Genomic DNA, 72,089 nt, shown 5'->3' with positions numbered 1-72,089 from the left:
CCATTCTTCACCTCTGTTGCTTCTTTATATACCTCTATTGCTTCTTTCTACACCCCTCATAACTTTTTGACACCCCTCTTCCCTCTTTCTGTACCCCTCTTGCCTTATCTGCTCCTCTGTTCCTTCTTTCTGCACTTCTTCTGTTTCTTTCTATACCTCTCGCTTCTTTCTGCATCCCTTTGTGTCTTTCTGCACCCCTCTTGCCTCTTTCTGCACCTCTGTTGTCTCTATCTGCACCTCTGTTCCTTCTTTCCTCACGTCTTTTGTTGCTTCTTTCTGTACCTCTATTGCCTCTTTCTGCACCTCTCTTCCCTCCCTCTGTATCCCCTGCCTCTTTCTGCATCTCTATTCCTTCTTTCTGCACATCTTTAGTTTCGTTTTATACCTCTCTTGCTTCTTTCTGCACTGTTTGTGCCTTTTTCTGTACCACTCTTCCTTCTTTCTGCTCTCTTCCAGCCTCTTTCTGTACTTCTGTTCCTTCTGTCTGTACTTCCTTTGCTTCTTTCTGTACCTTTCTTTCTACTTTCTACACCCTTCTTGCCTCTTTCTCTACCCCCTTTCCCCCTTTCTGCATGTCTTTTGTTTCTTTCTGCACTTCTCTTGCTTCTTTCTACACCTCTCTTTCTTCTTTCTGTACCCCTTGTGCCTCTTTCTTTGCTGCTCTTCCTTCTTTCTGCACCCCTCTTGCCTCTTTCTACACCTCTGTTCCCTCTTTCTGCAATTCTTTGGTTTCTTTCTGCACTTCTCTTGCTTTGTTCTGCTATTTTCTTGCCTCTTTCTCCACCTCACTTCCCCTTTCTTTATCTCTGTTGCTTTTTCTACACTTCGCTTGCCTCTTTCTACACCCCTATTCCCTCTTTCTGCACCTCTGTTGCTTCTTTCTGCACTTTTCTTGCTTCTTTGTGTATCTTTATTGCTTTTTTGTGTACCCCTCATGCCTCTTTCTGCACCCCTCTTCCCTCTTTCTTCACCTTCCTTGACTCTCTCTGCACCACTGTTCCTTCTTTCTGCACTTCTTTTGTTTCTTTCTGCACCTCTCTTGCTTCTTTCTGCATCCCTTTTGTGTCTTTCTCAACCTTTCCTACCCCTTTCGGCCTCTCTAATACTTCTTTCTCCACTTTTCTTGTCTCTTTCTCCATCCCTCTCCCCCATTCTGCACCTCTGTTGCTTCTTTATATACCTCTATTGCTTCTTTCTACATCCCTCATACCTTTTTGACACCCCTCTTCCCTCTTTCTGTACCCCTCTTGCCTTATCTGCTCATCTGTTCCTTCTTTCTGCACTTCTTTTGTTTTTTTCTGTACCTCTCGCTTCTTTCTGCATCCCTTTGTGTCTTTCTGCACCCCTCTTGCCTCTTTCTGCACCTCTCTTTCTTCTTTTTGAATTTCTTTTGTTTCTTTCTGTAGCTTTCTTGCTTCTTCCCGTACCCCCTTGCCTCTTTCTCTACCCCTCTTCCCTCTTGATGCACCTCTGTTGGTTCTTTCTTCACTGCTCTTGCTTCTTTCTGTACATCTCTTGCAAATTTCTGCACCCCTCTTGCCTCTTTATGCACTGCTCTTGCCTCTTTCTGCAACCCTCTTGCCTCTTTCTGCACCTCGCTTGTTCTTTCTGCACTTCTCTTGCTTTTTTCTGCACCTCTCTGGCTTCTTTCTGCACCTCTCCTGCCTCTTTCTTCATCTGTCTTGTTTCTGTCTGCACCTATGTTCCCTCTTTCCGCACCTATTTTGCCTGTTTCTGCCATATTCTTGCCTCTTTCTGCAGGTCTCTTGGTTCTTTCTGCACCCCTCTTACCTCTTTCTGCACCCCTGTTGCTTCTTTCAGCATCCCTCGTGCCATTTTCTGCACCCTCTTCCCTCTTTCTGCACCCCTATTGACTCTCTGTGTGACTCTGTTCCTTCTTTCTGCACTTCTTTGTTTTTTTTTTACACCTCGCTTGCTTCATTCTGCACCCCTTTTGTCTCTTGCTCTATCCCTCTTACCTCTTTCTGCACCTCTATTACTTCTTTCTGCACTTCTCTTGTCTCTTTCTCCCCCTTCCCTCTTTCTGAACCTCTGTTGCTTTCTGTACTTTTTTCTTTTTCTGTACTTTTCTTGCATCTTTCACACTCCTCTTCCCTCTTACTCCACCCAGGTTGCCTCTTTATGCACCTCTGTTCCTTCTTTATGCAGGCCTCTTACCTCTTTTTGCACATCTGTTGGTTCTTTCTGCACTGCTCTTACTTCTTTCTATATAACTCTTACAAATTTCTGCACCCCTCTTGCCTCTTTCTGCACCTCTCTTGCCTCTTTCTACATCTCTTTCGTTTCTGTCTGCACCCATGTTCCCTCTTTCTGCACCTATTTTGCCTGTTTCTGCAACATTATTGCCACTTTCTGCACCCCTCTTGGCTCTTTCTGGATGTCTCTTCCCTCTTTCTGCACCTCTGTTGCTTCTTTCATCACCCCTCGTGCCTATTTATGCACCCCTCTTCCCTCTTTCTGCACCCCGATTGCCTCGCTGTGTAACTCTGTTCCTTCTTTCTGTAATTGTTTCTTTCTACACCTCGCTTTCTTCTTTTTGAACCCCTTTTGTCTCTTTCTCCACCCCTCTTACCCCTTTCTGCACCTCTTTTGCTTCTTTTTGCACTTCTCTTGTATCTTTCTCCTCCCCTCTTCCCTCTTTCTGCACCTCTGTTGCTTTCTGTACCTTTCTTTCTTTTCTGCACTTCTCTTGCCTCTTTCACACCCCTTTTCCCTCTTTATCCACCTTGGTTGCCTCTTTCTGCACCTCTGTTCCATCTATCTGCACTTCTTTTGTTTCTTTCTACATGTCTCGCTCCTTTCGGCACCTCTCTTCCCTCTTTCTGTACACCCTGCCTCTTTCTGCACCTCTGTTCCTTCTTTCTGTACTTCTTGTGTTTATTTCTGCAGCTTTCTTGCCTCTTTCTCCCCCTCTTCCCTCTTTCTGCACTTCTGCAGTCTCTATGTGCACCTCTGTTCCTTCTTTCTACACTTCTTTTGTTTCTTTCTGCAAATCTCTTGCTTCTTTCTGCACCCCTTGTGCCTCTTTCTGCACCCCTCTTTCCGCACCCATCTTGCCTCTTTCTGCACTTCTTTTGTTTCTTTCTGTACATCTCTTGCTTCGTTCTGCATCCCTCTTGCCTCATTCTGCACCTCTGTTGTCTCTATCTGCACCTCTGTTCCTTCTTTCCGCACTTCTTTTGTTGCTTCTTTCTGTACCTCTCTTGCCTCTTTCTATACCTCTCTTCCCTCCCTCTGGATACCCTGCCTTTTTCTGCACCTCTGTTCCTTCATTCCGCACTTCTTTTCCTTCTTTCCACACCTCTCTTGCTTCTTTCTGCACTACTTGTACCTTTTCCTGCACCACTCTACCTTCTTTCTGCACTCCTCCAGCCTCTTTCTGCACTTCTGTTCCTTCTTTCCACACCCTTCTTGCCCCTTTCTCCACCCCTTTTCCCCCTTTCATAATGTCTTTTGTTTCTTTCTGCACTTATCTTGCTTCTTTCTACACCTCTCATGCTTCTTTCTGTACCCCTTGTGGCTCTTTCTTCACTGCTCTTCCTTCTTTCTGCACCCTCTTGCCTCTTTCGGCACCTCTGTTCCTTCTTTCTGCAATTCTTTGGTTTCTTTCTGCGCTTCTCTTGCTTCTTTCTACTTATTTCCTGCCTCTTTCTCCATCTCTCTTCCCCCTTCTTCATATCTGTTGCTTCTTTCTGCACTTCTCTTGCTTCTTTGTGCATCTTTATTGTTTTTTTCTGTACCCCTCGTGCCTCTTTATGCACCCCTCTTCCCTCTTTCTTCACCTCCCTTGCATCTCCCTGCACCACTGTTCCTTCTTTCTGCACTTCTTTTGTTTCTTTCTGGACCTCTCTTGCTTCTTTCTGCAACCCCTTTGTGTCTTTCTCTACCTTTCCTACCCCTTTCTGCCACTCTAATACTTCTTTCTGCACTTCTCTTGTTCCTTTCTCCACCCCTCTCCCCCGTTCTGCACCTCTGATGCTTCTTTATATACCTCTATTGCTTCTTTCTACACCCCTCATACCTTTTTCACACCCTCTTCCCTCTTTCTGCATCATTCTTGCCTTTTCTGCTCCTCTCTTCCTTCTTTCTGTACTTCTTTTGTTTCTTTCTGTATCTCTCGCTTCTTTCTGCATCCCTTTGTAGCTTTCTGCACCCCTCTTGCCTCTTTCTGCACCTCTGTTCCTTTTTTCTGCATTTCTTGTGTTTCATTCTGTAGCTTTCTTGTTTCTTCCTGCACCCTCTTGCCTCTTTCTCTACCCCTCTTTCCTCTTTCTGCACCTCTGTTGGTTATTTCTGCACTGCTCTTGCATCTTTTTGTACATCTCTTGCAAAGTTCTGTACCCCTCTTGCCTTTTTCTGCACTGCTCTTGCCTCTTTCTGCAACCCTTTGCTTCTTTCTGCACCTCCGCTGGTTCTTTCTGCACTTCTCTTGCTTTTTTCTGCACCTCTCTTGCTTCTTTCTGCTCCTCTCTTGCCTCTTTCTACATCTCTCTTGTTTCTGTGTGCACCCATGTTCCCTCTTTCTGCACCTATTTTGCCTGTTTCTGCAACATTCTTGACTCTTTCTGCAGTTCTCTTGGCTCTTTCTGTACCCCTTTTCCTTCTTTCTGCACCTCTATTCCTTCTTTCCGTACTTCTCTTGTCTCTTTCTCCCCCCTCTTCCCTCTTTCTGCACCTCTGTTGCTTTCTCTACCTTTCTTTCTTTTTCTGTACTTTTCTTGCATCTTTCACACCCATCTTCTCTCTTTCTCCTCCCCGGTTCCCTCTTTCTGTACCTCTGTGCCGTCTTTCTGCTTGTCTCGCTTCTTTCTGCACCTCTCTTTCCTCTTTCTGCAACACTGATTCTTTTTACACCTCTGTTCTTTCTTTCTGCAATTCTTTTGTTTCTTTCTGCAGCTCTCTTGCCCTTTTTCCACCCCTCTTCCCTCATTCTGCACCTCTGTTGTCTCTGTCTGCACCTCTGTTTCTTCTTTCCGCACTTCTTTTGTTGCTTCATTCTGTACCTCTCTTGCCTCTTTCTGTACCTCTCTTCCCTTCCTCTGTATCCCCTCTCTTTCTGCACATCTGTTCCTTTTTTCTGCACTTCTTTTGTTTCTTTCTACACCTCCTCCACCCTTTTTCTGCACTTCTGTTCCTTCTTTCTTCACTTCTGTTGCTTCTTTCTGCACCTTTATTGCTTCTTTCTATACCCTTCTTGCCTCTTTCTCCACCCCTTTGCCCCCTTTCTGCTTGTCTTTTGTTTCTTTCTGCACTTCTCTTGCTTCTTTCTACAATTCTCTGGCTTTTTTCTTCACCCCATGTGCATATTTCTGCACCCCTCTTCCCTCTTTTTGCACATCTTTTGGTTCTCTCTGCACTGCTCTTGCCTCTTTCTGCACCCCTCTTCTCTCTTTCAGCACCTCTTTCCTTCATTCTGCACTTCTTTTTTTTCTTACTGCGACTCTCTTGCTTCTTTCAGCTTCCCTCTTGCCTCTTCCCCATCCTTCTTTCCCCTGTCTGCACCTCTGTTGCTTTTTTCTACACATCTCATGCCTCTTTCTACAGCCCTCTTCCCTCTTTCTGCACCTTTGTTGCTTCTTTATACACTTTTATTGCTTCTTTCTGTACCTCCCTTAATTTTTTCTGTACCCCTTGTGCCTCTTTCTGCACCCTCTCTTTCCTCCTTCTGCACCCATCTTGCCTCTCTCTGCACCGCTGTTCCTTCTTTACACACTTCTTTTGTTTTTTCTGCCCCTCGCTTGCTGAATTCTGTACCCCTTTTGTCTCTTTCTTCAACCCTCTTACTCCTTTCTGCATCTCTATTGCTTCTTTCTACCCTTCTCATGTCTCTTCCTCCACCCCTCATCCCTCTTACTGCACCTGTTGCTTTCTTTCTTTTTCTGCACTTCTCCTGCCTCTTTCACACCCCTCTTTCCTCTTTCTCAACCCCTCTTGCCTCTTTCTGTACCTCTGTTCCTTCTTTCTGCACTCCTTTTGTTTCTTTCTACACGTCTCGCTTCTTACAGCACATCTCTTGCCTCTTTCTGCACATCTCTTGGTTCTCTCTGCACTGCTCTTGCCTCTTTCTGCACCCTTATTCCCTCTTCCTGCACCCCCTTGCCTCTTTCTCTACACCTCTTTCACTTTCTGCACGTCTGTTCCTTCTTTCTGTACTTCTTTTGCATCTTTCTGCACACCTCTTGCTTCTTTCTGCACCCATTGTGCCTCTTTGTACCCTTCTATCTTCTTTTTGTACCTCTCTTACCTCTTTCTGTATGTCTCTTCCCTCTTTCTATAGCCATGCCTCTTTCTGTACCTCTGTTGTTTCTTTCTGCACTTCCCTTGCTTCTTTCTACACCTTTCTTGCTTCTTTCTGTACCCCTCTTGCCTCTTTCTGCACCTATTTTCCTTCTTCCTGCTCTTCTTTTGTTTCTTTCTGCAATTCACTTGCTTATTTCTGCTTCCCTCTCTATCTTTCTTCCCCTTTCTGCATCTCTGTTGCTTCTTTCTATACTTCTTTTACCTCTTTCTATACCCCTCTTCCCTCTTTCTGCACCTCTGTTGCTACTTTCTGTACTTCTCGTGCTTCTTTCTACACCTCTCTTGCTTCTTTCTGCACCCTGTGTACCTCTTTCTGTACCCGCTTCCCACTTTTAGCACCTCCCCTACATCTTTCTGCACCTCTGTTCCTTCTTTCTGCACTTCTTTTGTTTCTTTCTGCACCTCTCCTGCTTATTTCTTTACCTCTTTTGTCTCTTTCTCCACCCTTCCAGCCCCTTTTTGCTTCTCTAATGCTTCTGTCTGCTTCTCTTGTCTCTATCTACACCCCTCTTCTCTCATTCTGCAAATCCATTGCTTCTTTCTGTACCTCTGTTGCTTCTTTCTTCACCCCTTGTGCCTCTTCACTCCCCTCTTGTCTCTTTCTGCATACCTCTTTCCTCCTTCTGCACCCCCTTGCCTCTCTCGGTACCTCTGGTTCACCTTTCTGCATCTCTAATGCTTCTTTCTGCACTGCCTGTGTCTCTTTCTCCACCCCTCTTCCCAATTCTGTACTTTTCTTTCTTTCTGCACCTCTCACTTCTTTCTGCACCTTTCTTTTGCCTCTTCTGTACACCTCTTGCGTCTTTTTGCACCTCTGTTCCTTCTTTCTGCACTTTTGTTTCTTTCTTCAGCTTTCTTGCTTCTTTCTGCATCCCCCTGCCTCTTTCCCCACCCTCTTTCCTCTTTCTGCACCTCTGCCGCCTCTTTCTGCACCTCTATTTCATTCTTTCTCCACTTCATATGTTTCTTTCTACGCACATCTCGATTCTTTCTGTACCCCTCGTCCCTCTTTCTGCACCCTTCTTGCCTCTTTCTGCATTTCTGTTCCTTCTCTCTGCACTTATTTTGCTACTTTCTTCTTCCTTATTGCCTCCTTCCCACCCCTCCTTCCCATTTCTGAACCTCTGTTGCTTCTTTCTACACTTCTCTTGCTTCTTTCTGTGCCTCTCCTGCTTCTTTCTGCACCCCTTGTCCCTCTTTCTGCACCCCTGTTGCCTCTTTCTGCATTTCTGTTTCTTCTCTCTGCACCTCTTTTGCTTCTTTCTGCTTCCTTATTCCCTCCTTCTCACCCCCTTCCCCTTTTCTACATCTCTGTTGCTTCTTTCTACACTTCTCTTTCTTCTTTTAGCACCTCTCTTGCTTCTTTCTGCATCTCTCTTCCTTCTTTCAATGCCTCTTCTGCCTGTTTCTGCAACTCTCTTGCCTTTTTCTGCATTGCTCTTGCCTCTTTCAGCACCTCTGTTGCTTCGTTATGCACTTCTATTGCTTCTTTCTGCACCCCTCTTCCCTTGTTCTTACCCCTGTTGCCTTGTTCTGCACCTTTGTTACTTCTTTCTGCACCCCTCTTGCCGCTTTCTGCACACTTATTTCTTCTTTATGCACCTGTCTTGCCTCTTTCTATACCCCTCTTGCTTCTTTCTGCACCTCGTTTGCTTCTTTCTGTACTTCTCTTATCTCTTTCAGCACCCATCTTGCCTCCTTGAGCACATCTGTTGTTTTTTGCACTGTTCTTGCCTCTTTCTGCACCTCTCTTGCAAATTTCTGCACCCTTCTTGTCTGCTTCTGCAACTCTGTTAGTTCTTTCTACACTGCTCTTGCTTCTTTCTGCACCTCTTTTGCCTGTTTCTGCAACTCTCTTGCCTCTTTCTGTACTTCTTTGCCTCCTTCTGCACCTCTGTTGCATCTTTCTGCCCTTCTCTTACTTCTTTCTGCACCTCTCTTGCCTCTTTCTGCACCCCTGTTCCCTTTAGCTACACCTCTATTGCCTATTTCTGTAACTCTTGTCCCTTTCTGCAGTTCTCTTACCTCCTTCTTCACCTCTTTTGCTTATTTCTGCACTTCTCTTGCCTCTTTCTGTACCCCTCGGGTCTGTTGGTGCATCTCTGTTGGTTATTTCTGCACTGCTCTTGCTTCTTTCTGGACCTCTCTTGTAGATGTATGCACCCCTTTTGCTTCTTTCTGCACACCTCTTGCCTCCTTCCGCGCCTCTATTGGTTCTTTCTGTACTGCTCTTGCTTCTTTCTGCACCTCATTTGCCTGTTTCTTGAACACTCTTGCCTCTTTCATCACTACTCCTGCCTCATTCTTCTCCTCTGCTGCTTCTTTCTGCTTATCTCTTGCTTGCTTCTGCATCTTTCTTCCTCTTCATGTATTACTATTACCTCTTTCTGTGCTTCTCTTGCTTCTTTCTGCACCTTTCTTTCTCTTTCTGCCACTCTCTTGTCTCTTTCTACACCTTTCCTCCTCTTTCTGCACCTTTCTTGGTTCTTTCTGCTCTTCTGTTGCCTCTTTGTGTATGTCTCTTGCATCTTTCTGCACATTTCTTGCTTGTTTCTGCACTTCTCTTCCCTCTTTCTGCACATTTCTTACTCTTTCTGCACCTGTCTTGATTTTTCTGTACTTCTCTTGCCTCTTTCTGTACTTCTCTCACCTCTTTCTGTACTCCAATGGGAAGTGCAAGCTCTCAAGTTTTAAGGTTTGCGTGCACTCATGAGTGAGGTTCATGTCTACTTGTACATGTATTCTTACAAGTGTTATGCATCTGAAGATGGTAGCTGAAAAAGCGGGTAAGTCTTATATAGGTGGTCAAATCTTCTCAGTTTTGCTCTGTCATTCGGTTGCACAGGCAGACATGTCTTATGTATATAGGTGTTATAGAGCCCCTCAAATATACTATTGAATACCCATGTACCCTGTATTGTGAGCAGAAAGAAATGCATACACCTTTTTGTACACAACTTTACATAGTATGCTGTTTGAAACACAGGTATTAAAGTATTTTAATGTTTATTTTTATATAACATGTCACAAGGTAAAAGCAGACACACACGCTCGCATACCTTCACACACTTGGTGAGACAGCAGTGATATGGTTAGGATTGAAGTTTTACATTTGGCTGGCCTACATTCTGAGCAGTCATTGAATAGTGAACCTTGAAGAGAAAAGTGCCGTTTAAGACATTTTGGGAGAAGGATAAATGATTAGGCTACTTTATATGAGTCTGCAGAATGGTGCAATCAACGTAGGCCTTTTTCTGCACCGCTGTTGCTTTTTTCTGGACTTCTCTTGCTTTGTTCTCCACCTTTCTTCCTCTTTCAGGGCTTCTGTTTCCTCTTTCTACATTTTCCTTGCTTCCTTCTGCACCTCTCTTCCTCTTTTTGCACTTATCTTGCCTCTTTCTGCGCCTTTCTTCCTCTTTCTGTACATGTTCTACCTATTTAGGCATAGTTAGAAATTAGCATTTAAAAAACCTAGGAAGTTCAATGCAAAAACCACAGGTTTTAGAGATGTTATAGTTAGTAAACAACATTTACAAAATCTTAGAAATTCACAGAAAATCCAGAGGTTTTAGGGACATTATAGTTAGGGATTAGCATTTAAAAAACCTTGGAAATTCACTGAAAAAAAAACACAGGTTTCAGGAATGTTATAGCTAGGCTGATATTTTACTTGTACAAAACCAGAGAAATGTGGCTGTTATAGTTAGCTGAGCTATGACTATAACTATAACTATAGCTATAACTCACGCGCTCGCAATGCACTGCTGATGACGTCACATATTACATCACTCATGACATGGTCAGTGACATCACTGACGACAAAAAATAATCATTATTTATTATAATTAAATTACTTCCCACCCTATTTCCCTATAAACCCGCAACACGCTACGGAACTAAAAAATGCAAAATTTCATTAAAAGTAAAATTCATAACTACTAAAAATGTAACACATATATTAAAACACATAAACAATTCTTATACAAAAAACATACATCACATACATTTAAAACATTAACTAAAATATATAACATAATAAAAAATCAATATTTTAAACATCTATACTTTTGCATTAATGACTTCAATATTTAAAAAAATGATATTTCTTACCTTAAGTTCGATATTCTTGACCATGATATTCTTGCTGTTGATATTTTGGAATCACGATATTTGTGTAACTTGACATTTCCCACTCGTTATTTTGTTTCAGCTTCAGAGGTGGTGCAAACAGTAAACAAAAAACAGATCAGATATAAGGGACTTTCCTGGAAGGCCTAAAGTTACTTGGAAGGATGTAGAGACCACAATCACCTTCCCAGAGCAGGGGGAAAATTGCTTCAACCTCACCCGAGAAGTGGAGAAGATTCTGATACAGATGGTCGAACACCCTTGCAAGACTGAAAATGGGATATATTAGTTAGTGAGTCCGCTCCGTACAAAAATGGATAGATCAGCAAGGAAGAAGTAAACATCTAAAATTAAGAGTTGGATACCATGGATTGGCAAGCAGAACATGCCCCTCAAGTCACAAGGCGATCTGGTAAAGATGAGAACTGACCAGTGGGGATTGAAACTCCAGGGTTTGGGACCTCTTGTAGAGTCTAACAGCTCTACTGAAACCTAACGCTGTGACAATAAAAACAGAACAACTTTGTGTTGCACGGGGGAGTGAAGAGGGTAATGGAAATCAAACAGAGAGCGTGTCGACCTTCAACTTTCATGTTGGAGCTGAGTCTCCAAAGGAGAGGTGGTGGAGAATCCCATTGCAAGTTGGTCAATAAGTGTTGCTTCTGCCCTTTGTGGCAATAGGTATGCCCAGACCCTGGCAAATGTGTTTCAGTTTGAACCTTGGGGTTATTAGGCCCAATGTTTATTTTTATAAAGTCCCATATTCCCCACACTGCAGCCTAGTATACCATCTCACTTTGTAAAAGATTGGAAGACAGGTTTGATCCTGCCTCTGCTTAAAAAATCTAACCTTGATGTTGGCAACCCTAATAATGATAGGAGTATCTCTCAAGTACCATTTCAAGCACAAATGGTGGTGTCAATCAGGAATTGACAACTTTTATAGACAAGAATAACAGTCTCGATCCAATTCAGCTTGGATGCCGCAGTCACCACAGCACTGAGCTGGCAATGATCACAGACATTGTGTCAGTAGCAGGGAACCCTGAGGCCATATCAGTTCAATTTCTCAATTGCATGCTCCATTTAGTTGAACTCCTCCAAAACTGAGGTCTTTCTGTTTGTCATTAACCCCTCCTTCTGGCCTCCTAACTGGTGGCCTCAAGAACTTGGAATCCTGCCTTCCCCGAGTAGTAAAGTAAAATATTTGGGAGTAATCGTCAACACTAAGCTATCCTTCGAAGGACAGATAAATCATACAATATCTTCCTGCTTTTATATCTTGAAAATCCTCAGAAAAGTCAAGCCCTACCTTCAGATGGGTCATCACGACCCAACTTTAAATATCAGGGTAGGAAACCCAAGGTTTTTATTGCTTTCCATGCTCTCTGTAACACACATGGGTTAACTGATAGCTGGCAACACGAGTACCCCCAACAATCAGGGTTTACATTTTTTTCCCATCCCCATTTGAAATTTGCTAGATTAGACTACATACTGGTCTCCCATACCATTATTACTAAGTGTCATATAGACAAACTACCCAGGGTCTTATCAGACCACAATCCTTTAACTCTAAATATCGATATCGATAAAATCCAAAAAGAACAAAATTGCTGGACATATAAAAGGGCACTATTATTGAACGAGAAATATTGTCAACATATCGAGAAATAGATACCGGATTTTCTGGAGTATAACCTCGGTAGTGCTCCTCTAGAAGTGGTATGGGACACGTTTAAAGCGGGAATCAGGGGCGAAACTCTTCGATATTCTATTAGAAATAATCATGAAGCGAAACAAAAAATTACAGAATTACACCGGGAATTGGCAGAAGCAGAGGAGGGGCTTATTAGATCGGTCATAGCGGGTCTAAATACAATAACGGCACTACAGAAGGTGGTGGTCGGAAAAAATAGAATAATCAAAATTTTCATAGAAAAAGCGATCTGTAAGGCCACAATCCATAAAGAAAAGGCATATGAGCTAGGCGAACAAATTGGGCACCATCTGGCAATCCACACTAGACAACAAAACACCGCCAACACAATGAAAGAGATCAAAGATCATAACAATGTGCTTAGACAAGACCCTGAAGAGATCAGATCTGAATTTCAGAGATATTATCAAAACCTCTATAAAGAGACCAATAAAGATCAAGAACTAATCATGAAATACTTAGACCAACCTACAAGGGCCCAACTTCCACAAACAGACCAAGATAATCTTGCCGCAACACCACAGTGGATTGTAATCTTACTATCCATAAATAGTTTAGCCCCAGGGAAAGCGGCAGGAATCGATGGTATTCTGGTCGAATTGTACGCCAAATTTCACAAATCAATCAAAGGAATACTAAAAAATTTACTGACACAGGTTTTCCTTGGTGGCAAACCACCAAAATCATGGGCTCAGGCAAAAATGATCCAACTGAACTGGGTTCCTACCGCCCAATTACATTAATCAACTGCGATTCTAAAATTTACTCTAAATTATTAGCCACCCGGTTAGCGGCAATTATCCACAAGATTATTTCTCCGCGACAACACGGATTTGTCCCTGGTAGATCCACAACGGATCATTTACAAAGGGTAATCACACTCTTTGATGTGGCAGAAGCTTCAGGAGACCCTATGGCGCTTATAATCCTAGACGCCGAAAAGGCTTTTGATAGGGTCTCCTGGCAATACCTTTGGATAGCCATGTCAAAGAGTGGAATCAGCGATCAATTTGTAAATGCTATCCATATACCACAACCCAGAAGCTGTTGTCTTGATAAACGGCGGATTGTTGGGCAAGATCAAGGTGACTAGAGGGACGAGGCAGGGATGCCCGTGTTCTCCTTTACTATTCACAATATTTATCGACCCATTTATTAGTAAGCTTGAGACTAATCAGAGTATATTACCCATTCAAACTCCAAATGGAAGAACTAAAATCCTCACATATGCCGATGATATTGCGATCACCACATGCAATTCCAGTATAACTGTCAAAATGATGGAAGAAGAGGCAATGCGGTTTGGAGAAATTTCTGGGTACAAATTAAATCCAGGCAAAACCCAAATAATCATTAATAAAAACACAAATTATAGAGATGAAAGGATCATCGAGAATGCTGTTTATCTGGGCGTTAACATCACTTCTAATCTAGATCAGATAGTAAAAATCAATATGGATCCACTTTTGAAACAAACTGCGAAAAACCTCAGTACATTACATAACCTACATCTCACCTTAATTGGTCGATGTAATGTTATCAAAATGGTCTTTTTTCCAAAGTTTTTATACTTTTTTAGAACCATCTGCCTCAACTTCGACCAGCAAATATTTAAGAAAATAGATAATATATTCACTCGACTCATCTGGGGGTATAAAAAACCACGCAGGGCCTGTAGGTATATCTCGCTTCCAAAAGAGAGAGGGGGTCTTGCTTTTCCCAATCTCAAGATTTACTGGTGGGTTACCCTCCTCAAATACTGTAAGGCATTATCGATTCCAAACCAACATCGGATACAAGAAGGGGGGATCCCAACCCCACAAGAATTCATTCTTGGATCCGAGATAGGTGAACACCTGTTGCGACTGACCTATGACAATCACTTTAGAAAGTCCGCTTCAAAACACTAGCCGGCATATACAATGCCTGGATACACATACGTAAACTCCTTGGAATTGGCAGGTATTCCCACTACACGAGTCTTTGTCGAAATAACAACTTACCAGAAATATTCTTGGATAGTTGTATGAAAAGATGGGCCAACTTAGGGATCACCCGATGTGGTGCCTTCTTTTCATCAATCGGTTGTAAATCATTTGAAGAAGTAAAGAACGAATTTGGGCTAGTACATAGAGATATTTTTAAATATCTGCAAATCAGAGATTTTCTAATCAAAAAGGGGGGTGGAACCGCAGAGTTTCATAAAATTCAGACAATAGAGTCAATCATTCATAATAATACAGTTAAAATAGGAGAAATATATAATAACCTAGTATCTTCAGTACCGAATGACATGGATAAACACAGTCTTATGTGGCAAAATAAACTTGAGATAAATGAGGATTCAGTCCAACGGGCATTCTACTATCGCAAACACTACTAATCTCAACCAGACTACAAGCACAATATTATAAAACCTATTTTTAATTGTATTACACACCCCATCAAATAGCTAAATGGAGTACAGGTAAAGGCACCCACTGTCCAAGATGTGCACTGTATGAAGCCAATATCATACATATTTTTGCCACATGTGACACACTTGGTCTCATCAGGCGCAAAATCTCTCAATTCTTGTCCGAAATCTGGAATACAAGAATAGTAATTACAACTACCGAAATAATGCTAGGCGTTGATGGTAATCTCAGGCAAAGTAAAAAACAGGGATTGATCTTCATCTCCATGGCTGTTTTCAGAATATGTTTAGCATCCAGCTGGCTGGATCCAAACCCTCCTACTTTTCAACAATGGCGGGGAAGACTCTTCTACATATAGCTTAGAAATAGCTATTTATAGACAGAAGAGGTTGAAAAGGAAGAAAAGAGGGCTTGAAATCTGGGATCCTCTTACTCAGTGGATGCAACATCTCGAATCTTAAAAACAAAATCGTAATGTCTAACCCTTTGGAATCGATGTGAATCTATTATGAACTAACTCCTGTTTTTTATCTAAATATGAATCAACGAGCCGTATCGTGATTGTGTTTTTTCTGTATTTCTCGCTCTTCTTTTTCTTTATATTAACCCTTTTCTTTTTACTTTAATTCTATTTCCTTTTCTAACAAGTTTTCTTCTTTTTTTCTCATATTCTTTCTCCAAATTGAAACAATCCATTAAAAGTGACCGGATGGGGGGGGGGGCAGGAATGGGCGAGGATCAAGGCCAGGGTAGGCCTCTGTAAAAAGAAAAAAACTTCAATAAAGAATTGTTTAAAAAAAAAAAAGTCCTACCCTATGTCCCAATGACCTTGCAAAAAATGTTGCTACTGCTCAAATTTCCTCTCAATTGGATTACTGCAATGCGCTCTTCATCAACATTCAAAAACGTTTTCTGTACAAGTTGCAGATGCTGCAGAACGCAGCTATGAGATTACTACTGGGTATGCCCGAACATAAATCTGCATCCCAAGCCCTGGCCCAGTTACATTGACTATCCATTGGAAAACACATTCAATTTAAGGCACTTTGTATAGCGTTTAAAGCGTTACAAGGCCTTGCCCCAGTGTATATGAGACATTGCTTCCAATGCTACATCCTGGCTCGATCTCTTCATTCATCTTCCAGTGGAAACCTTATAGTCCCTAAAATCAAACAAGTTAACTGGGGGGCAGGGGGTTCATAACCTGCACAACGAGGCTGTGGAATTTGCTCCACACAGAACTCAAGAACAAATTAAACCTTTTAGAATTCAGGAAAAAACGAAAAACCTGGCTGTTCAAAAAACTCTATCTCTCAGTCTGGCTCAGTGGCAAGATACAAGTTGCGCTTTAGAACTCTTTTTTTCATTTAATTTCATATGAGGCACTTGAGGAGTATTTGACAATTCAAGCCTACTTCCATAAATGTCAGATGCCTAAACTCCCCACAATGCCCCAAGATAGGTCCTTTGAATTCACACAAATAAATTCCTAGCTCCGACCTGGTAGAGTGCAACAGAGAAGACAGGCTTTACTGGAGGAACATGCGCTAAACATTTCAGAGCACCAACATGGACGATAAGTAATGGGTACAACATAAAAGCAACCTGACACCAATTTATATTTATAAAAATATAGCCGCTTTTTATATAAATCTAGACACTACAATTAACACAATTGAATGATTATAACCAAAGTTATGGATTTTAAAAGGAAAAATAAATCAGTGCAATTCACTACTGTAAAACTTTAACACTGAGGTCTTTGGGAAAAAGCACAAGTGACAATCAGTCACTTGCAGGTCGATTTGCGTGGAACGCACAGAGAGGTAAAATGATGCAGGTCCCCGGACCAAGACAACAATTGAATTTTAGGTGGCTTATAGGGCCTGGGTAGAGTTGCTTTGGCTTTCTCAAGTGCTGAAGCAGTAGCCAGGGGGAGGTGGTTTTTCCAAAGATGGTGCTCGTGAGGAAACAAATATAAAAAGTCACCAACGGACCACTGTGGAGTTCCCTCAAGCTGCAGCATCGAACATCGAATAAAGGTAGTGATAGCCGGACTGGCCAAAGATCCAAGTTACATTATGTTCTGTTGTACCGAGCTTTGAAATATAGCAAATTATATTCAAATATCTGTTGTAGTCAAGTAAACAAACATAAACAACACATACAGTTAGAATGATTAAAGAGAAAAAATGATACTATATTGCCAAAATGGGAGTTCTGCATTCATCTTGGACTGTCTGTCAATCTTGGGTGCCTGGTGGATGCGGTTCGGTAAGGTAAGTGTGAATATGTTACATTGTTTTATCAGTGTGGCACAGGGTAAAGGGCCTGTAGATTAAAAACAAAAATAATATTGAAGAATCAAGGAGAAAAGTTAAACTGCATAAGGAGTTCAACGAGAAGTCTCAGAGACAGCATGGCTAAATGTCTATTTTCAGTTAACTTCAACAACAGACCCCCACCCACCCAACCACCACTTTGAATTTGAGCCAGACAGCACACACCCAGCAACACAGCATTTTCCTAATCACGTAAATATTATCGCACTGTTGTCACTCCCCTCTCACCACCACTACGCAAGGTTGTGCAGGTCTGTTGTTTACCTTTAGGCCACTTCAAAGTCATAATCAAATCGGTTGGTTTCAGTGAATTTGAAAACTTCTATCTTCTTCTGGTGGCAGCTCTCAAAGTGGACATGCCCACACCCTGAGTCATTCCATCAACTCTCAGCCTCCTGAGTCTGACTCCGAGTATAGTGTCCAACTCCGCACCAACAACGTCCAGTGTCCCGACTCAAATGCAGTAGATCAGCCTGTAGTACAATTTTTTTGTTGTTGCACAACAAGAAGGGAAAGATAGAGTAATTTTTTGTGTAGACTAGATTTGTGTTTGCATTATCTAAGGGGCTGGTCAGGTCTGACTCTGAGGAGTATACGGCAGAAAACAATAAATCAAAGCAGTGTGAACTGTGGAGTAGACGTGGTGAAGGAATGAGATTTGGGTGACATACAAGTGGTAGTGGTAAGCTCCTTCTTCTTCCCACTGGTCACTTTCTTGGTTGCAATTTTAGCACCTTTCTTTGGGGCCATCTTGAAGCTGTCAGTTAGCAGTGTCACTTAGTTGCACAAGTTGAAGAGATGTTTGTGATGTGTGGGTCACTCACGAGTCACGCCATGCACAGGCTTTCTGCAGTACTGTGGGTGATGTTGTCTCTTGTGCACCTAAAAGAAAAATTAGTAATACAAACAAACACAATATCATTTATTGTGGTCATTGGTTACTCTCTATTATAAATAATTAACAATACAGTGTATCTATTCGTAAAATGGAAACCACACCAACATTAACTTTCATGGTGACTGCCTGTACACTCAGGATGGATGAGAGAGCAAAAACAACAACAACATACAAATAAACCTGTTTGCTTTATGTGCGTCATGTCACTCACGTGTGATGTGGCATTCAGGGAGGTGCAGCTGACAAATGACAATGGAAGGAATAATCCTTAAAGAATGAATCTGTTGTGCACCTTTAACAGACATGGGGTTGATTGATGCCAGATGTAGTGGAAAATGGCATCTCAGCTTGAGAGGATGGACTTGCGTAAGCACTGTTTCTTACACCAAGTAGACTCCAGGCACTCGTGGCTTTTGCAGATTAATTCACTATTTTATTAACAATCAGCATTCAACCTAAATCTGACAAATGCGCTTCAGCCTCCAGGCCCTTGTCAATGTCAGCTATCCCATGTGAAACGACATATTTAAAAACAATTGATTCAAATGAATGGCATGTTTAACAGATCATATACAAAGCAGACTACATTATGTTCTCCTCGTATCTCTACATATATATTTCAGAAAGCATGGGTTCCGTTTTGAAATATCTAAAATGTCATGAATATTCCTAAGAAAACATAGTTTTGGCTATTGCATTTCCTTAACCAATTCAAATGGGCTAAATCATCAATATTTCAAATGCAATTTTATGGGGCCACAGAACTTAAAGCGATTTTCATGTACATAAACACCTAAATGCATACGGGCTGGGCCCTTCCCAAAAAACAAAAACGAACTACAAATGGACTACTACATTATTTCCAATAATCTATAGCTCATATTACATCACGTTTCTTATAAAATGATTCAAATATCAAAAGAAACATTGTAACTCGTATTCAAGAGATTCAAATTACGCAAAATAGATCCCTGAATGAGCTTACGCATACTATTCTTTAAAAAACATTCCAATTTCAAAAATTCATCCTAGCTAATATTTCAAACATCAAAGAACAGCAAGATGGCAGTGAGGAATAACTAGTTGCACTGCCCAAGCTATACACCAAAGTCACGGCAAATTCTTATTTGCATATGCTGCCCACCTCTTAGGTCCACTGCCAATGAACCATGAACATACAAGAATTTGGAGAATAGAGATGCAACAGAAAGAACAGGCGAAAAGTATAAAAAAAAAAATTATTTCATAAGACAAGTGATAGTCGTTATTCCCGTCAGCGGCAGTGTTAGAAAACCGCGGTTTTCTAACACTGCTGCTGACGGGAAGAATGACGGGAAGAACGACTGGGCGTCTAATGTAGGACCGGGTCGGAAACGTAATTCTACTTTGATTAGAGTCACATATCAGAATCTACACTACTCTTTTTGAGTCGAATCGAGATAATCAGAAGACCTTGAAACTTTGAAAAGATATATTGTGCCGATCACGGGTGTATTTTTCTATTCCTTGTCCAACACAATGGTGTTTCCTTAGAAAGTATTGGATACTTCTTCCTTCTTGAAAAAGTTCAGAACATTGTGATCGACTTGTGAACTCAACGCTGCTAGACTAGCGATTTCCTGTGCATCTGCCCTGAGGAAGCCCAACCTGGGCGAAATGCGTTGGCTGTTTGGCTGTTTTGTCTGATCATCTTTTATCAATTGAATTTTCAAAGATGCAATAAAAATTACCTGTGTATATCATTGAAGGACTGTCACTTGTCTTATGAAAGAATTTTTTTTTTGTATACTCTTCGCCTGTTCTTTCTGTTGCCTCTCTATTCTCCAAATTCTAATATTTCAAACATGCAGCCAAAACTGGCTCAATCTAACCCTTCAAATCAGGCTTCTTGGCATAGCTCATCGTGGATGTGCCCTTCTGAAAATGCCCTTGCCCATAGTCGGTCCAAGTATAATATTATGGACACAATTTATTTGACTATATTTCAAAGGCCAAATCTCGTAATAAGCATCAAATCATAAACCAACGCCAATCTGCACAGTGTTGTAACTGTATTGTGTCATACATTCCTAGTCTCCCTACAATGATAGATCTGAATGTTGATCAAAACAAAATCTCAGGAAGAAAGAAACTATATCCAAAAACTGAAAAGAGCTTGTTGCCTGAAGCGCCTTTCAAAAGAGATTTCTATTTTCATTCAATTTCCCCTCTATCCTACATGGACGCAAACCTCTACCTCCATGTTAAGGCCTATCAGGATCCTGGGTCGGAGTTCTACTATATACCTGGACACCATTTGTCTAAGGAGTCTGACCCTGTCTCCGTCCCTTTCTCTATGCTGTATTTCGTCAATGCAGAAATATTTCAGTCTGTCCCCTCTGCTCTGATGGAATTCTGAATAGTGTCTTGCAACTGGATACGAATTATCCTAGTTGTTGATGGCTCTGATATGCTACATGATCCGTTTCTTAGCTTGGGGTACTGTGCTTCTGAAATATTTTCTTTCACAGGGACAGATCATACAATAAACTACAAAGTCTGAATTGCAATTTAACAACTTGGTTATCTTTCTTTTCTCCTTTGTGCTGGAGCCTCAAGTTCCTTTACCCTAGCGCTACCTCTAAAAGCTTTGCATTTAGTAGACAGATAAAATCCTGTCACTTCAATGTTCCTTACACTTTTTCGATAAGTTATGTCCGGCTTCTTGGACAAATCCTTTCCCAATACCTGGTCTGTGTGGAGAGTACTTCAATGTCTCTCTATTGCTCCATAAATCTCTTTCAACTCAGTGTAGAAATTCAGTATAAATCTCAACTCGTCATTCCTGCTACCCTTGGCTTCTCAGAATAATTTTCTCCCTAATTATGTTAAAGGCTCCCGTCTATATTTTTGTTTAACTTTTTCAATTGCATTCCTTAGTACTGGTTGGGTATACCCACTCTGTTTGGTTCTTAAACATTCACATTAAGGATTGCTGTTTATGAGACACCGTGGATGCTGACTATGTGCAAGCAGGACCGTGTTACCAGCCGTAGGTTTTCTAAATAACCTAGTGCACAACTTGTTGTTGCTGACAAAAACAGTAAGATCTAAATATGGCACCTCCCTCTTGCTAATTTCACTGGTGAACCTTAAATTAAGATCGTTATCATTGAGAATTTTGAGGTATTCCTCAAATTCTGATTGTGAACAAAGCCACACTATAAACAAATAGTCTTTATATCTCGCCCATAGGGCAACCTTCTCGACCCATCTTTCATTGGGTTCCGCCCAGGCCAAGGGCTTCTCCCACCAGCCCATGAACAAGTTTGCGTAACTAGGGTTGAAGCACATGCCCATGGCTTTCCTCTGTTTATGCTGATAGAGTTCACCGAAAACAAAAACAAAAATATTGTGTAGATAGAAGGCAGCCATCTGCAATAATATCAAATTATGTTATTGAAATGTTAACGGCCTGCTCTTTAGAAAATACTCCAATGCTGCAAGCCCTTTCTAAATACATGTATACAGTGCGGCAATGTCTAGGGCGATCAGTATAAAATCCTCTTCCCATTGAATGTCCTGCGTGAGATGGATACAATCAGTTGTGTCTTGAATAAAGGAGCTTAGATCTTTACCATAGGGAATAAAAGTGAGTCCACATAAATCAAGGCCTTTTCTAAGGGAATTCCTTTTGACAACACTATAAGGCGTCCGGTGGTCTTTATTTATTTTTGTGCAACTTCGGCAAATAGTAGAATGTGGGAAGTACTGGATGATCACATATATATATATATATATATATATATATATATATAAAAATATTTTAAAAAAATGAAAAAACAAAAATATAATTTACCAATTTAAAATTAAAAAATTTAACATAAGTAAAGTTCTCCACAAAGATATAATAATAAGTTAGTAAACTGCTATCTCACAGCTCAACCGTCCATGCAGCCTACACAGGTTGGATGCACAAAATGGCTGCCTGCCAGTGCCACATTGTCATCAACACCAACACTGAGCAAGAAAGCAACATTGGGAACAAAGAGAAGACATGTAGTCATATGGCAAAAGCACACTGGCCGAAGACACAGAATGGCTGCCAGCCACATGGTCACAACGACAACAACCAGAAAGAAAGCATGGCCACAACAAAGAAGACATGCAGGCCTATGGCAAAGGTACACTGGCTGGATACACAAAATGGCTGCCAGCCACATGGTATCAGACTCAAAACAAGAAGCAGGAGACTTAGAAATGAAATAACGCATGCAGGCCTATGGCAAAGCAACCTGGCTGCCTTCACAAAATGGCAGCCAGCCACATGGTCACAACAAGAAGCAGGAGGCCTAGAGCAAAGAACGCATGCAGGCCTAGGCAAAAGCACACTGGATGGATACACAGAATGACCGCCAGCCACATGGTCACTCACAACAAGAGGCAGGAGGCCTGTAAAAAAAGAGCACATGCAGGCCTATGACTGGTCATCTGACTATACAAAATGGCCCATGGCCAGTGACGACATAGCATGTGGAAGTAAGGCAAATGGTGGCCAATGGCAAACAAACACACACATACATTGGCCAGACAAAGAAGGCATGGTAAAACAGAGAACACAGTATTAATTCAGCAGTGCCAAAAATGAAAATTAACAGGACTAAAAATAAATTCTTACAACAGCACACCTCCTTCAAAGGCATTACCCCACCTTCCTATACTCTACTTGCAGGGGAAAAAAGTGAAATACCACAAAAAAGAACATTTTGTATTTCAATCCAAATCCACCCATGGCCTAAATGCTGTTTCAAATTCAACAAACACCACTGAAACATTTGTATCATGTACCCATAACTAGCACAGGGCCTACTGGTTGGAAGGCCAATTGGCAGACTAGGCCACGTAGTGAATTAAATCAATATTGCAAATGTATTAAAACAACATGGAGAAAATGTAGTAAACTGTGCAACATTTTTCTTTTACGAAAGAAGAAAAATGAAATGCAAAGAAATCACTAGCCCCTAACTTAAAGAACAAGCCACACACCTCAATACATTTTTAAAATCCATTAAAAGTACAAATAAATCCAGGTGCATGGCCCCACTCAAACAAACAACACTAGTCTCTCAATTTACTTGTAAAATCTCAAATACAAAGGGGCAGATTTATGAAGGCCTTGCGCCGCGGGTGCATCACTTTTTCCCATGTTAAAAATGACGCACCGGCGGCGCAAGGCCTTCATAAATCTGCCCCAAAGTTCTTATATCCAATGTATAGAAGACACAAAGAGTGATCCTTCCAGTTTCAAATCCATATGGCCAGAGCACTGGGAGGAGCCTGCTGGACAGGAACAGTAGTTGGAGACTCTGGGGTAATGTTTCTAAAATACAGCTTCTTCACAAAAAGAACAACACCAAATGTCAATTTTAGGAGGTTTGTAACTGTAATTTCTTCAGTACATCCTGCACATTGAGGATTATGTACAGCAGAAAATATATGTTGGAAGTCGCTGGTGTATACACCAATGACATGTTGCCGACCGCAAAATCTCATGGAAGCACTCGGCCAGCTTGCAAATCTCATGGCACCCGCGAACGGCCCTGAATTTTGTGGGCAATAGCAAGTGCCCAGCAAGTAGCCCCCACACGTGTGAAGGACATTTTGAATGCGCCAAGCAAAAACAAACTCTGTTCCATTAGGGAGTGCAGAGTTATGCACATGGCAAATTCTGTTAGCACCCCAACCGGAGTAAAGTTTTATGCCTAGCCTTCATTCAGATAGTCAATTTGATTTTGGTGAAGGTAATTATAAGGTGTCCCTTCCTGCACATAAACAATCAATAATGGCGATTTGCTACTCCTATGTGTGCTGCATTTTTGCTCCACACATAGAAAGAGCAGAACGCCATTAGTGCTTGTTTTTGTGCAGGAAGGTGTCACTTCCAGCACAAAAACAATCATTAGATAACAGAGATTTGCTACTTCTATGTATGCTGCAGAATGCAACACACATTGTAGTAGTAAATCACCATTATTGATTGTTTCTGTGCAGGAAGGTATACCTTCCTGCACAGAAACAATCATATCTGCAAAGCAAACACCCTTGAACTAAGGTGTAAGTGTGTCTGTGTTGGCACTAGGCAGCTATTTTTAGCGCATGGGGAAAATACAGGGGTGTGCCCTATTCTTGCAAATAAGGTGCATCCCTGCATTTTTTAACTGACGCAGTGCTGCAAAATGTGCGCAGGACTGCACCATTTCCTCATGAGTATGCCCCAAAGTACTGAGAGCCCTAAAAGAGAAAGGAGGATAAGCGTGCTTTCATATAAAGTATTACTCCACAGTGCATCTATTTATATAATTTGTATAAAGAGGTCCCACCACAAAAATATATACATCTCTGAAATAACCAAAAAACTAATATAAATCTTGGATAAACAAGTAATTAGGAATGACCACAGTACATTCCAGTTCCCCTTCTCATCCATACAGCTAAACGTGCGATTTTCACCAGTGATGGAGAGAGATAGGTCCTAAAAATAGAAAGTGGGGGAAATGGTTTACATTAAGAAACTTGTGCATTGAGAGCCAAATCTGATCCTTTGAAGACTGCTAAATAGACTTTGGATTCACAGAACATGATAAACTACCCTATGCCTAACTGAGACATTGGGTCATTTAACACACCAATATGGCATGTAGGAAATTGGGTTAATATTTGAGGTAAGTGAAACTATACTCAAGCAGCAGACTTTTATGGGTGAAGTCACAAGCAAACCATCAATTTACCTGTGTACAACCCTCACGTAGCTTGGAACAGAGCAGTCACGTTTAACTCAGAGGCAATGTGTAAAGTATTTGTGCAACATTTCAAACAGTAACAGAGTGAAAACACAGGCCAAAAAGGATCCCACACAAGATTGTAGAACAGAGTAAAGTTTAATAAATAAACACGGCCAAAATAACAAAAATACAAACAGTAGAACTGGAGATAGGAAAGTCTAAAGATTTCAGTGACAATGGCGCCAAAAAGCACAAAGTGACAAATGTGGATATCGGTCACCTACAGGGTCCCACTTAGGCCAGCTGAACAAAAATATATTAAATCCTCGCTGCAAAGCGTTGCGAGGTCCTGAGTCGAGGATGCATTGCACAGCCAAAGAAGTACGATTGGTTCTGGAAACTGCAAAGCTGCAATGCAAGATCCTATGGCGCCATCAATTATGCTGTTGACGAGGAGGTTTGCGATGCGAAGTCCTACGTCAAGAATGTGTCATGCAGCAGCATTTCTGATGATGCTGTGGCAGTGATGTGGTGTCCTTGTGATGGGAAAGAGATGAGAGGAGGTGCTGTGAAGCTTAGAAGATGCGCTAGCTCTGCTGGGTCAACAGAGGGGCTGGCAGAGCACATCAGGATCCTGAACTGGAGTGGCACCACTTAGCAGGTTAGGACTAACAGTTGCAGAGTCAAGGTGCTGATTACAGAGACTAGCCATTGGAGTCACTCTGGTGGTCCTGACTACAAATTGCAGGTCCAGTCCTCCTCTCCCAGGCAATGGGGTAGTAGGTCAGCACAGCAGAGTAGCAGTCCTGCAGGGCAGCAGTCCAGCAGAATGGCTGTCCTTTCAGCAGCTCCTCGGCCCTTCTTCCTCACAGAGATTTTCCTTTGAGGTGCACAGGTTTCTTGCCTCTCCTGCCCTGTCTCTAGACTAACTACATGAGGTATGCAGTCCTTTGTGTGAAGGCAGAAGTGGAGCTGTGCCTAACTCCGCCCTTCCATCCTGCCAGTGATAGCCCATCCAGGGACACCATAGCTCTCTATTGTGAATGGCTGTCTAGGATGAATACAGAAAGACCAACTACACTTAGTTAATAGACCCAGAAACAGGTTGCAGGCACTAAATGGCTAAGGCAGGAAAATGCCCACTTTCTAAAAGTGAAGTTTTCAAAATTGAAATACAAAACCCGACTTTACAATAAAAGAGAATTTTTCGTTACAATACCAAAGACACCAAACTTGAAATGGTTATTTCTTCCCACTTGGACATTATGCGTATTAAATGTAATAAGGTAACCTTAATGTTATCCTATGGCAGGGGTAGGTCTTGCGTTAGACAAACATGAATTTAAGAGATTTTCACTATCAGGTCATGTAAAATGTAAAATTACATGTCTTACTTTTTCAATACATTGCACCCTGCCCTGTTGGCTATTTATTAGGACCTCCCCGAGTGGTGACGTATACGTATTAAAAAGTCACTTTTGGGGGAGACAGCTTAGGATAGGGAAGGGGAAATATGGGGAGGAGAGGAAAGCTAGAGGGGAGTTGGGCAAGGAAAGGGAATTCTACAGATTTGCCCTTGAAATTATGTTGACCATATGAGCTCCTTCATGCATTACAAACAAAGAGTCAATAGGAGAACCAGAAGATCTATGTAACTTAGAGGAGATTTACTTGTTTCCCTTTTCTGTGAGAACCTATTACGTGCTTTTTGATGATTCACTTTATATAAAACAAGAACATGTTTCACACCAAATGGCATTCAGTTAAATAAATTAAACTTAAGATGCATTATATAGCAAGCCTCTAAAATCAGAAAAGCAGTGAAAGTTGGGCGGCTATATTGGAGATTATTGCATCAAAGAATTCTCAAAATATATTGAGGTGAGCAAACTTTCCCTCTTTAGCTAGCACTTCCTCATTGAAAGTATGCATTCTCAGAAGAATCGTGGGTTATACTTAAAAGAGTGGAGTTTAATGAGTACAATGTCTAACTTCACGTGAATTGTTTTGATAAATGGGTTTTCTTTCGTTTGAAAGAAAATAGTCTGAAACTCATATAGTAACTAATTTAAATCAAGTTTTGATATGTGCTCTATAAATTAAATTCAAATAAGCAACAATGAGTATATTTTCAATCTTTTACTGCAAACACGATCTTAGAGAATTATACAATACATTTTGCTGCCAAATCTTTACTTGTACAGGAAATGCTATAATGTGTTAAGTACAATTACTTAATCTAAACCAATTTTATATACATGTAGTGTTGCTGTACATGAACCAGACTCTATTTTCAAATTTTCTTCGATAAAATTTAAAAAATGAAGAAGTCATGTCAAAAGGTTTTAGAAAATGTAGTAATGATCTCTAACATCATATTCTCAGTGTTCCTCACTATAAAAAATACATGTTTTGCATCATTTATGCTGATTGAGTTTTTCGTGCCATGGAAAAAAAAGCACCTCTAAGTTGTTTCTTACACATTTTATTACAGAGAAGAGTAAGATTGCCTGGAGTCTCACCTGTTTTATAACTTACAAAAAGTGTTATGAATTCATACTTTTATTTTACACAAATAGACATATTAATCAAACATATGTTTTAGTTGTTTCTTTTTATATTACAACAAATGCTTTACGAAAGAGATAGAAAGGTAAATTTTCCTGCATGAGAAAAAGACAAAACTGTATTATAAACACGTTCACTAACAAAATGTTAGTCATTCTATGCTGCATTATTTATAGTGCCTGGACTTTTCTGTATTTAACACAATCAGCCCTCAATCAGCATTTGGCAATTATTTAATCTGGTAAAACAAGGACATGTTTTTATAACAGGGCATGGTGAGGGCCGTTCACCTATCTATTTTCCATACCAAAACAACCTGAACATAGGTAGTCACTACAACGACTCTTCCAATTGAGTAGAGAGTCGGAGACTGGTCAGTGTCTGCTGCTCCAGTTTGCTTAAAGTTTTCTTTAATGTTGTATTACCAAGGGGACACTAGTGACTGTGTTATTGGCAATCAGAACCCCAATCATAGAAGAATAATGAGAAGTACTATCGCAGACTGATTGCATTGACAAGCAAGAACCATCAATTAATTAATTATTGCCCTTAACATCATTAGTAATTTGGCACTGCTTTGTTGTGTTACATCACTAGAGCACACACACAAAGGTTTATTCCAAAAGGGTTTATATGTTTGTCTGTTTTTGTAATGGACACTTCCTTTTGTTAATTAATTTCCAATCATGTAATAAACTCCAAAAGCGGGAGACGGGGAGTTTTCTCCTTGTGTGTTGGGTCATTTTTGTTTTCCCTATTCAGGTCCACTAGGCTTCCTGGTGGTACCAAACAGTAGACAATAGGACAGAATGTCGACTCTAAATAGGGGAGACAGTGTGAAATACTTAGACGGACAGCTTGATGCCTTTGGGGCTGTCTGTCTTAAGCTTCCACTTATGGAGCGGTAGACAGCAGAAACATGATGGTTTTCCTGACTCCAAATATAGGGAACAGACCGTGAGTTTGGTAGAAAGAATACTACACAACATTTCTGGTGAAATACCTTATCCAAACTTGGGTAGAGCAGACAGTAAGTTCAAGCCCAGATCACACTGCCTTTTCCTCGTCAGAAGTCAACATTTTCTAAATGAAGCAAACATTTTCCCACCTGTTCAGAATCAAGAACCACAACAGATGAATAGCATAGTTGTCAATATGTACACTAGATACCACCCAAACTTAACATAGCTGCCCTTCTCCCACATCTTTAAACGAATGTGTCAACCAAAATAAAACTCATCATATGAGGTTATCAGAAGGGGAATACGTAATCATCACTTTGTTCCTTTTGATTTCTTTGTTCATTGTGACTCTGCTAACAAACACAACAACTCTGCATATTTTCAGTATTGAACAAGGTTATATAAAGTCCTCCTTTTTTCCAGTGTTTAGACATCAATTCCACTAACATCTACCGTTAATACCAATACAGCACTCACACACCCTGAATTACCAATACAACGGGATGGGTAATTCTGCATGTGGCAATACCATAGCAATCTGATTTTTTTCCTAGACATGCACTAAGAATTTGTGAATAATTGCAAGAATTAGGGTTAGTGCACACGATTCCTATAGTAATTCTCCATTTTCACCCACTTCCCACCCAGAAACCACCTAAGCATTTATCCTATCTGGACTTTTAAGCACCCTGTAATCCCCGAGTGGATGGGTGGGAGTGGGGGTGGGGGTGCAGGCATCAGAAATGTAAATAAGCATAAACTTTCAAGTTATACAGCATGTGGGACTCTCACAATAGATATCAAGGGCAAAATATAATTATTAGGAATTCTACCTGTGAAGCATGGTACCTTCAAATATGGATTCTTTGCAGAAAAGTAATTTGTACATTCACTGATTAAAATGGATTGACCTTTGAGTGTGGTGGAATGTGAAAGAGCAAAAACAATTGACATGCAAATTCTGTGGTGGTGTAATTAGGATGTTACAGTGTGGATAATATTTAAATCAAACAGTAGTGTAGTTAAGTTAGTGGAGTTTGGGAAACTATAACTTGTAACCAAATAGCCATGGTTAGAAACCTTCACATCTTCTATTTATCTCAGGTCTACTTAGTATGGCTGTTATCACTGTTATTACCCAGTTGAACACAACTGCTGATCCTTACTTGATTACAGTTATCTAGCCTTTTCCCTTTAGCCTAATTATGACCAATGACATAACTCATGGCAACCTTGCACTTACATACACATAGCTACAATATTGCATGTGATGAAGTTGAACACATTTATCTTGGTACACGTTTTTCCGGAATTATATGAACCTCAAGCAAATGGTCTAAGTGATGGAATATATGTACCAAAAACTTTTCACTGTCTTTGCAAACTACATTGCTGTACCTCTCTATTGTTGTCACACTAGGTAAAATGGGTTAATCAATTCGCTAATTGCATTTGGGGGCTTGTTTTATATTTATGCACTGAAATGTAGATCAACACATTTTAAAATATTAAAATATTGACCTTCAAACAAGCCAATGACAATCACTTGTCTTCACTGTTGTATATTTGATCTTAAGCTCTACTATGAATCATTCTGTAACATCTGTAACAATCGCTGAACGTTCATATACAATGGTCTTTTAGTTCTGATAGGTAACATTCTATTGCCACAATGAAAGATCTTTCATGAGCAACGAAGAGCATTTCTTCCATTCTTTGAAAGGAAAATCCTAAGTATAAAATAGCTGAGCTGACCTGCAAAGACTCATGTTTGGTAACACAAACGTTTTAAATCTAGGTAGAAAGTACACAAATAGTTCAGCAATGCTTGCATTGTATTGCACGCCAACATTTGCCCAAAAGTCATGTAGTTTCAAAGGACAGTCCTTAGCTTTAAAGTATGAGTATACCCAGCATGGTAAACATGGAGGGAGGAGAGTATGTTTTCACAGTGAAGTATGTAGGAAGTGATCAGTGTTGTGGGTGAGGGTAGAGAGGCCATGCTGCTTAAAAGTTAAAGGTTTTCATTGTATGCTCTTGTGGATCACGAATTTGTATAACGCACACACATCTAGGAAAGAAGTCTGATGCTTGGGTGCAATGCATGACTCTGGGATCAGATGCAAGAGGTTTGAATGATCTATATGTGATAGAAAAAGTAAACCCAATTATTTTCTTACCTTCCACTTTAGTCCCTAGTAAATCCCAAACCCTAAGCATTTGAGCTATTGATTTTGGAAACGTAATAGAGGTCAATGTATATTCTTGATGGTGCTTTTGTGCAATCTTTGAATTGAACTGTACATAACAATGGATCATGAAATGATACAAACGTCGTTTGGAAAAGGAGTGTGGGAGGCAAATTATGTAGTTCAAACTACACCTGATCACTTCCCTCCGGCACGTCTGATGTTCTACATTATTAGCATATTACTCAGAATGTTCATGGTCAGGCATCTAATCACTTTCATAGAATTAAGATATTAACTCACAATAATTGTTCACAGTTTATGATCCCAGATATTATCTGTCTTTTCTTTTTTTTCTGGCAAAATAGTGCAATTTGCTATCTTTTAAAAGCACAATAAAGAAAACAAATCTGCTTGCCCTATGCATACTACAGGCAGACGCAGGTTCAACTTTTGTAGACATTTTGCATCACATCATGAAAACACTGTATTACGAGTAGTGCTTTTGACTCAATCATGAAATTAAAGGCTTTCTCCCTAATCATGTGCCAGAAGGGGATGTACAACTAGGGAATGGCCAAATATTCCATTTTAGTGCCCACAGATCAAGAAAGGAAAGTTATAGTTACCTTCTAATCCAGAGTGTATTAGCTGAAATTAGGATCTTTTTCCAGTAAGTGTTGTTGGAAATTATTAAATAGAAATCTTATCACAATATTCACTATTTTATTAAGAAAGTAATGTTACTTCTTTGAATCTGCATTTATTACAGTATCGCATTTGGCAAACCCATATAAACATTTAAGGTGTAACAATTTTATTTTGCCCCTTCTATCCTCTGATCACTAGATCACCATATTTTTAGCATAATAATTTTCACATAAACGGTGTTACTGTGACCACTGTCATTGACTCATTGCAAGAAGGAACTTCAGATCGAAGCTCTATGTAATCCAGAGGGTCTTTAAAAATGTATAATTCATGCTAAAAATAGTGTACAGCTGTTAAAAATATATATTTATAAATACACATTAGTACAAATAGACTGTAGATGTTAAGCAATTAAATAACAATCAATATATCAATACATATATTTGTCCTGAAGTATGCCATTTTAAACATACTGCACAATCCATTCTGTAAGGAACTTCACTGAAATCTAGACTGATCCAATTTTGCAAAGCCCAAAGGAAAAACATCTTCTACACGAATTGCATTTTGGACATATTTCAATATCTAGATCCAGAGTTTATGAAATGACACATTAACTCTTATTGTCTGTACAGTAGAGCATGTTTCAAAGCTGTCCATCAATGATGTCCTGCTCAATTAGAAGATAAACATAGTGAATCTTTCCTTTTCGTGTAGCTGTCTGGTTGATTACATTAAGTCTGTGCTCATGTTGCCTTCTAGCAAAGGGTCGTTGTGTCCTTTTGCAGTTCACTCTATTTGGAATATGCTGAAAGTCAATAACACTGATGTTTTTAATGTTTCAGAAAACACTGTTGATTGCTTATGTTTCAAAGCAGATGTCTTTCTTGTGGCTCATAGGGTTGTGTAGATGTATACGAAAATGATAACAAGTAAATTCAAGATGGTTCCGATAATACCAAGCAGGGCCAGAATACTTTCTTCCTTGCTTTCCTTCTCCTGGTTGCCATTTTCATCATCATTCCCAACATTAATGACCATTTTGGTTGCAAGTTCCTGTATTCCACTCGTTACGTTAACGGTAACCTATAATTACAAAAGTGAATGTCACAGTTTGATCTTTAGGTAAACGTGCAAATCATTTTACAAAATGCTTATTGAGAGAAAAATCACAAACAAATAATATTTAAGATATGGACCATTTGTTTTTAAGAACCATAGACAGTGGATAGCTAGCACAAGTTATACGCAGGCTGCCTTTAAATGTCATGCTCATGAACAAACCAAAGTAAAATATGTTGCAGTCCATAATCACACAACATAAAGAGTCACACAAAACTGTGATAGGTCTGAAAGGACATGAGCTTCCCACGTCAGTAGTCTGAAAATAGTTCAATGCATTAAGCCACTGGCTTTAGAAAGCGGAATGCATATTGAAAGGCACTCATTCAAAGTCTGTGAACTTTCTAGCTCAGCCTTTCAATGAGTATAAATAGTAACTTTCTGCAAAGTAGTTCTAACATCTGTTACTATTAGGTCTACACAGCTATAAACTAGTTAATTGACCAAAGGGATAATGTTACTATCAATCTCACACAGGTGTACGCAAAATAGAGTTAATGGTGATAGGTCTATGATGATAGGTGCAACACCGGCATTTTACAAAAATAATTGATGTATGGATTCCATTAAAGAAAGGTAAACACTTGTATGGATGTGATACTGATAATACACACCATACTTATAAATGCCTAAAAAGGAGAAAACACCTTTCTTCGAACTAACCTGAACATGGAAGGTAGAAAGTGGAATGAAGTCACAACAAGGGCAATTCAAGTCTTGGATTGCATTAAACATGATACATCACAGTCAATAAATTTCAGCAGCACCTAAAAGCAAGAGGATTCCAGTGGAACCTTTAATCCCTGAAAGTGCAGTCTGTTCTAAAGGAACTGACGCCAACAAAAGCAGAAGGCCTTGCTTGCAGTCCATTAGACAGAATTAGCTCATCCCCAGGCAGGTACACAAACATTCCAGGTCTGTGTCGAGACCAAGTGTTAAGTAATTTGACTTATTCAAAAACCTTTAACACATCGGGCAAATACTGTAAGGGAAGTGTACTCTACTTCACTGTGTGCAAATTCTATAGCAGATCCACTAGGTGAGAATTTTATGCTCAGATAAATGAACAAAATGCCACTGAAAACCTTTATAAGTAAAGCGACAGCTTGTGAGCATTGCATAGCATACCATTGGCTACGCACTCACAACTACTTTCAGCAGTCATGTCTGTGTACTCCTTCAACATTTTTACATCTTTAATGCATGCATATAGTGCTAGATTTGTGCACATGTGATGTTTAGGGCCTTGTGTATATTGCACTGTTATGACTCTTGCATATTTTACACACTTATCCATTACAAATTGTCATAGGTGCAAATATAACTTACAGTCTGAAAATGTTTTGTAAATTGGACCTAGACTGTAATACCTTTGTATCTTTTATCTATATTATCCATGATACTTACCCAGAGAATATTGACAGGATAAGTGTGTGCATATGTGCATATGTGATATACTGGTGTTTGTGGATTATGCAGTTGTTGGCTCACACTGATTTAAAGGTGTAGCCATTGCTTAACTTGTCAACAAGTACTGCATATGCCAATGGATCAGGCCTATAAATGAGAGTTCATTTTCAGTCACTGTAGGTTGAGACACTCATTAAGTCACCGTATGTGCACTGTGCAACTCATCCAAGTCATACATCTATTCATCCACCCACTGACTCTTTCTTGCATTCACCCACTTACACATGCACAATCAAAACACAACAGGCATATGCAAGATAAAAAAATAAAGGAATAAAAAAGAAAACATGCCAGTACCTAAAGGTGGGCGGTGTATGTTTGCAATAAAACACAGCAAACTTAGCAAAGGGCAACCGTTTTGGAATGGAGACGTGCATAGTGCATTGTCATTTTAAAGTTCCCACGTGGTTGCATCTTTAGAAGCAATGTGTTGGCCTAGTAATGAATGACAAGCATTTACAATGCAACGGTTTCGCCTTTGGAAATGTTAAAGCTATTTGCAATGTAAATGACAATGCCATTTATTTATCTGTTTTCAAAACCAACACATAAATACAAATGTTGCCATTTACAATGCCAATAGCTCAAACTTTTCCAAAGGCGAAACCGTTGCATTGTAAATGCTTGTTTAAATAGGTGTTGGCTTTGAAAATATATAAATTAATAGCATTGTTATTCACAAAGCCAATAGCTTACACTTTCCTAATGCGAGTCCTATTGGCTATGTTGGTAGCAAGCAAGGACAGTGCTGTTGTGGTGCTGAGTGATGATGTGGTTGGGCTGAGTGATGTGGTGGTGTATTAGAGTGATGTGGTGGTGTATTAAGAGTGATGTGGTGGTGTATTAAGAGTGATGTGGTGGTGTATTAAGAGTGATGTGGTGGTGTATTAAGAGTGATGTGGTGGTGTTCCAGAGTGGTGTGGTGGTGTCCCAGAGTGATGTGGTGGTGTCCCAGAGTGATGTGGTGGTGTCCCAGAGTGATGTGGTGGTGTCCCAGAGTGATGTGGTGGTGCCCCTGAGTGATGTGGTGGTGCCCCTGAGTGATGTGGTGGTGCCCCTGAGTGATGTGGTGGTGCCCCTGAGTGACATGGTGGTGTCCCTGAGTGATGTGGTGTGTGAGGGTGTGTGTGGAGGCAGATGAAATTGTAGCAAACTGTGCCTGGCATTGCAAACTTTCAAGCTCAAATCAGATGTTTCGAATGACGAGGCAACAGAAGGCGCAGAAAAACAGCGGTATTTCATAGACATATTGAAGAGTGCCTGTCTGGTGGCTTAGTGGATTAATGCGTCCACTGTTGTGGTCTGTGTTTGACCTAATGGTCACAGGTTCAAATCTTTCAACTTGTTTTTAGCCACATAATTGATATGAGGGATTTCTGGCTGAAAACACAGTTTTGGGGCATGCCTCCTGAGCACACCCCTTCTCCTCTTCTTCTCGTGTCAGTAAGTGGTTCCTCATCAGAAATGGGAAGTCACCAGACTGTCTTTGGGCAGGATCTGCAGGGCATAAAATGCTTAATTCACAGGGACATCGACTGCGGTGCCTAAACGTGCCTCTGCAACATAAAGTTCAGAAGATACGAAGAAGGGACATTCCACTCTCTTCTGAGACCGTCGTAGAAGTAGATGACTCTAAGCTCCCGAGAGACCAACACCACAAACATCCAAACTCGCAACAACGACAGCCGGATTCTCTGCTGATTTTTTTCTACCCTATCATACCAGCTTTTTGTAGCAAGAGCTACAACGAGACAAACAGAAGTGCTGCATAAACGGAAAAGGTCAGTGCACAATTCGCAGCCAGTTTAGCTCGCTGAGGAACACAGGCACACATGTGTACAGTATCAGGCAATGCTGGCCTGTGAGAGTGCCAAGGTGTCGGAGACCCTGGTATACATTATGAAAGCCTGCTTCGGAGCAGTGGACAGCCAGTGCCACCTGGAGATCACAGAACTGCTGCAGCCCCCGCGCAAATTGATTTCATGCTGCATCCATCATTTTTGCTGAAAGGTTTCCTTTCCCTTTAATTTTGTCACAGATATTACAAGAATAATGTAATGTATACATTTATTTCCCTTTCCCTCGTGTAATTGAAACAGGTTTCCCCTATTGCTTTTAAGGTAGCACCTGTAAATTAAGTTTACACAAAGCGAGACGGTAATGAGAAAATTGAAAAATCAATGCACAAGACTCGAAAACCACCTTACGGTGTGCAGCACGCAGAGAAATTAGTTTCCGCTTTGTGTTTTTTTGTTGTCGTTTTATTTTGTTTTTAGAAATTAACAACAAAAATGCTTCAGGAAACATGCAAAAAATGTTCTACTTGCATTACAAATAGTAGAACTAACTATTTTACATACATGTTATGTCGTGGGGATGTGTCACAGCTTGCGCACACTGACGCATTTGTGTCAAGGATTCAGTCATAGGGCAGAGTTCGAGATCTGGTTGTTTGAGTAGGATCACATGTAGTTTGGAGAGTGGGTAATATGCATGTGCGTAAATATTTCAGTGCACGCGTGTTAAAATGAGCATTAGACCAGTGAAATATCGGGCGCTTCTCTGAAAACAATGGGTGGCAGAGGGCCAAAGCGCCATCTGCATCGACATACTGTGCTCGTGTTTCTGTTTCTCCTCTTTAGTTTAGTTCCTTCTAGCCTCAGTGGATTGAATGTTCCAATAACATTACAGTCCTTCTGCCTCAGGAAGGAAGAACAATACCAACAGGAAAATACCCTGGCACAATCTCCTCCACATAAGGGGTAGTACGGTGAAGGAAATACCAATAATGGAGGATGGTCTTTCAGTCTGAGCACTTCCTTCAGATAGCAGAGCTTTTTCTGTTGCCACTCAACTCAGATCCTGAGTGTATGGGGAGTCGGTATTGTTGAGAACATACAAGCTAGAAGGCCCTGGAAAGGTTGTATGAAGGCATCACGCATGCCATTACAATGCATGCCATAACAACACGGCATGAGTTTCTACCATGCATGCCTTTACCATGCAAACCTTTACAAAGAATATGCCTTTACCACGAAAATGTATTTATTTCACAGGTAACTATAAAGTCTTTTCATATATATATGTTAAAAAAAAACACACCAGGCACTCACTAAGTTTTCGTTTCAACCAGCATATATTGCACCATTCAGATGCACTTTGGGTAATGCCTTCCGCAGTGTTTGCAACATAAACGAAGCGGGCTGAACTTAAATGCTTTCACTTGTCCTCATTCCGGGAACTACGTCAGTCATCAAAGTAGGACTGCGCCATTCAAAAATGCAATTCGGTCTTTTAGCCCGCCATGTCAGAGCGATGGTATATGTATCACAAGTTCCACATCCTATATTTTACTAATCACAGTCTCAGCCTTGGACCGGCAATTTAGATCACTTTTGCCACAGGCAGAGAAAAATGTGGAAAAAAACTAAGCGGCTGCAAGCTCAGATATGGCACGGTGCAATCAGTCCTCCAAAGTCAATCACACCCCAGTTGGGCTTCTCTTGTTTGCCCCCAAAATCCAAGCAATTCAAGTTGGCAAAATTGCTCTTCATTAAACCAAATATCCTGACAAAATCACCCCTTGTTGTAACCATATTGTAACAATACGGGCACCAACCAGTCAGAATTGCCCAATGATTGACTTTGGAGGACTGCTTGCATTAGATTGGTCCAGGATCTCATTTGACAAACCCACATCACCCCCAACCTTAGCAAACTCCACTGACTCCGGGTACAGCAAAGATACCACTTCAAGCTACTGAGCCACGCATACAAAGCCCTGCACAACTGCGGCCCAGCCTACTTGAACCACCGCCTTAACCAGACACCACCACTCCGCATCCCTTTTTCTAACCCTCACCCTCGCATCTGACATAGCAGAAGCAGCGGTCACTCCTCCTACCTACCACCAAACACATGGAATGAGCCATCCTATCATCTCTGGACCTCCTCATCACTTCTAGAGTTCAGACAATCCCTGAAGATCGGTCTATTTAACTAATTAACTGGATCCTGCCAGCACCTGGATGGATTCCCTCACGGGTGACAAGAAGCGCTATACAAATCTACTGGTTGACTCATTCACCATAGGGCGTCTTTAAAGCAATTAGGAAGAAATCCACACTTCTCACTGCAGGTAGCAAACAACTATTCACTGTAAGCTCATGTGTGCATCATAATTGCTACACAGTAACAAGGCAGCCGTAGGACGGTGTACTCCTTTTAACAGCTCTTTTTATTATTCCTTAGAGGAATCCATTTATTTGAAGTAACAATTATTCCTGGTCAGCCAGTGCTTTCAATGGGCAGGTACAGTAAGGTGTTTAGTACCAGCACTTCTTTCATTTGAAAGAAAAAGTACATGCACTTCTCAGCAGGGGTCTAATAATGTTAATGGGAGGGTAACACTTCTCAGCAGGGGTCTAATAATGTTAATGGGAGGGTAACACTTCTCAGCAGGGGTCTATTATTTTTAATGGGAGAGTGACAATTCTCAGTAGCGGGCCAACATTTTTTAACGGGAGAGTACTGGCACTTCTCAGCGTGGGTCCAATATTTTTTTACGGGAGATTACTGGTGTTTCTCAGCAGGGATTCAATATTTTTGATTGGAGTATACATGCATTCTCAGCAAGAGACCAATAATTTCAGTGGAGATATCAGCACTTTTCAGCAGGTACAAAACCTTTGATGGCAGAGTACCGGCACTCCTCAGCAGGGATGTAATATTTTAGTGGCACTTCTCAGTAGCACGCAGGCGCTCTGCGATGATGAGAACCAGCACTTCTATATTTCCATGTCAGGCACGGTTGTCAGCTGTGCTCTTCAGACTAGCATCTCAATGGGTGATACAATTATTTTAATGTCCCTCTTCCCATAAGCCCCAAGGTCTCTCCCGTCCGCCCCTTGCAGCATGGAGAACGCAAGGGGCGGCATTCTGCAGCGGCCCACTTTTCTAAAGACTCCAGGGTGAGAAGAACAAGAAGATATTCCAATCAGAGGGGGCAATTCTCTTTTTGGGAGGTTTAATAAGGATAAATATTACTCATATTTAAGGAGAGGGTATTAATTTGGGCAGGAGCGGACTCAGGAGTCCATTTTTTAGACCAAAACTCATTTCTCACCATCAGACTTTGTTCTAGACCAAGAAAGAGAAAGTCAGAAAAAGTAGAAGGGGAGGAAAAGAATGACCAGGAGGAAAGAAGGAAGTAAAGAGCCTGCGAGAGTTAGATAAAGAAACAGGAGGTGTTGGAAGCAAGAAGCAAGAGGCATGAGGAGAGATCAAGACCAGGTAAGCTTAAAATTCACAAACCAGGACATTCAACAGCACCTAAGCACAATATAGCGCCTGCAGTTATTTCTATTTTTTTTATTTTTAGCAAAGCAAGCACTGAATTTTACAAAGCCTAGTAGTCTTGATGGAAATAACATGCATTGTGGGATGTGCGCGGTGCAAAAAGACCAATAAAAGGCAATGAACCCTGCCAAAGAAAACATATTGTGGAAAAAATATCCCTGTGCACTTCTGATAACTCCAGAGAAATGGTTGGCTGGGGTGGGAGGTCAAGGTGAAGAAACCATTAATGGACTCAGGGTGGGGCAGCAGCAAAGTAAAAACCGGCAACTAAACCTTCACTTCAGTGAAATGGAAACGGAGGTCGACTGAGGGAGGGCATCCTGGCGCACTTAGGCCTGCCCTCTCTTTTAGTGCTTGAAGGCCCATTCTGACACACCCAGGGAGCCCCCGAGCCCTGAACATTCCATTGGAGGCCCCGCAGCTGACGCTCTTTCTGCACTGCAGAATCAGCCGCCGCTGCACGGCTCTCCCTTTCACCCACAGCAAGCTGCGTCCTCCCCCGCTGCCTGGTCTCTGCTGAAACCTCCCAGTGATAGAAAAACAGTTTAAAAAAATGCAAATGCATGTAACTGAGTAATCAACAGATCTAAAGGCTGCCTGAATCTGAATTTACGGTGACAATCATTTTTCTTTAATCTTTTTCAAAGGTACAGTGAGCTGGTAACAGATGAGTAACAGATGATCAGGGCGGGCTCGCGACTTCCCTGGAAGCGGCTGCAGGTCTCACCTGTATATGGGCTCGACAAATTTCCCAGGGGCGAAGGGGGCGCCGCCCCGTGCGGGCAACTATCAAAAGGGGTCAGGGGCTGGTCTGGGCTGTCTCCCACGGTGGGGGGAGTGGAGGTGACACATGCCTTTCAAGTGTCAGTGCTGGGATGAGCTGCGCCACTGAAAGGCACGATAGCAGCATCTTACCTGTGCGTGTCTCGGCCGCTGCTGCTTAGGGAACCCGAAGGTGGAGCAGTGTCACCAGGGCGCATAGCGTTCCCCTCCAAGCCATGTGCTGCGGGAGAGGCTTGCCCACCTTGCCTGTGTGCCCTGGGCGCTTCACCGCCACCAGTCACATGGCGGCCTGGGTCTCGCTGCTGTCGGGAGAGAAGTGCAGATCTGAACAAATTGCTCTCAGCAGGCAGCCGCCGCTCTTTCGCTTTCGGGGTCTTGTTGAGTGTCACTTAAGGATATTTGACTTTGAATGGGTGGGAAGAGGCATATTATTTTCGCGGTCATTATGGCTAGGTAGAAAACTATTAATACTTTTTTTTATTTTTAATCTTACAGCTTCTTGTTCTTAAAACGGAAAACGTACCCCAAGTTTTCAAAAACTGCGTGCATAGTGACTGCGGCCGTGTTTGCCTTTCTCCGCTGGCTTTCTTGCTGGCTTTCTCCGACGTGGAGCTTGACGAGCCTTAAATGGGCGAACTTTTGTGCTGTCGGCCTTCCACCCTTGGTCCGCCCTCACACGCAGCAGGAATGAAATAATCAACAAGCGCCCCACACCCAGGCACTTAAGGAGGCAGTGTGAGGTGCTGGCTTTCTCCGACGTGGAGCATGGCAGGAATGAAATAATCAAGCGCCCCACACCAGAGCACTTAAGGAGGCAGTGTGAGGAGCTGGCTTTCTCCGACGTGGAGCATGGCAGGAATGAAATAATCAAGCGCCCCACACCAGAGCACTTAAGGAGGCAGTGTGAGGAGCTGGCTTTCTTATGAAAGGAAAACCGACTTCACATGTCTAATAGTCGGTAGTGATATAGCGCGTTTGCATATGAGTGGCATCAATTGACAATGCATAACAACAGTAATGCACGGTTTATATCAGAATCAGTTGCTGAAATATCGTACAGGAGAAAAAAGGAAGGGGTTGCAGTAGAGCAAGGCAACAACATTTATAACAAGTCAGGTCCCGGGCCGGCCAGCCAATCACAGCGCGGCCCGGGAATGACGTCACGGGGGTGTCCCGGGCCGGCAGCCAATCGCAGCGCGGCCCGGGACAAAGGGGCGGGGCTTAAAAAAAGCACCAGAAACGCCCCCGAATCGCGTTTTCGTGAGAAAGCGCGATTGACAGCCTCTGCCTCCCAATGGCTAGCCTCCATTTATGGAGCTAGCCAATTGGAAACAGAGGCTGTCCTAACCTCACTATTAAAAACAACAGATTTCGATCTGGGAGTGGCTTCGCCCCTCGCCAGGTTACGAAACCTAAAAAAGAATAGTATGGTACAGAGAATACACTTTCAAGATTGCCTCTCAGTTTAGATGCAGGGGTCACACAGTATGTGATGCACAATACAAATGCAATAAATACCAAGCAAGACTACCGTTACCACTATCCAGTGAGCTGAGGTATAGTCTAAAAATACAATTTTAAAAAAAGGATGAAGGATATGCAAGGTGGCATAAAAAGGGGGGGCACTTGAAAACTAAAGTACTGGCCCTCATGCCCTGGCACTGAATAGCACCAATTTTCAAGTGGATGTGCAAATGTGATCAGAAATTCAAGGTGGCATAACAAAGGGGTCACTTGAAAACTAAAGTACTGGCCCTCATGCCCTGGCACTGAATAGCACCAATTTTCAAGTGTATATGCAAATGTGATCAGAAAAGGCTAGTACTCAAAGAGCAAAAGAGCCAATTACTGAAGTGGTCGGATCCCTTGCACCATGCTGTATGCTGACATGAATGGAAGCAGAAAAGGAATGTCAGTCACTTATACTATGACAGATAAGGGATAACTCAAAGCCCTCCTATCTACCTACATTTCACACTATGGAGGTCAGCTGGTTACTATTTCATCCCGCCTCTCTTAGTTGGAAATCCAAATGGCAAGCTAGAAGATGACAAACTGTTCTTCACAAAGTACCTCAATATTGCATGTGAAATGCACAGTTTAAGTCATGATGTTTACTATGTTACTGATAATGCAATCCATTTTGCCATTAAACAAGTTTTATTGGGTGCACCCCCAAGGAACTCTGGGTACCTGATAAATTTGGAACCCAAATTTTGTCTGACCAAACTCCCCTTGGCAGTCTAAAGTGGTGGCTCCCAGGGGGTGCCTTTGCCATCAGTGCAGAGACCCTATTGGTGCAGTTCCGGAGAATTCTTGTGGCAAGTGTGGCTATCTAGTGAACAACTGGGCCATAACCTCCTACCAGCCACTTGCTTGTAAGACTCAACTGTAGGCTTTAGCCCTAGCTATCCCACTCTGCACGGTTTGGATGTGATCTGGCTAGCACTATATCTGATCTGAGGAGCGATAATGTTGCACGGAACTGTAGCAGTGATAGTGGAGGCCTAGGAGGCAGTTAGTGCTGTATTGGTGTCACCACAGGGAGAGAAATTGGCACTCACTGGATGGTCTCTTACACACAGGGGAGCCCCTCCGCCCCTCTTCCTGGCCAGCCTCATGGGAATGGCAGGGCCTCCATGTGAAACAGGGGTCTTTGTGAACATTTTGCAGTTTACTCATGGCAGCCGCCTTTTAAGTCCATAGTAGAGGCTATTGTACCATGAAAAAAGACTAGACAACACACAGAAATAATCATGCTGTTCATCACTGCATCACCACAAGTAACCCACCGAGCTGTTTGGGGGGCATCTTTGGTTACAAAGTTATGACCTCAATTATTATAAAGTACTGTGTTTTTTGGATCTGGTCAAACCCTGTTTATGTTGTAGTAATACACTCTTACCCAAAATGCAAACATGCTAAATGAACCTATTCTTCTGCAACTACTTGTGAAATATTCTTGGTAAACTGCTCTTTTTTAGTTGGCAGCTATTAATGCTGTGTAAAACTGCACAAATAAATACAGAAATATGGATGCATATAACGTTTTCATACATTTGTGATTTCAGGAACCTGGGAGACAATTAACCCTGTCAGGCCATCTAGAGAAGTCCCAGCAAGGTTTAGCATAATTGTTGCCTCTGGCGCTTGTCATGGTAGGTAATCAACATCAAAACACCTGTCTACTAATATGATCTATGACATGCAAAATTATAAAATACATTTCTTCAGGCTTCAACATGGTGGGATATCAATCACCCTTAAAAATCTATTTTAACATATGCTTTTCATGATAAATATGTGATGGAGTGTAAAAGTTAAATGTCAGTTGCCTCTATCAATTCTCACCTTCAAATGAGGTCTCCGACAATAATATTGATAAACATTTGTAAAATGATGAAATATTAAAAAAATGAGATTTTTCATGTAACAAAATATCTGTCTTTAGCATTTAATTCATATACGAAAATTATAATGTTGGTAGCTTCATTGAAGACAATGAAGTAGCTCAGGGCTCATAATAGCTGCCCTTCAGCTCCTACATTCCAATGTTTGTCTTTCTTTTCATGTTTTGTAATTTAGAACATTCTTATCTGAGGGGTTCTTATAGCCTTATAGCCCTTCACTCTTAAAAGCCTACTGGTGTTAACATATTGTTTTGCACTAAAGTTTTCAGGCATACTATCTTTCTTATAACTTTCTATAATAAACAAGTCAGGTTTATAGCTTTGATCATTAACTTGTTACCATAACCAACTCACTTTTGCCGTATAGATTGTATACTTTCCCAGAAGGGTAAAAGGGCATTATAAACACTTTTTTCAGGGTAAACACACGACTTCTGTTCAATCATATGCTGTGTTAGAAATGGGATTCCTGGTTGGCGGAGGCATGAATCCAGGTCAGGCAGTAACCACCATTCTAGTCAGGGTAAGCTAGACACACACTTAAAGATAACCTTTGCTCACCCTTTGGCAGCTTGGTACAGAGCAGTCAGGCTTATCTAAAGAGGCAATGCATAAAGTATTTGTGCAGCACACACACACGCACATTGTAACACAATGAATACATCAGAAAAAGACTCCACACAGGTTTAGGAAAATAGCGAATATTTGTCTGAGAAAACTAAGACCAAAATAACAAAATGCCAATCAGTAGAAGTCAATATATGAATTTTTTAATATTAAATGCAAAAGCAGTGCTTAGAAGTCACTAGCAGTCAAAAGGTTGGTTGAGGTCATGAGGGACCGGTGCAAATCCAAAGTTCAGGTAACCACGACAGAGGGCAGTCTGGCGACAGGACCCATGCATGGCCCACTGAGAAAGTACCTTTGATGGAGCAAAGCATTGATGCTGAGGGCACTATGCGCCAATCTTTTCTATGCAGTCGGATCACTGTGTTGTCATCGAGCTCCATTGAAATGTAAGCAATGCATTTGCATTGAGCCTTGTGGGCTGTGGAACACCTGTCATCAAACAGGCTTTGCGTTTGAGTGGAAGGGCGATGCATCAGTTCAGACCTCCGCTATGATGATGATGCATTGGTTTTGTAGCAAAAAGTTTGAGAACCTGCTTCTGAGACCCAGAACTTCGAGAGGGCTTCTCAGGCATGGACAAGGCACACAAATGACAGAGTCCAGCAACACCAGCAGGATTTCACAAATTCTTTTGTGTCACTGAGACTTCAAAAAACAGGAGGTAAGCCAGCAAACCCTTGGAGATCACTTGGAGGGAAGTCAGAGCCCAGCTCTCCTTCTGCAGAGCCGGAGAGCAGCAGGACAACAAGCAGAATAGCAGTCCATCCAGAAAAGCAGTCCAGCTGAGTACTTTATGCAGCACATCAGTCCTTCTGACAGAGGGTCAAAGCAGCTCCAGGGGGTGACTTCAAAGCAGCTCTCTGAAGTGCACATGGATCTCTTTCCACCCTGTCCTGTCTGATTGCTATCTGTGGGGGATAAATCAGTGCTTTGTGTGTGGACAGGACACTACCTGCTGAAGTGTAAATGTCAGCCCCTGCCATTCCTCCCTGCCCATGAAGACCCATCTGAATGCAGATAAATTCAGATAAGTGCTCAGAATTCAGATGAGCCTCACTTTCCTGTGTTTGTGGCTTTCTAGTTGGAATGCGTAGCTGTCACCCACCACAGACGTATATTGGAGACAGGCTATCAGGCATGTAGAAATGTAAGTGCAGAGAAATGTCTACTTTCTAAAAGTACCATTTTCAAAACAGTAATGTTAAATCCAACTTCACCAGTAAAGGGGATTTATCATTACCTTTCCAAAGACATGAAACATGAAAAAGTACTCCTCTCTGATCAGGAGTTGCAGCTTAAAAGTGTATTAAGGAATTCCCAATGCCGGCCTATGAGAGGAGTAGGCCTCAAATTGGGGAAAAAATCAAATTGTCTGTTTGTCATAACCAGGACATACCAAAAATAAAAGTACATGTCCTACCTTTTACTTACATGGCACCCTGCCCTTCAGGTTACTTACGACCTACCTTAGGGGTGACTTATATGCAATGAATGGGGAGTTTAAGGCCTGGCAAGTAGTTGTAAATGCCAAGTTGGAGTAGCAGTAAACTGCACACACAGGTACTGCAGTGGCAGACTTGAGATAGGTTTGAAAGGCTACTTCTGTGGGTGGCATAATTCAGTGCTGCAGCCCACTATTAGCATTTGGAGTACAGGCCCTGGGTGCAGGGTATACCATTTTACAAGGGCCTTACCAGTGCAAAAAATGTGGCAATCAGATACACACCAAAGTCATCATGTTTAGGGGGGGAAGCACATGCACTTTGGCATTGGTCAGCACTGGGAAAGTGCTCAGAGTCCTAAGGCCAACACAAAGAATCTGCAAAAAAGAGAGGTACAAGGCAAAAGGTCTGAGGAAAGACCACCCTAAGGATGACAGGTCCAGCAGCTATGCTCAAGGGAATCAGCATGTGGGTGGAGCAAAAGACCCTCACTCAGTAATGCACCTGAAAGTTTTCTCTGTCCCTTATATAAGGTTTGATGACAGCTGTGCTGTCAATGCAAACCTAAACAAAATAAGTATAGGGACCCCAATATTTTTTGGGGTACACAGCTGGCACAGTCAAAACTAAGGATGCTGAATACCAAGAATGCCTACTCTTGATTCCTCCTCATACCTCTTTCTTCCACCAACATACATTTCCTGTCCCTTTAGATCAGTTCTTGCAGATTAATTTTCGTCACTGCGTTCTCACTTTGGAGAATCTTCCTATCTCTTTATTTCTTCTTGTTTCTTTTCTGTCGATCTCTTGCTCTGGTTCAAGCTGTGACAATGAAAAAGTGTCAAACCTAAAAATCAGTGTCAGTGCCACAACATGCAATCACTGGCACAAATTAGGCACTGAAATGTGGCTGCTAAACATGTACGCCAAAATTAAAACCAAAGTTTAATATTATGTCCTTCTCATTCATTTTGAAGTGGAATGTTGAAGGTCTTTCTTTTTTAATGGGTTAGCCCTCAATATATAACATTAAAATGAAAATCAGCTAGGGCATTGCAGCACAGTGAGGAAACAGCAATTAACGAAACATGTAACATATTTTTTGAGAAATGTGAAACTTGCATGTGTACGACCATTACATAAAACCAGAAACACCGATACAGAATCAGCTGATTTCTTGGATTATGAAATTTACAAAACCCAAGGCAAGATGGTTGGCCTGTCTCTAACACTAACTTCATAAAATAGCCGCTCCTTAAGAGAGGGAAGAGGGTGAGCAGACTGGTTAACAAATGAATGAGGAAAGCGCTTGCCACTTTCAGCACACGTGACGGAACATTTGACCTAAAGCCCTGTTTGGAAGATTTGAAATCTGCAAATGTGAGGTGACTCTTAACAATGCAATGCAGTTGCCTCCTGGGCTTTAGGCTCTAAAAGATTTTCAAAAATACTTCCTTGGGATGAACAAAAATGTGGCTGTCATTTTAAGATGTCAAACGTTTTGAGTGAGAAAGTTGATATTTTACATTGATCTTTGTATTCATTTGTAGCTTAATAATTTTGTTCAACTAATGTAATAATAATAATAATAATAATAATAATATTCTAGTAGTAGTAGTAGTAATAGAAGGAAGAGGAGAAATATCATCATTATTTTTGTTGTTAATATTATTATTTTTATTATCAGAATTAATGCTAAATGAAAATAACATTTGGCCATTCCTACTAACACAGCTATGACTATTTCCTCCTTCATAATATGTGGTTTTGTTGACTTGCATTTTTGTATTCTTGTTATTAGTTGTATTCAATAAGTACTTCTAGTTTTGATTTGTACGAGTATAATAATAATAATACTTGTAGGAAATCAGCTTATCGGTTGAGTGGACAGAAGCCCCACTCAGTCACCAACCACAACCCTTGTCAGGGTGAACCACAAAAGTCTCAAAATTAACCATGGCTTAACCATCTGTTAGCTTGGCACAAAAGCAGTCAGTCTTAACTAAGAGGCAAAGTATAACTTTTTTTGCACTACACAAACAGTAATAAAGTGAAAGCACAGCAAGAAAACTCACACACACATTTAGAAACATGTCACTCTTTTGGTAGTCGAAAATCTCCAGCAGGGCAAAGCTGCAGTGTATAACTGAGAATGGCTCCTCGAGGCTGGATACATTCTCTGAGAGGTGCCGCTGACCAGGATTTGCTGCTGCGGAGAAGCAAATAGCTAGAGCTATCAAAGAATGAGGCTGACCGGCGATGTACCTTAACCAGATGTCTGACCTGAGGTGTTCACCTGGTAATCATCGACAAAGGAGAAAACGCATACCCGTTGTAACTGGCGCAAGTCACCTACCAGGAGCGACCCCTGACCCTCCTGGTAGGTCGCTCCCCCTCCACGCAGCTCCGACTGTGTGCACCTGCTGCCGCTGCCACTGCCGCTGGTAAGTGTCCTCCGTCCTTTTTGCTTTCTGTGCCACTGTCTCCCCCTATTGTGCCTCATTTTCGGCCCTCTGTTCCACCCGTTTTTCACTCGTTTTTTGTGCCTTTCTGCCCTCTATTCCACCCGTTTTTCACTCGTTTTTTGTGCCCTTCTGCCCTCTGTTCCACTCATTTTTTGTGCCCTTCTGCCCTCTGTGCCACTCGTTTAAACCTCGTTTTTTGTGCCCTTCTGCCCTCTGTTCCACTCGTTTTTTTGTGCCCCTCTTGTCTTCTGTTGCACTCATTTCCCACTCCGCTGTGCCCCCTACAGCCCTGCCCCCTGACTGCCCACTGGCCAAATGCTGCTCCTGCTTCCCAGCTGCTCCTCCCTCCCACCTCCCCATATATGCCGGACGCTGCGCGGTGAGGTGAGCGACCCCTGACCCTCCTGGTAGGTCGCAGGTAAGTGTCCTCCGTCCTTTTTGCTTTCTGTGCCATTGTCTCCCCCTCTTGTGCCTCATTTTCTGCTCTGTGCCACTCATTCCCCACCCCCCTTGTGCCCCATTTTGCCTTCTGTACCACTGTTTCCCCCTCTTTGTGCCTCGTTTTCTGCTCTGTGCCACTCGTTTCCCCCCCTTGTGCCTCATTTTGCCTTCTGTACCACTGTTTCCCCCTCTTCGTGCCTCGTTTTCTGCTCTGTGCCACTCGTTTCCACCCCTTGTGCCCCATTTTGCTTTCTGCACCACTGTTTCCCTGCCGCAGTCCCCCCTGTGGCCCGCCCCCTGCCCACTCACTGCTCCCGCCTCCCAGCTGCTCCTTCCTTCCACCTCCCCATATATGCCGGACGCTGCACAGCCGCGCAGCGGACGTGCGCAACGGGTGTGCCGCTGGCACGCCGAAGGCGCGCCTACGCCAGCACCCTCCACACACTCAAAGCCGGCCGAAACCACACCTGCTTCCAGGCCACCCCGAAACGGACCCACGGACCCTTCTCCTGCCACACCTGCAGCTTCACCTGCAACAGAGCCACCAAACCTCCAAGGACTGGACCCAACCACCTCCGCTGCATACTCCTCAACATCCGCTCCGCACGCAAACACACCGTCGAGCTCTGGGATCTGCTCAACACCTCCGCCCCAGATGTGGCCTTCCTGACTGAGACCTGGTGGAACGACTCCTCGGTGCCCGACATCGCCATAGCCATCCTGGACGGCTACAAGATCACCCGCAGGGATCTCGCCAACGGAATTGGAGGAGGAATAGCCATCGTCCACAAGTCCACCCTCAAGGTCGCCACCCACGCAGACGACACCCTGAACACCGCCGAACACCTCCACTTCCGGATCCACACCGACCCCAACACCACCCTCAGAGGAACACTCATCTACAGACCCCTCAGACCCTGGGCTCAGTTCAGCGACTCCATCGCCGACCTCACAAGCACCCACGCACTCGCCTCCACGGACTACATCCTCCTCGGGTACCTGAACTTCCACCTCGAGAACAACAACAACGCCAACTCCGCCACCCTGATCGCCAACCTCGCCAACCTTGGCCTCAGACAACTCATCACAGCACCCACTCATGCCGCCGGCCACACGCTGGACTCCGTCTTCTCCACAGGCACCCACGTCGCCTTCGACCACACCACCGAACTACACTGGACAGACCACTGCTGCATCCATTTCACCTTCAAGAAACCAACCACGCACCACCGCACCCAACAGCTGCATCGCTGCTGCTGGAGCAAAGTCACCGAAGACCAGCTGATCACCACCCTCTCCCAGAACCCATCCGCCGACCCCACCAAACCAGACACCGCAACCTGCAACCTCAGACAGTGAATCCACGACTGCGCCAACACCCTTGCCCCGCTCAAGAAACCCTTCAACAGCCACGCCAGCAAGAGAGCCACCTAATTCACCGACGAGCTCCAGACCTCCAAACGTGCATGCCGGAAACTGGAGAAGACATGGCTCCACGAACGTACAACGAACAACCACGCAGCCCACAAGGACGCCACCCTCAGACACCACCACCTCATCAGATTAGCCAAGAGATCCTACTTCAAAGACCGATTGGATAACAATGCACACGACAGCAAGGAGCTCTTCAGCATCATAAAGGAACTCTCCAACCCCAGCACCAATGCCAACAACATCCCGCCCTCACAAGAACTGTGCGACTCACAAGCCATCTTCTTCCACCGCAAGATCGCTGACATCCACGACAGCTTCGACACCACGACCACCCCGACTACGCCAGACTCCACCTCCCCTGTGAACACTACCAGCGCCAACCCCCTGACCTCCTGGTCCAACATCAACGACGAAGAGACATGCAAGGTCATGAACTCCATCCACTCAGGATCTCCGTCAGACCCGTGCCCACACCACGTATTCAACAAAGCAGATGCAGCCATCGCACCCCAACTACGGAAGGTCATCAACATCTCCTTTGAAACAGCGACATTCCTGGAAAGCTGGAAGCACGCCAAAATCAACGCCCTCCTCAAGAAGCCCAAGGCAGACCCAAAGTACCTCAAGAACTTCCGGCCCATCTCCCTGCTCCCGTTCCCGGCAAAGGTCATCGAGAAAATCGTCAACATGCAATTGGTCGGCCACCTGGAAGACAACAACATCTTGGACCCGTCCCAGTCCGGATTCAGACAAAACCACAGCACCGAGACAGCCCTCATCGCCGCCACAGATGACATCAGGCGCCAACTAGACAACGGCGAAACATCAGCCCTCATCCTCCTGGACCTGTCAGCCGCCTTCGACACGGTCTGCCATCGCACTCTCGCACGCCTCCTAGAAGCCGGAATCCAAGAGAAGGCCCTTGACTGGACCACGTCTTTCCTCTCCGGCTGAACCCAGAGCGCCCGCCTCCCACCCTTCCGATCCAAAGCCACCGACATCATTTGCGGCATCCCCCAGGGCTCATCTCTCAGCCCGACGCTGTTCAACGTCTACATGGCCCCCCTCGCACAAGTGGCCTGCCATCACAACCTCAACATCATCTCCTACGCCGACGACACCCAGCTCATCCTCTCTCTCTCACCAAGGACCCACACACCGCCAAAACCAACCTCCACGAGAGAATGAAGGCCGTCGCCGACTGGATGAGGAGCAGTCGTCTGAAGTTGAACTCGGACAAGATGGAGGTCCTCATCCTCGGACCCACCCCTACAAGTGGATCCCGACAAAAACAAAAAGAACGGTCACACAGGCCCTCGTCAGCACAAGACTGGTCTATGGCAACGCACTCTACCCAGCCAAACACCTATGACGACTACAACGCATCCAAAACGCCTCTGCCCAACTGATCGTCAACGAACTCCACCACAGCCACATCACCCCCCACCTGAGAGACCTACACTGGCTCACCGTCGACAAGAGGATTGCCTTCAAGCTCCTCACCCACACTCACAAAGCACACGACAATGCCGGACCAGCCTACCTGAACAGCAAACTCAGCTTCTACACCCCCACCGGCCAGCTACACTCCACCAGCCTCGCCCTCGCCCCTGTCCCCGGCATGCAACGAATGACCTCCGGCGGCAGATCCTTCTCCTACCTCGCCACCAAGACCTGGAAAACCCTCCGTACCCACATACGGCAGACCCAAGACCTACTCGCCTTCAGAAGACTCCTCAAGACCTGGCTCTTCGAGCAGTAGCAGCACCCCCCCCCCCTCCCCATAGCGCCTTGAGACCCTCACGGGTATGTAGCACGCTTTACAAGTACTCTGATTGATTGGTTGATTGATTGCATGAATGCATTTGTCACCAATGCCAGAGGATCCGGCCTCCAACTAAACACTGGCGGAAGCTGGTGTTTGGGGAAAGACACAAACAGGTTCATCTGACAAGGGCAACATCTGTCCATGATCAGCAAAACCACGTCTGAGGGTAATTTCTACTCATTGGAATATTTGAAATGCCTGAAATCCCAATCACTGAAGGGATAGAATTTGCCCAATATTCTTTCCTTTAGACAGAAGTGGAAGAAAACCACATCAAGGTCTGCTGAAAACCTTTAATTTCATCCCGCTGAGGTGGTTGATGTACCTGTCAGCCGATACTTGTCCAATTTGAAATGAATGGAGCACAACACTTTGGGTAAAAATTAGGATGGCGTGCGGATCGCCCCCGCCAGGCCGGCGGTGGCGGGGGCAATCCGCCCGCCATCCGTGCTGGAATGACCCCCTGCCATATTATTATGGTTGGGGGTCTGCGGCGGACCGAAAGACCGTCCGCTGCTTTTCCACACCGGTCGCCTTGCGACCGGGCAGAAAAGGGTTCCATATGGTGGCGGTGTCTATCAGACATCGCCAGCCATATTAGAATGGTTTTTTTCCAATGCCTTACCATGGCAGCATTGCCGCCACGGAAAGGCATGCGGAGTCTGCTTTGGGGTCCCCAGTGCGGGCCCCCAGGGACTCCGGGGGTGTGCAGATGTGGGGTACCAATGGTACCCCCCAGCATTTTAAAGAACAACGTGGCAGGCACCGCGTGGTGCCTGTCACGTTGTGCTTTGAAATGCACAACATGTATTTTTACCATTGCGGCGGGCGGTGCTGACAACAATGTTAAAAATACAGGATGCACCCGCCACTGTGGCGGGTGCATCCTAATTTCCCCCACAGGACCCCCGTCCTTATGGCGGGCGGTCCCTTTCTTCGATGGGATGGCGGGCGGACAAAGCCCGTCCATCATTCTAATGGGCCCCTTTGTCTCCTGTGAAAGAGCGCACTGCAAAGGACTTTGCGATCAGTTCTAAGCAGTTGATATACAACTCTCTCACCTGGTCTGCCCATGAATTGCTGGTGGTCACACCTCCACAATGAGCTCCTCAGCCCAACAATCTGCCATTGGATTTTATAACCATGTGGGGAACTGAACTGAAAATGTATCTGCCACTCCAGGCCATCATGTGATCCAACCACCACTGCATCTCCATCTTGGCTTTCTCTGGTAGCCGGACCTGAGCCGTGTAGGAAAGTTCTTTCCCTAAATGAGCTGCCTTTAACCTCTGAAGAGCATTATAAAGCAAGGGACCTGAACAGATGACATGAGAAGTCAGATAATTCTGATGAGTGATAAATAATTTTAAAGAGGGGACCCATGGGTACCCCTAAAGGCACCAACTTGAGGCCTCTGGGTGAAGGGGGGCCTGTTTCAGGACCACAAAGACAGTTTCCGACAGCAGTTCCGTGTTGGGCAGACCGATTGTCTGAATCCAACATCATAATATATTAGTCGGAAACATGGTCCGAAGAGCTGTACAATTTGGCTCTGACTGACTCAGATTATCCGAATCCCGGACGGAACCGATTTGTAATGACCGAATGGTTACCTTCCTTCATAATCGATTGGTCAGAAAGGTTTCAGAGTCGGTCAAAAACATGGGTTCCTACATGGGTTAGGAAAATTCGAACGCCTAACTCCTTCCTGGTAAGCATCAATTTCTGAGTGAGGTTCCAAACCTGCTGGACTGAGTCAATGACAAAACTCCAAAAAGCACATTGACTGCGATGTAACAAATTCTGATTTGAGCTCATTGGTAATGAATGCCAGTGTTTGAAAGAGAGACTGTGTCATGGATAGGTTCCAGAGGAGAACTGACAGCTCTTGGTACAACAAGAGGATATCGACTAAATATAATATTAATAAAACATGTCTGGAGGGTATAAACCTCCACCACAGGTCACATGACCTTGCTGAATCTCCAAAGAGCAGAAGAAAGTCAGAAGGGAAGTGCCAAAAACTCATACAGCTGGCAGTTCCACAAAATTGCAGGAATCTGCCACGTGGTGTGAAGATGGGAATTGTAAAGTAAGTGTCTACCCTCAATATCCAATCACTTGGTTATGGGATGTCTGGCAATAGAGGGCAACCCTCCATCTTGAAGTGGTGGTAAACAAGCCACTGATTTTACTCCTGGAACTTAATACCCCGGTCATGCCCTTGTCCTTTTTCTTGAACAGGAAAAGGTTGCTTTAGAATTCCTGTGGATTTAAGAGGAACAGTGACCCCTTAGTCCATAAGTGAGTTTATCTCCTGTATAATTAAAAGGCTATCTGCACCTGAAGGAAAAATGTTTTTGGCCTCTTGGGCTAACTGGGAGTCCCATTGAACTCTATTTGAAAACTAGAGCCAGTTTGCAGAATCCATATGTCTCCTGTTACATCCCTTCATTAGCGCAGTAATAACCCCAGGCAATCTACCACTTTTGGTTGCAAAGAAAGGATACGCCTTACCAGAAGATCCAACTGAAGAACTGTTAGTCCTATGGAAATTTCCTCTGAATCAGGTGGGGAAGAACCCCCCAAACCGCTTCTGATCCTGTATTGGAACTGGCAGATGTCTTGATATCTTTGCGACACTGGGATATAGGTATGCCCTCCTACTTCTACCAGTCCCTCCAAAAAGATTATGACAAATATTTTTTCCATCAATTTTTGTGGCTTTATTACATGTTAAAAAAGTTGTCCCAAACGTGTTCAACTGTTTTATAAATGGGTTTGCAAAGAGAGCCAGCTTCAGTTATGGCTAATTCCCCTAACTTGGGGTTCATCTTAATTCTCTTTTGTCTTCTTTCAGTAGAGAACGCACAGTTGGAAATCCTAAGAAAGCACCCCAACAGCACGTTAGGTTAAATTCTGTTGCCAGTATCTTTGACTTCCTCAGCCATATCCAAGATTTTGATCAACTGCCCCAGGATATCCTAAAAGTTTATCCTGGCAGGTCTTCTAGGAATGTGCAATCCTCTTGTTGAGTTCTTTAATATATCTGGCTACAAAGGTGATCATCTTGTCATTAATGTCTGTGATCAAAACAACCTTCCCATCAAGGGATGAATGTGTGGACTGCGCCTTAAGGTGACCCCCAACCTCCTTGTCCATGGATTTGCAAAATATATATTACTTACATAGTGAGCCACGTTTGACATCATCTGCGTAAGCTTTTGTGGAAGTTTTTGTGCTTTAATAATAATTGTGCATTAATAATAGGCCTGGGTGGAGTTCGCAGAGTTCTGCTATTTGGAACTCCACAAAGTGCAGAAAAAACCCTGCTGCACTCTGCAACGTTCCGCAAGTTTAGGAGTTGTTGATTTTTAGCAGCAGGTGTTTGTCCTACGTGAATGGCCCAATGCGCCCACAAGGGTCACTGCTTCTTTTGGCTGATCGAGTAGATGTTTTACTTGAGCGGCAGCTTTCTCAATGCGAGCTGTAGGTTTCTCAATGTGAGTGGCTTCCCGTGACCGCCCACATTGAGAAATTGAAGTGGAAGGGGGTCTAGCATATGATTTTCCTCGCTTGCCAACTAAGGGCCTCATTACGATGTCGTTCGGAAAGCAATCCACCTGACTCCTTGTTGGGATCGGTTCCAACTGATTCGCGCTCGGAGAGTCCGACCAACAGATTAAGATGGTTCCCAACACAGTTCGGAAAGTCTCCCATTGACTTCAATGGGAGCTTGTGTTCGGACCAACACAGGCTCCCATTGAAAAAAGGGGTGGTTGCGGAGAACCTTGCACCTTGTCGCAGGAACCCCATGGTGCCTGCCACACTGTGCATGGTTTAAAGAGGGGACCCATGGGTACCCCTAAAGGCCCCAACTGGAGGCCTCTGCGTGAAGGGACCACATAGTCAGTTTCCGACAGCAGTTCCGTGTTGGACAGACCGATTCAGAAAGGCTGTCTGAATCCAACATCATATTATGTTAGTCCGAAACATGGTCATGATAGCTGTACGATTCGGCTCTGACTGACTCAGATTCTCCGAAACCAGGACGGAATTGATTCTTAATGACCGAATGGTTACCTTCCTTCATAATCGTTTGGTCAGAAATGTTACAGAGTCGGTCGAAAACATGGGTTCCGATATGGGTTAGGAAAATCCGAACGCCGTTCGGAGCCTTTCAGACCGACATTGTAATGAGGCCCTTAATGTTGGTGAGCCACGCAAGAGAAAAAACTCCACTCTGCGCCGCTTTTCTGAGTTTTTGGAACTGTGTGCTCTGGGCGGAGTGGGAAAAACTCTGCGAACTCCGCTGGCAGAGCAGAATTCATCCCCCACCCCTAATTATTAATTAACGTGCAAAATATGAATCTATAATATCAGTCAGTCAGTCAAAGCGTACTTTATTCGAATACTTAAAATCATAAAAGCAATTACATCACATGTATAAAAAGACAGTTCATATATTAAAAAATAGGTCTTACATTTTAAAAAGCAGTTTCATATATTTACATAGGCTGGAGCATTTCATCTTTAGAGGTTATAGTTTGCAATTAAAAATACGTTTTAGACATTTAGCGTCAATTTTTTAGACTTAATACGTATAGCTGCGACCAAGAAGCTTGCGACCCCAAATATTACTCTAGTGCTACCCAGGAGTTGTAGGTAGCAGAGTGCAGGCCGGACTTGTGAAAAGCCTGCTTCTCTCAAAATTGGAACTAAAAACTGTTTCCTACAGTCTTCATAGTGGCCACAAAACATGATAAAGTGCAACAGTGTTGGATCTGAAAAATTATCACAGTTACAGGGGATAGATGAATCTAACTTTCCCCAAACTGGATAGTTCCCCAAGGAATACTGGATGATGTTAAGTCTAAATCTCATAAGGAGGTTACGATGGAAGGGTCGTGTAACAATATTCAAATAGGGTTCCATTTTTGGGGTAGTCTGCAAGATGTAGTTAGCTCTGACACCCTGTTTCTGAACCTCTACTGCCTCCCGTTCCAGTTCCGCTTGGCCCACAAAATTTTCCCTGATCCATGCAACATCGCCCTTCTTGATCGAGCTCGGAGCGGTGTACAAATCAGGCCTCCCTAGTTTATAAAAAGTATGTTTAATATACATTAACCATGGGATTTTATTAGCTTTATCCAGTGCCATGCAATCTTTAATGATGGAGTGGTTTAGACTAATTTCCGAGTTCAGCCAGGTCTTCGCCCAGCAGATTAGTGGTGCCATCTGCAACTGATCACTAATGAAACCAAGACCCAGCTCAGTGTGCACTGAAAGTACTGGGGTAGATCGGGGTACCACTAACAAAGATCTAAGAAATTTATTTTCCACCACCTGAAGTTTACTTTGTGGTAAAAAACCCCAAATGGAAGCACAGTACTTAGCTATAGAAAGGCCTTTTGACTACAATATCAAATTTGCATGTGTAAACTGAATAAATGGTATTGCCCTTTAAACAATTTTGAATACATTGCATTTTCCTGGTTTATGCTAACTAGGCCTCAGCTAGGCCTCAATGCCATTTTGAAAATAGATTTCTCGAAGAACACTCTCTCGTATGGGATGAGTATGCAGCTTTTCTTCAAGGTTCTTCCACTTTTTATTTATTTATTTTAGAGAGTTTTATATAGCGTGAACGTGACCCTTGGGTATCAGAGCGCTTCACATTCACATGAGGTAGGTTCGATATACATATACATCTTATCTGGTATGAGGTAAGTTTAGTACAAAGCAATATAATAAACATTTCACATGGTATGAGGTAGTTTCGGAAATTACATATGTCTGTATAATTCCTGTAAATGTCTGACTTAAAAGTTTCAATGGAGGTTCTTGGGCTAGTCTACTGAGCTGTACTTGGTGTATTGTGACTCCAGTACCAATAATTTTAAGTTGTTTTATTCCGTGCATTCTGCATCTGTAGATCTGGATTAGTATTGTATCGACATTGGTTATCCTTAGCATAGCATGGGATTTTCTCTTCTTTTCCATTTGTTGTACTATTTTGCAACATGTATGTTCCGGTGGTGATGATGCCCTGTCCTGTCTATTTGAGGAACTTACTCATTAGGAAGATCTTAGCTTCCATCTTGAATGTAGCAGTGTTTGTGATTTTCCTAATACTTGAGGGGAGTGAGTTCCGAATTCTGGGGGCTCTCCGGAGAAAGCTCTGTTAAACGTTTTCTTCTTCTGTAACATGGGTGGTCTCAGCAGCATCTCCTTGGCACTCCTGGCTGGTCTGCCTCTTCCAGATAACTCGATTTTCTGGGCCAGGTATGTTGGTGTTTTATAGTAGAGCGCTTTGTGGGTAATACATGCCATCTTCAGTTGGATTCTGGCTTCGTACGGTAGCCGGTTTAACGATTTCAGGTGTGGAGAGATATGATCGAATTTCTGCGGTCCGGTGATGAATCTTGCAGATGCATTGAGGCATGCTTTTAGTGGAGCTGTGGACATTTTTGGTAGACCTGCAAAGGTTGTGCATCCATATTCAATCCTTGTGACCACTAATGATTGTACTGCCAGTTTGAGGTCCGCCATTGAAATGAATGGTTTCACTCTCCTAATGTAGTTCAGGTGAAAAAGGGACTTTTTGCCATTGATTTGAAGTGGGCTTTCATGTCTAGGTTATTATCTAGCGTGATTCCTAGTGATTTTGCTGAATACACTAGCGTAGGGGTGCAGTTTAGTGCCGTGATCAGTTCGGTCCATTCCTTCACTTCTGTGTGGTTCTTTGGTGGTGAAATTAATAGGAATTCTGTTTTTTGTGCGTTTAGTTTCAGATGATTGGTAGTTAACCAGCAAAGTGACAGTTTTAGGGCCTCATTCATTAACTTCATGTCTTCCAGGGATGTAATCTTCATGTAAATCTGCGTGTCCTTCTGCGTACATGTGATATGATATGTTTGCGTCTCGGAGAATTTCTGTAAGTGGTTCGACATAAAGCTTGAAAAGAGATGGAGATAGGGTAGACCCTTGAGGGACTCCAATTGAGTTAGGACACGATGGGGATAGTGTCTGATTGACCAGAAATCTTTGCGTTCTATTCTGAAGGAAGGATTCAAACCATTTCAGCACATTTCCTGACAGACCCATCCTGTCATGTAGCCGGGCTAGTAATTTTCCATGATTTACTGTGTCGAAAGCAGATGACAGGCCGAGAAGGATTAGTAGACATGGTCTGTTGCTATCTAGGGCCTGTAACGCATCATCGACAATATGTAGGATCGCTCTTTCCGTGCTGTGGCCTGTTCTGAATCCCGATTGGCAGTCATCCAGTAGCATGAATTTAGCGATGTGTTGGCTCAGTTGATTTTGCACACATTTCTCAATTAATTTAGCAAGTAATGTAATATTAGTAACTGGGGGAAAGTTATTAGGATCTGCTGGGTCCGCTGTAGGTTTTTTGATGATCGGGATGACTGGGCCTGTTTTTAGGCGATTCAGCAGGATCCCTTGTGATAGTGAGGCATTTATTATTCTAGTCCAGATAGGGATGACGATATGGTTGATTTTTTTTAAGACATTTAGAGGGGAGTGGTTCATTATAGTGGTTATTAGGTTTGATATCCGATAGCGTTTCGGCGATGGTATTCTGGTCGTATAGCTTGAAGGTATCCCACTGTGCTTTGTTCTTTGCCCTATCAAGATCTATTGTCAAGGTGGTATTGCTCCGTAATTGTGTTTGGTTGGGCATGTTGTCAGTTGCCATTTTGAGCTCTCTTTCAAGCATGTCGGCTATATTGGTGAAGAAAGTTGAGAACTCTTCACAACCCAGTTGAGTTTTAGTAGTTTCTTGGGCAGTTTTGGCTAAATTGTTTGATTGCTGCTTTAATATCTCAAATAGTTTCCGTGGTCTGTTTTTCGCGTTATCCAGTTCTGATCTAATAAATTCTTTCTTGGAATTGAGGATCTTTTTGTTGTATTCGTTTCTGATTTTTCTGAGTGATTTCATCTAGGGGGATGATGGGTGTTGTCTCCATTTTCTTTCAGCTTGTCTTAGTTTCCGTCTATCTTCGTTTAGTGACCCATTGAACCATGGATTTTTATCCGTTTCTGTGACTCTTTTCAGTTTTAGTGGCAAGGTAGAGTTGACTATATTTGTTACTGATACACATTCTGCAGATTGTTAGTTGGATTCAGTTCCTTCTCACAACTTTCCACCAATAGCTCAATATTCGAGTCTTTAGTGTCCCGGGTCCACTTTTTGAGTTTAATAGGCTGCGTGGTCTTTTTCCTTTTCAAGGTGGGTATAAGGAAGGTTATGACATGGTGATCCGACCAGTCGCACGGAACAACTGATTGGGTCAAGATATTCTTGTTTCTCGAAATTATCCAGTCTAGTGTTGCTCCTTTTGAGTGTGTTGGCTGTGTGCAGGCTTGGGTAAGGTTTAGCTCAGTTAATAAGTCTTTAAGAGTGTTGACCTGTTTGTCCTTATTGTCCTCCCAGTGTAGGTTAAAATCGCCCAGGAATATATTGCTAGAGTGATCGTTGGAGTTAGCCATGATGATCTCCATTAACTGTTCTATAAAGGTCGCATTATTACCTGGAGGGTGGTACAGCGCATGTAAGTTGCATATTTGATTGTCTGTTGTTCGTATATTGAGACCTAGATATTCACAGGATTCGAGTGGTTCGGCTTGTATTTTGTTGATCTCTATATTCGATCGGTGGATGCAGGCTATACCGCCTCCTGTTTTTTTTAGTCTATCTACCCTCACAATGTTGAATTGGGGGGGCACTAGAAGGTCCATGATTGGAGATGAGGATTCCGAGAGTCATGTTTCTGTCAAGATTTCTAGGTCAATTTCCTGACTAATGATAAGGGCAGCAATGTCCGATGTATGTTTTGTTGCGGACTGACAGTTGAGCAGTAGGCTTATCATCAGTTTCCCTGAGCTACTAGTGCTTATCTCTAGCAAGTTGGTGGATAGCTGGACTTGTTGCAAGTTGTTAAGGTTGGGTTTTCTTTCATTCCGTCTGGATGTTTTATTCGCGTTGATTGGCACTGTTCTAATTTCCTCCCCTCTACTGTGGTCTGAAGGCTCATACGTCCGGAGTAAGGATAAGATTTTCTCTTCGGACAGGTAACCCAGATTCTTTCATGGACGGTTATGCCTATTTGATCATGGAATAGCTGTCCCAATGACCTTTCCTTGGGAATTATGCACTAATTTTCGGATGCTTTCAACTTTTGAGTGCATGCTTACCGTGATTTCCATCATCTTTTCCATTGCTTGTAATGTGCTTTGTATGTCCTGTGACATATTGTCGATTTGAGCTTGTAGTTCTTTTATTTCTCTCTGGGTCTGGAGTGACTTATTAGGAGTGCTCATTCACTCTTTTCGGGACTCACGGTTTACGTTCTCGTATTCCATATCTGTTCTTCTTCCTAAGTAGCTTTCCTCTGAGTCATAGCTTTTGCTGTTTGCTCCTCCTCTATGTGCTCTGTGCGATGCACTATCAGAGTCATTTGATCTTGACACCCCCCTTGGGTGAAGAGCATTTCGTACAGTTCTTGATGACATTTGTGCTGAAATAGAGGGGGGTATGGGATGGGTGGAATCTTCCGTGACCGTTATTCCTGGGTTCCTAATGCATTGCTTAATCTTAGGAGCTGTCTTAGGAGCTGTCACATCATGCGGGGAGGTGTTGGTTCTACTCTCTGTACCTGCGCTGTATTCTCATATACACTATATCTATTTCTGTTCTTTCTGTAACCTCCCCATCCAATATGTCTCTTGTCTCGTGTCTTCAAGTGGCGTTGAGTGATGTTGATCCTGAGTGTTTCTAGGAAGTACGCTGCCTGTGGTGGTATTGTTAGCGGTGTATAGGATGTCTACTTGAGGGGTCCGGTGTTGTTGCACTCTTGGGTTCTCTACCCCTTCCTTTCGTGTTAAGAAGATATTATCACACTTTTCTAATTCTTTGTTGGCTGCTTGTATGAGCATTATTCCGTTCTTGTAAATAGTTATGGATAGGTTTGCCCTGAGTCTTGGCGATGGTATGATCATAGGTTTTGTGCCATGTGGGATATTGCATACAGTTTTTATGTTCAGCATCTTAGTAATGACAGTGCGCCATTTAGCCGTTCTTCTGGTGAAAAATATCAGGTCATTTACGATGATGCCTTTGTCTAGGTTAAAGGAGGACTAAGAGATCAGCCTGTCCGGATTTTTCCTCATTAGATTGTGCTTGAATTTTTTGGCTGCAGTTTTGGATAGGTATGTTGGATATTTTATGACATGGGCGTTTATGCCTACTAATTCTAGATTGATATCGGCCATATTTGCTAGCCAATGTATATTACTGTAGTTTTAGATCTCTTAAGTGTAGCGGTGAGTTCTCCTATGTATTAATATCTCTCTCTCCGGCTGTTATAAGGGTTGATGATATAATTGTGATTTCTTTCCTCTTCTTAGTTGCCCTTTCTCCTGTTTGCTGTGTCCTCTTGCTCCTCTGTCTTTTCGCTGTTGTCCTTCCTACTTATCGGAGGCATTTAAAGATGGCCGACTTCTTAGTCGCTAGGCTCATCTGAGGGCTGGCTGCCCTTACTCATTTCTCTATAACTTGTCCTCTTTTCTTTACTCTTTCCTATTTCCTCCATTTTCCATTTTGGACTGTTGTTGAAATAGAGAGCCACCCTCCATTAAAGAGGGCTGGTGTTTCAGGCTCTGTAGCACCAGATAGTGTGTGTGCTGCTAGAGGGTCTACGTGCATAGGCCGAATTTGACAACAATTGTGTGTTCTTTATTCATTGTTTTCGACCTTAAGAGCTTCTGAAAGTCAGCAGCAATCGCCATATTAAGGCCAGGCAGGCCGGACCCTGATTTCCTCGTTTGTTGCCCATCTAAGTCTCCTCACCTCAGAACCCCAAAGCTCAACAACCAACAACAACAACAGCCTCGCTCCTGTTTCCAGCAATCAGCAGTCAGTCTGCACTCAAAAAGTGTTTATTTACACCTAATCTGGGTAAAAAGTCTGTGGTGGCCGCCATTTTCAGGTCAGGCAGGCCGGGCCCTGACTTCCTCATTTGTTGCCTGACTGTGTCTCCTCACAACGAGCCCAGCGCTCAATAGCAGTCAGCAATCGGCATTCCCATCCAGCAATCAGCAGTCAGTCTGTACTCTAAAAAGTGCTTATTTCCACCTGATCTGGGTGAAAGTCTTTGGTGGTCTGCCATTTTCGGGTCATGCAGGTCGGGCCCTGACTTCCTCGTTTGTTGCCCGTCTGAGTCTCCTCACAATGAGCCCAGCGCTCAGCAGCCAACAACTACCACTGCACTGTTCCTGTTCCCTAGCAATCCGTCGCCGGACAGCACTCTAAAAAAGTCTTAGCTCAGCCTAATCAGGGGAAAGTCAGTGGCGGCCGCTATTTTTGGGTCAGGCAGGCCGGGCCCTGACTTCCCCACTTCCTGTGCTCCCGGTTGCCTCAGCACCGTTCCTCCCCTCAACCGGGGGTGCAGGGGGTGTTCAGGCGCTCCCGGTGCATCCGTGCCGTCCCCCACAGTGCAGCAGCGGATCACGGACCCCAGAGCTCCTGTTTCTTTCACTCTGCCCCAGATGACCGATCCCATCTGCCTCTCACCTGGAGCTCTCATAGGGGTCAGCACAACGGTCCCGTGATGCGGCCAAAATATCAGGCAGTCCAGTAGAGCACCTAGCCGCCCTTGGCCACTGCGGTGAGATCCAGCGATCCCTCCGTGCTCCCGATGTCTGTTGTAGTGTCTCAGGTATAGCGAGTCCGGCGAGCAGCAGCGGTCGTCCCAGGTAAGCTGATCTTTCCTGATTTCTTCTCTTTGTTCCCGGTGGTGGTAGTCGGGTGGCCGGTGTTGCATGCAGTATTGCATTTGTTCACAATGGTCACTATAGTTTTGTAACTAATTTGTTCTTACATCTCTAGATGACATTAGCATAGAGGAGACTGAATCAGTATCCTAGTAGTAGGATAGTGCCTAGCTGGTAAAGCAGTATGACACTCTTTAATCCAATGTTCTGATTTGGTGAAATTTTAACACCATAATGAATCTACACTACCCATTTAATTTTTAGGTAGATTGCCTATGTAAACTCTAAAATTTGGGGGAGGGCCAGATGACCTTTTGATGCTACTAGAGATGCTGCCCAATTTCTTCCTGAATTTGCTGCTCACTGTGGACTTGGACGATTTTTCTGATTTTGCCTATTTTTCTGTATTGCCCTATTACTAGGAGTCTTCATTTTTTTTGTTTAAATTTGTTTATTGGGTTCCGGCATTCATTATGACATTTTACATTAGTGCAATGTTGTAAAACACAGTAATAAGAAAAAACCAAGTACTCATACTCAATCATGAACATTGTGCTGTCAGACCATTTTCTAGCTGTTTGGTCCAAGTCTACATATATTATGTTATGCTGCAATGTCAGTACTATGCAACTTATGTTAAAGAACTGTTGGAGGGAGTCTACACACTGTTCTCAACTCATTAGCCACACTACGTCATATGTGGGTGGAATATGCCGCTCTGGGCGTACATGACTGGGTCGCTGTGGTGTGAACCCCTCAGGGTTGCCCTGTCAATCTTGCCTATATGTGTTCCCAATAAATCGCTGGCGGAGTACTCCGTCAGTCCTAACTTGCAAACTTTTCCAACTGTTGAAGTAAACTATAGGGAGAGAAAGGGGGGGAGGGAGTTTTCCAACCGAGTTTGATGGGATCACTCGGATCCCTGGTACTATTCTGCAGTAGGATGCGTATGTCTGGTCAGGTAGGTATGGAAGATGGGTCGGGGACTCAGGCCTCTGGGGTAATCCCTTTGCTGTCAAGGGGGGAGTTTTATGTGTGGTTACTACTCAGGATTGGATCCGGGGTGGCGGACTCTCTCGTGGTACCTCTGTGCTGGGGGGCCGGAGGGGCCGGCTGGGTCTGAGACTGTGAAGTTGTGGGCGTCTCCGGCAGGTTCGTTTCTTGTGTAAATGTATGTGTTATTTGCGCCCATTCTAAGGAGATCGGGTGTTTGCCGATTCACCTCAGTTCTTCCTCCCTGAGTGTCTCTTCCTCTGCTTTCCCCCATTTTTTCATGGCTCCTAACCAGGCTGCTTCTGGGGGCCCCGTGGGGGATCTCCAGTACATGGCTATTCCCCTTTTCGCTAATAGGATGACTAGGGACATAAAACGACATTGCACTTTCTTGGTCTTCCGCCTGTGGAAGATCCCGAGAGCACATGCCTCCCATGTGGACATATTCGTGATATTGGTTGTTGCTCTGAATGTCCAATGAACTCTGTCCCAATAGCCGTAAATTGTGGGGCAGTCCCAAAACATGTGTTTGAAGTCTGCTTCAGGGGCCTGACAGCGGGGATATGCAAAGTGTGTGTCTGGAAAGAATTGATGGAGACGGTGTGGTGTGAGGAAAGCTCTGTGAAGAATATTGAACTGTATGTTCCGGAATCGCGCCTTTCTGGAAACCTTCTTGGGGTACTCCAAGGCTGTGCTCCATTCTTTGTCATGGACCACCCTTCCTATGTCCGTTTCCCACTTTTGACGTAGGGGCTGAAGGGATGGGAGGATCAGCTCCCGCACGACTTTATAAAGCCAGGTGACCAAATGGAGTCCCACTCCCATGTGCAATACCGCATGAATCACTGGGTGCGTTGGAGGTTCCCTTATGTTAGGGTTCCAGTACCGACGGCAACTGTCTATAATCTGTCTATGTATTAAAAATTGCCTGGGTGGGAGATCGTATTGCTCCATCATCTGGGCATAGGTCTTCAACTGCCCCTTCTCGAAAAAGGATTCCACCTCCGTGACTGCCAGATCAGTCCATACCGAGAGGGCACCCGCTGTGTAGTATGTGTCCTCTTTTGGGAAGCCCACCAGCGGCAGTAGGGGCGAGTACAGTGGCTTATTTTCAGACATGCAATGTATTCTCATCATACAGGTGCGGGCTACAGACACCTGCAGTGGTCACGTGCACATGGGTGTAGTACCCGGTAGCAGCAGTCTATGGAGCGCCGGCCGTGGCATGTGGCCCTCCTTGGTGACAGTCTCCCCTATGTGGTGCCCAGCCGTCCAGTATGATAGCCATTGAAGCTGTGCCGCTAAAAAGAATGCCTTGAATGCCGGTGCTCCCAAGCCCCCCTCCGTCGTGGGCAGGTATAGTGTTGATATCGCGACCCTACGTCGCACCCCCCTCCATATTAGCTCTGCTAGGAGACTGTCCAGCTCCTTAAAGAATGATCTTGGCGGGATAACTGGGAGGTTAGTGAAGTGGTACAATAGTCGAGGAACCATTATCATTTTTGCTAGCGCCTCTCGTCCTATGGGGGCTAAAGGTAAAGTTTTCCAAAATCCTACTGCCGGTCTTACGATGGTTCCCCTCATATAAGTCCTCAGGGGTGTGGTACAGCCGCACTCCCAGATATCTAGGGGCCTCCGCATCCCATATGAGGGACTGGGGTCCTATCCGTGCCTCGAATGGGGCCAAGTGGGGGCTCAGCGGGTATATCGTAGATTTCTCCCAGTTCACCTTGAGGCCCGAGACTTCCACAAAGTCTCCGAGTGTCCTCCATATAGGTGCTAGAACACGGGTGGCGTCTAGGACATAGATTAATAAGTTGTGCGCGTACAAGGATACGCAGTGCATTGTGTCCGCTAGTGGAATTCCCCAGTCTTCTCCCTCCCAGTGCAGGCGGACTGCTAGGGGTTCCACCGCTAGGGCGAACAGGAGGGGAGATAGTGGGCATCCCTGCCTAGTTCCTCTCTCTACTGCGAACCCTGGGGAGATGTATTTGCCCATTCTGACCTGAGAAATGAGGCGCGTGTAGAGGAGCCTCATGTATGCTATTAGTCCCGGTCCGATGTTGTTTCTTTGAAGGACCTCGAATAAATATGGCCATAGCAGAGTGTCAAATGCCTTTTCAAGGTCTAAAATTAGGCATGCTGCGTTGGGGAACCGCCCCCCTGTCGTGTCTTGTATGTGGAATAGTCTGCGTATGTTTTGCGACGTGTTACGGCGCGGGACAAAACCGCATTGGTCCAGATGGACCAATGGGGTCAGGATTTGGGCATATCTCTCTGCCAGTATTTTACCTAGTATCTTGCAGTCCGCGTTAAGTAAAATAATTGATCTGTAGGTAGATGGGAGCGTTGGGTCTCTATGTGGCTTTAGAAATGTGACTATGATCGATTCCCTAAGGGACCCTGGTATTCCCCTCTATCAAGTGCATCGTTGTACATGGTAACCATACGTGGGACCAATTGGGCTGAAAACGTGCTGTAATATTCAAGCCAAAAGCCATCCAACCCTGGGGCCTTGTTTCACGCTAGCGCTCTAATCGCTTGATTGACATCTGCAGACTTTATCCTTTTCTCTAACAATTTCTTATCCGCCTGCGGGAGCTGGAGGAATGGTAATGAATGTAGGAATCTAGTGATTGCTTGGGGGTCTCCCGGTCCCGGGGCCTGATAAATACCAGAATAATATGTGTGGAAGACCTGTAATATCTCGGGCTGTGAGGTCTGGAGCAATCCTGTCTGATCCCTCACCTCTGTGACTGGTTTCAGTTCTGGGTCTTGTTTAGCGAGCCAGGCCAGGAGTGTCCCTCCCCTGTTGCCCTTCCGGTGTACCCTGGCAGTGTATACACTAAAATTATACTTGCGGAGGTCCCTCAGCATTTCGCGTATCTTGTTTTGGCTCTGGCCACTTCTTCTGGGGTGGCCCACTGTTGTCCTCTTTTTTTCAGTAGGTTTGCTAAGGTTTGTTCTGCTTCTTTTAGCGCCTTCTCAAGTATTTTGCGCACCCCCACTACTTGTTGTATACAATGTCCCCTCGCCACCACCTTATGTGCATCCCATGCAAGTAGCCGTGAAGATGCCGTTCCCGCGTTTAATGTGAAGTGTTCCTGTACATGTTCCCCGTGCTCTTGCTTGAAGACCTGATCGGTGAGGCACTCCCGCGGTAGTTTCCATGTGGATACTGGGGGGTGAGGCGGTTTCCATCTAAGGGTCAGGCTGTGTGCGTCGTCATCTGATAGCACCCTCCCCAAATAATCTGTGTGTACTTTGGGGAGTAAGGCGGCATAGCATAAAAACCTGTCTAGGCTCACCTTTAGGTTATGGGGGATGGAGTGGAATGAGTACAGTTTGGCGGTGGGGTATCGTGCTCTCCACGGATCTATCAGCGCCCAGTGCTTCACCCATACGTTAAAGAGTTCTGTTTGCCTATAGATTGGTGAATGTGCTGGTGGGGGTGAGACCAGTCCAGGTCAGTGTCTAAGACACAGTTGTAATCTCCGCCTAGTATCCATGAGGTGTGTGTATGTTGGGCTAAGGTTTTCGTGAGATGGCTCCAGAGCGCAGCCTGCTCTACATTAGGGGCGTATATACTTCCTATTAGTACTGATTGCCCGTCCAATAATCCCTCTACCATCGCATATCGCCCTTCCTTATCCAACACTCTTGTCTGTTCTTTAAAGGGGGTACCCGGTCTGATCTAGACTAACGTCCCCCTGGCGAATGCTGAGTACCCCGTGGCACAGATGGTGCCCCTCCATTTCCTACGCAGATGCTCCACATCTATCGCTGTCAGATGAGTCTCTTGCAGGAGGGCTACATGTGCCTGCTGTCTCATTATGTAAGCATATACTGAGTAGTGTTTGCGTGCCGTATGCATTCCCCTCACATTTAGTGTGATAAATGTAATGTCAGTGTTAGGGACTCTCGTCGTCATGTCTGTAACTGCTTATATTAGCCACATTTCTATTCTGTTCCATCCTACGATCAAGGCCCCCCTGCCCGCACAGACATCCTCCACATCCCTTATATTGTCCCAGTTGTATACTCCCATGGGGGTTCTAGGAAAGTGGTTGAAAAGGGGGAACCTAAGAACACATTTCGGGAAACATTCCCAACTTAAGGGGTCTATTGCTCTATACAATAAGTCCAAACTGTACATATCGTACTGTCTCTAGTTCGTTTCGTGTGGGGGTGCTTAGGCGTCGTCACTGGTGGTCAGTGTCGTAGCCACCCACTTCATGTTGCATAGGTGAGTTTGCCTGCCGTTGCCCTTTCCTCTCTTCTGTGGTTCGTGATGCCTGGCGGTTAACGCCGTCATGGGATGTCCTGCCCGGTGCCTTGTCGCTAACATCTTGTGCTTCATATCAGAGTGTCGTCTGTTTGTGGGGTCACTAGTGGTGGCGTGACTGAGCACTCTCTGGAGGTACGCGCATCGGTGAGTTCCTCTGCTGACGTGAAAAGATGTGCGCCACGTTCCCCCTCCAAACTATTTCCTGTGTTCCGGCCCCCGCTCGTAAGGCTCTTCTGCGGTACGCTATAATTTGTTCCAGATCTGGGGAATTCTTGGTGCCGGAGATCAATGGATGACTCAGCTGTGTAAGAGTGATCCTTTTAGGCTGCTGTCGCCGCCCACTGGGGGTCGCTGATTTGGCGTGACTCTGCATTTGATCAGGTCCCCGATGTGTTGCTCCATCCAATTTCTCGCCTCTGCTGGGTCCGTGAAAAAGTGCATGGATCCTATGTGAAATATCTTAAGGCGGGCTGGGAAGAGGCGTGCATATTGTATGTTGTTTTGACGCAGGGTGCGTTTCACCGCTAGGAATGTGGCCCGTTGACGCTGTACTGCCTGAGAGTAGTCCGGGAACAGCATTATATGTTTGTCCTCGACTCTGAGTGATCTCGCTTGTCTACCTGCTCACAGTACCGTCTTGATAGTGAAGTAGTTTGAGAAGGAACGGCCTGGGTGGGGAACCTGGAGGCGGCTTCTGGGCCAGAACCCTGTGCGCTCCCTCTACCGAGAAGAATGGTGAGAGGTCCTGGGCCTGGGTGAAGGTTTTAATCCATGCTTCTATATATCGTATGGGGTCTGCCCCTTCCACACCCTCCGGAAGGTTGAGGACCCGTATGCTGCTCCGGCAAGAGCGGCCTTCCAGCTCATCTGTTTTGTGCTCCAAGGATTTCACCTTGGTCTGTAGCTCTCTGATGGCCTTGTGGTGTGTCTGGATCTGCGGTTCCACAACCTGCAGTGTCTTTTCTCCTTGTTTGACTTTATCAGCCAGTTTCCTATGACCGTCTCGCAATAGGTTGAGGTCCGTGGCAAGCTTGCCGAATTTGCACTCCATAGACACTCGGAATTGTTCTATTGCTGCTAGAACTTTGTCCAGCTTAGCTGACATATTGTCCGAGTGCGGGGGTTCCCCATTCTGCTTTATCCCTAAGGTGCCCTGGGAGGGCTGTCTCCCCGTTGCCGGTGCTGGCGTCTTGGCTGTGAACCGTTGTTGTCTCCCCATTTCCGTGCTGGTGAGGCATTGATATCTTTCGGCTGACCCTGCGCAGCCAAGTCGTGAGTATCTTTTAGATGGGGGCGCGATCCGCCTCCTCCTCCCCACTCAGCAGATCCCCCTGTCCCATGCAGTGCGAGGGTCCCCCGCAAAGGCCCAACAATTGGCGGTGTCTACTGTCACCGGTGTCAGGAAGTGTTCTAGACTATCCCGGTCCACTGTCTCTCCATGCCTCCGGCCCCAGGGTCACCGAATTTCCAGGGCCTCATGGCGGGGGGGGACCCAGCGATCAGACAGGGGTGTTGACACCTCTCCCGTCGACTCTCTTGTTGCCTCCTGTCTCGATATGCCTCTAGAGCCCGCCACAGGCTCCCACCACCTCGAGCCTATGTGTCACCAGATCTTCCGTGCGCCGTTCAACTCCCAGGCCCAGTCCCTGCACCTGGGAGCGCTCAGCGGGGCCAGCTGCTGTCTGAAAGTGTTTTTTTGGGTGGGGCACCTATGCTCGTCCACTATCGGTGCCGATGAGGTTCTCCGGTGAATTCCATCTGCTCAATCGGGCCTCTGGTCCGTCACTCCCCCCCATTCTCTACATGTCTTCCTGCGGCCCTCCACGAGTCTGGCTCCCCCCACGTATGTGGCCCTCTTCCGTCCTTGTCAAGGACTCCAAAGCTTAGTCGAGGGGGAGGGTCAGGCCTCCCCCTCCCTACCACTCTGTTGGGCACGGGCACCTCCTCCCCTCTGCTGTGCCTTAGACAATTCCTCGTTCCCTTTATTGCTGTCCAGTGTGTGCCGCCATTTTGTTCAGGGCTAGTGGTTGAAGTTCGCGCCACTGCAGAGGATTTCAGTGAGACCCGGACCAAGGGAAGCGCCGGCGATCTCTGTTGGCTGTGGGGGAGGGGGGGGGAGTCCGGGGGTGCTCCACCTCCGTTTCACTGCCACAGTCTCTTGTTGAGCATCCCTCCAAAACCTCACCCCCCTCGGTACCCCGGGTCCCGATGTCCTGGTTCTCGGCGTCGATGGCTTCGGGGGGGGGTCTGGGGCCACTCGTTGCCCACGGGTCTTCGGGGGGGGCCCCCGTCCAGGCAGGGAACTCTTACAGCTGGTAGCCAACCGGGGTCAAAGTTACGCACGTGGGATTCTGCGGGATCTTTACAGGAGTACTCACTGAGCTTACCAGCTGCTGTTGGTGCTGCGCTAGTGTCTCTGCCACAGTGCCTGTGATTGTCGCACCGTTGGTGATATGTGGTTCTATTGGGATCCTCTCCCCCAGCTTCAGCCACCGCAACCAATATGCACCGCCATTTTAAATCGGCGCCGACATCCGCGCGCTAATCCCGCTTCTCACCACCCAAGATGGTTGGGCCAAGATTCCGAGCCCCGTAGGAGTCAATGCGGGCCCCAGCTCTCACTGCGGTGTTTTCTGAGACAGTGTAGGCATTCTCAGGGTACCCGGGGTCTTAAATTCAGTTTGCGCCTCTGCGGGGCCTGTAGCGGGACCCGGTGCATGGAGTTTTTTTGGGTGTGGGGGGTCACCTCGGGGGGGGGTCCTGTCCCACCCCAATCTTACTGCTCCAGTCTCTCGTCTGGCACCCCTCTGAATCTCACCACCCCCGCGCCTCGGGTCCGAACGCTCTGGCACCCGACGCCTACCACACCGGCCGACCGGGGATTCTCGAGCAGGCAGGGAGCTCCCGTGTCTGATCGCCATCTGGGGCCCAAGCCATGAGCATGCGAGCCCTCCGGAGACCACCAAGCGTACTCACAGTGATGTTGGGCTGATGCGGACTCTACCCTGGTGTCTTCTTCGCCGTGCCGATGAGTGTCACACTGCTTTGTAGTGCGCGAGTCTGTTGAGCTCGTCTCCCCTGGCCTCCTCAGTAGCGGCCGATGGGCACCGCCATTTTCGATCAGCGCCGACAATTGCGGGCCGGTCCAGAAACTCGGCTCCCGCGTTGGTTAGGCCAATTTTCCAAACTCCGCTGCCATCCTTGCGGGCTCTCTGTCTTATTGTGGTGCTGTCTGCCGAGGTTCTGGCATCCTGTGCAAGGCAATGTGTTAGTTGCGTGGGCAGCCAATCGGAGCACTAAGAGAGTGCGTCAGCCATCTTGGCTGGCTTGGCCACGCCCCTACAAGGAGTCTTCATGGCAATGACTTTATGCAACAGCACTTTAGAATTTCTGTACTGTACCTTTTATTTTTTGTAATAAATCTTTCTAAATTTTCTAATTCTGCTGTAGAAGCTCACTTATTGAGTCAGTCCTTTTTTTTTAAATTGTATTTGTATGTGCTGATTTGAACCTTAGCTTTGGACACATTGCCTCATGGAATTGAGGGTTAACACTGTCCCTGATCCACTCACCTGTGGACATACTACTGAGGTGTAATTTGGGGTGTAAGTTTAGCAGTACACCACAACTCATTCAGCCCCTCTTTCCCATCACTAGCAGATTTATCTA

General features: G+C 44.1%; 1 protein-coding gene across 1 annotated transcript; it reads right to left on the bottom strand.

The window, feature by feature from the left end:
* Positions 1-31,018: 31,018 nt before the first annotated feature.
* Positions 31,019-32,038, bottom strand: TUNAR (transmembrane neural differentiation associated intracellular calcium regulator). The gene has a single exon (XM_078662065.1). The coding sequence runs from the start codon at positions 31,996-31,998 to the stop codon at positions 31,852-31,854; it is 147 nt and encodes a 48-aa protein (XP_078518191.1). The 5' UTR covers positions 31,999-32,038; the 3' UTR covers positions 31,019-31,851.
* Positions 32,039-72,089: the final 40,051 nt, after the last annotated feature.

Source organism: Lissotriton helveticus, chromosome 9 (assembly GCF_964261635.1).
Source record: "Lissotriton helveticus chromosome 9, aLisHel1.1, whole genome shotgun sequence".
NCBI classification, from domain to species: Eukaryota; Metazoa; Chordata; class Amphibia; order Caudata; family Salamandridae; genus Lissotriton; species Lissotriton helveticus.
The sequence above is the reverse complement of the archived record's forward strand: the minus strand, read 5'-3'. Positions and strand labels throughout refer to the sequence as shown.

Excerpts from the sequence above, each read along its gene's own strand:
- TUNAR (XM_078662065.1), bottom strand. The coding sequence starts at position 31,998 with ATGGTCATTAATGTTGGGAATGATGATGAAAATGGCAACCAGGAGAAG.